We start from the raw sequence: 72,089 nt of genomic DNA on the forward strand, positions 1-72,089 counted from the left end.
ACTGTCTTAATCAATGTTCTGTATTCTCTTTGAATGTTTTACACTCATCCCAGTTTGAAATGATAAGTTTGAATGAAAAAGGATGTGCTGTGGAATGACTTTTGGAAGCTTCCATCTGTGTGTGTGTGTTTAAACAAAGTGGTTGCGTGGATGTTTTGTTGTTTGCTTTAATGTTTTAATGTTAAGAAAGGATTTAAACCTTGGAAGGAAGCATGTGCTCTTTCCTTTGTCTTGAAGTAGAAATTATAAGAGTTAGTTGAGGAGTTAAGAGAAGAAAATAAGTTATTTTGTGGAAAGGTAGAAAAGCAGGAACAAAAGACTGAGGTCTATGAATTAGTTTAAAGTATATCAAGTCAGTGAAATACAGTATTAATCGCAGAATATCTCGATTTACGAACGTCAGATAGTTTAGTATTCCGAACTAGTTAAAATTATGTACTGCCGTCGGAATTTCATGAGCCATCAAGGTTCAAGGTTTGCCAAATATAAAAACACTGCAAAGCTTAAAATCTAGCCAGTTAAGAAACCAAAATGTTCCTAATCAAATAACTGGTATGTATTGTACCTGCTTTGATTTTGATTCGGTGCCTGTTATTTTTCCTAGAGTGCAGGGGTTTTGATCTGGAGCTCAGTTTAAAAATGGAAACGGCTTGAATTAAAAGAGTTTGGATATCACGGTTACGATGTGTAAAGTGGTATGATACAACTGCCGCTTGATTATTTTTATTATACAGTATAGCACTGCCATATAGACACAAGAATAACATCAAATCCTGAAAAGCCTTAACCAACTTTGTATGATATATTCATATACTATATTGTGTATTGATAAAGACATAATTATTTTGTGAAGTACTGTGGTGCAGCGCTTGCACGCAAACAAATGATCAAATTAGAGATAATGTAAGAGTACATCATATAAAGATCGGAACTGTATGGCATGTGATTTTAATGGGGAATGCGATGTCTTTTGATAAGATTACATACAAATGAATGGATGTCCAACTGCAGCCAAAAAAGGCCAGTACAAAGTGTTATTTAATTCACACTAAGCTTTCTATGGAAGGGGGATATATAGTTAAAATGTATAATGCACTAGCTAAAGCCATACGAACATCAGGGAGAAGGTGGACAGAGGTATTGCCCACTAGTTTAAAGAAATTAAGAGCTCCCACAAACCGGACAACCGGATTAACCCCTTATGAGCTAATGACAGGACGGGCGATGCAATTACCAGAAGGCATCATAACAGGTGGGACCGATGTCGGTCCACTAAAAGATAAAATCAAGAGATACGTTCTGGACCTGAGCACCCAGCTAAAAGGGATGCGCAAATTGGTAAAAGACAATCAGGAAATAAAAGACGCAGAGAGAGAGCTTGAAATGCTCCCTGACGTCCCAACAGTGGGAAGTCGCGTCCTAGTGAAAACACTACCCGACAAACCAGGGTTTGCACCAAAGTGGAATGGGCCATATGAAATTATAATTAGTGGGGACACCTGTACCTGTATAGACATAAGAGGGAAAGGTGTCTGGAAGCACTGGACGCAACTGAAATTATACAAAGGAGATAAGTAGCTAAATTGATGAACTAACAGAACTGCTTTCCTCAACACAGGCAAAGACTGCAAGCAAGAGCCGGCGTGCACGGGTTAATAAATGAAATAACTGTAAAAAATTGAATTGTAGTGTTAAGTTTTATAACTGTTGCGAATATGTATGTAATCGCGTATGTAATTGTATTATTTTGCGTTGTGGCAACTGTAAATCTGACTGGGCTAGAAGATAACTTGTTTTACAAAGCTCACATACATTTACACGGGAATCGGACTGTATGTTACCCGTTAACCCAATCTGTAGAAGCCCTATTTGTAGCCACCCCTGGGTGGACCCCTCATGACTTATATACTGTAGATACATCAGAGACATCAGGGACAAATTGGCAAATATAAAAGAGGTTTACAGGGAAGATGTGTGGGACTTGTAAACCCCACAAATCCTACATGCGAGGGGTCCCAAAAGGAGGGAGGAAAAGCTTGCCCAGATACTGCAAGCTATCCGCTTTGTTTCACGGGGCAGGGATGGGGATGTGCCTATGCCTTAGTCCCCAAGAATGATTCTTGTGTACAGACACAGTGTGTCCGTCAACATTGTCGGATTAACAAGGGACAGATTACTTGTATTTGTGATGAACGGAAATGTTTAAATATAACCGCGTGAAGACAGCTTATTTGCGGGCAATGTAATGGAACTCACGTAAGCTCAGCCAAATGGACATACCCCTTTGATACTTACCAGGTGGTGGGATCAAACGGGAAGCCAAATAAACTGAACAATTGGCAGTATGAGCAAACTCATAATCAGGACACTAAATGTTACCGGGCTAAGAAGGGGTATGTATTCCTCTTCAATGGTACCTACATGACAGAAACATCAAACCTCCCAAACCGTTTTGCGGTAGGAACAATTGGGCCACTGACTGTTCCATGCCCTCAGGAGGGGTACATTCGGAGGAGAATAGTAACCCGGGCTATTAGCAGGGAATTCTGCGCTGACTGGGAAGCCCCGGGTACACTGGGATCCTCACTGGGGTATGGGTTCCTCGGAGCTTTATCTCTAGGGGGGTCAGCCGGGGTAATTGGAGCAAAGAATAGAAACCATATTGTTTGTGGACTAACAATCCTGGGAAACAGCACTTCAAAAGCATTGGAGGCTGTTAACCAAGAAATGGCTGAACTAAGATTGTATGCTCAGCAGACACGATACGCAGTGGACTACCAGTTAGCACAACAAGGGGGAGTATGTGCAATCATAGGCAACAAATGCATAACCCATGTCACAGATGAGTCTTACAATATTACACAGGTCATCAATGACATCAGGATGCAACTTGATAACTTTAGACAGGGACCCAAGAGAGGAAGTAGTTGGCTGGCATGGCTGGTGGGAGAATCCTGGGAATCGTACCTGTTACATGGATTGGTCATACTCATTGTCATTATAATTGTCTGTTGTCTGACTGTGGGATGCCTTAAAGTATGTTTTAAAATAATGTTGACAGGAAATGTGCCAGGAGCCAGTGTGTACATCGAAGAAGAGCCCCTAATGAAGATCCCTGAAGATGTCAGAAGAAATGAAGATACTGGAAGAAATAAAGACATCAAAAGAAGCAAAGAAGGAGAGAAGAACGAAGACCTGTATATGTGAATGTATGATTGTTGGTCTGGGGATTGTTCACGCTATAATCCGACCAAAAAGAGGGACTGTAAGGGGAAAAATACAAGGGAGCACACTTTAAAATGGCAATACAAGAAAGCACACTTTAAAATGGCTGCCGGGCACATAAAGGGTTAACTGGGAAAGAAGCCAAAAGAGCAGACACAGGCTCCTGCTGTTCAGAAATCACTTTAAATTAAAACCTAACAGACAAGCCATTTCCAAATTACAGACAGTGACTCATAGCAAACAAACACCTCAGGAAGCCAAGCCAAGGGTCAAAACATCTTTTAAGATAAGGAAACCCCGAAACAAAGAGCTTAGATTAACGTTTGGGAAACGCGGGAAAATATGAATGCGAGGAAACTGACCATTGACAGATACAGACATGAGGAAATGTACCCATTCATATTATGTTAAATGTCTATATCTGTTTGTACTCACTTAAACATGAAGGAAATGTACCCATTCATAAAATGTTAAATGTCTATACCTGTTTGTACTTGCTTAAACGATGTGATAATGTTCGAATCACCGGTTTACCTATTGTGTAAAGGGTATAAAAATGAACCGCTCCTGACATTCGAGTGAGAGAAGGTTTGCTACAGACATGTGCTTTGTCTCCATGGAGCTCCGTTTAATAAATCGTATTTTCTGAATCTCGAAGTCTGACTACCAGTGGATTTTTCCCACAACAGAGGGGATGTGAGAAAGCTCTGGCTGGTAAAAGTAGGGAAAATCCCCAGGATATTCTGTCAGTGTATCAACAGGAAGAGGATAATCAGGGAAAGAATAAGGCCCATTCGGGACCAAGGGGGAAATCTATAGATGGAGCCAGAGAACAAATACTTCACATCCATCTTCACCCAAGAGAATGAGGGTGAAGGTATGAAACTAGGAGAGAGACTGCGAGGTTCATGATCAAATTGACATAGTAAGTGACAAGATATTGGAAGTGCTGGCTGCCTTAAAAGTGGACCAATCACCAAGTTCAGATGATTTGTATCCCAGGCTGCTGTGGGAGGCAAGGAATGAGATTGCAGGGGTTCTCTGGTCATGAAGGAAGTGTCAAAGGACTGGAGAACAGCTCATGTGATTCTGTTATTTAAGAAGGGTTGTAGAGATAAGCCAGAACTGCAGATCAGTGAGTCTCACGTCAATGATAAGGAAACTGTTGGAGAAAATACTGAAGGAAAGAATCTATCTCCACTTGGAGAGCCAAAGCTTGATCAGGAATATTCAGTGTGGTTTCGTCAGAGGGAGGTCATGCCTAACAAATTTAATTGAATTTTTGAGGAGGTGACCAGGTGTGAATATGATGGATTTCAGCTAAGCCTTTGACAGATGGGAGACTTATAAAGGAGGCAAATGCACGTGGGATACAGGACAATTTGATGAGGTGGATTCAAAATTGGCTCAGTTGTCAGAGAGAGAGGGTAATGTCAGAAGGCTGTTTTAGTGACTGGAAGCCAGTGTCCAGTGGGGTACCACAGGGATCTATGCTGTGTTCCCTATTATTCATCATTTATAAAAACAACATAGATTACTATGTTGGGGAGGGGATAGGATTAGTAAGTTTGTGGATGACGCAAAGATTGGCCAAGTGGTTAACAGTAAGGCTGAGTGTCTGGGGCTCTAGGAAGATATAAGCGGGATGGTCAAATGGGTAGATGGAATTTAACCCTGAAAAGTGTGAGGTGAAAAACATTGGAAGTAATAATTTAGCAAGGAAGTATTCAATGAACAACATGACACGAGGAAGTTCTGAGGAACAAAGTGACCTTGGCGTGACTTTGTCTGTAGATGGAAGGTGGGGTGGTAAAAAAGGCATTATGGTACACTTGCCTGAAGAATTTTGGTGAGGCCACAGCTGGAGTACTGTGTGCAGTTCTGGTCACCACGTTATAGGAAGGATGTGATTGCGCTGGAGGGAGTGCAGAGGAGAATCACCAGGATGCTGCCTGGGATGGAACAATTAAGTTGTGAAGAGAGGTTGGGTTGTTTTCATTGGAGCAGAGAAGACTGAGGGGTGACCTGATCGAGGCGTACAAGGTTATGAGGGGCATGGACAGGGTGGATACCTTTCATTGAAGGGTCAGACATGAGGGGACATGGGTTCAAGATGAGGAGCAGGAGGTTTGGGGGGGATGTGAAGAAAAACTTTTTTATTCAGAGGGTGGTGAAGGTCTGGAATGTGCTGCCTGGAGGTTGGTAGAAGTGAATTGCCTCGCATCCTTTAAAAAGTATCTGTATGAGCACTTGGCATGTCACAACATTCAAAGCTATGGACCAAGTGCTGGTAAATGAGATTCGGTAGGTAAGTCAGGTGTTTCTCTTGTGTTAGTGCAGACTTGATGGGCTGAAGGGCCTCTTCTGCACTGTGCGATTCTGTTTTTTACTTAATGGGTAAAAACTCTTACTAAACTGCAGATTGACAAAATCTTCAGTTTGTTTATGACTATCATAAACTATGACTATCATGAGGTGGCACAGTGGTTAGCACTGCTGGCTCACAGCGCCAGGGACCCGGGTTCAATTCCCGGCTTGGGTCACTGTGTGGAATTTGCACATTCTCCCCGTGTCTGCGTAGCTTTCCTCTGGGTGCTCTAGTTTCCTCCTACAGTCCAGATATGTTCAGGTTAGGTGGATTGGCCGTGCTAAATTGCCCCTTAGTATCGGGGAGATTAGCAAGGTAGTCTGGGGTTACGGGGATAGGGCCGGGTGGGGTTGTTGTTGGTGTAGGCTTGATGGGGTGAGTGGCCTCTCCTGCACTGTAGTGAATCTATGATCATACTTTAAAAAATCAATATTAAAATCCCCACATACAAATCCCATCCTCTTTTCGTGAACCTTAGTTAACATTCTTTCCAGACTATCTTTAAATGTCCCAATGTTAGTTCCTGGTCTCCTGGATACACAACTAACAGCCACATTTTTACCTTTCTCAATAATAATTTCCACAGTTATGTTTTCCATCACGACATCAGTATCAATGTCCAAGTGACTTCTAATTAAAAATTCTACCCACACACAAAGCCAGAACCCCTTTTTTATTTGTCCGATTAATGTAGCTCATCTCATAGCCTTCAAATTCAAATTCATCACCCCTCCCTAAATCAAGCCAAGTCACTGATACAGTGACCACATTCAACTGGGTTTTAAAATAATTCAAATACTCTGATCTTCTGAACGTTTGGGTTTAAACTTCTATTCTTAAGTGATACAACACCTTTCGAACTCTGAGTCATTATTAAATTGTTTATCAGTTTAATAGTTATAAAGTTGAATTATTAGTGTTACAAGTAGGCTTACACCAACACTGCAATGAAGTTACTGTGAAAATCCCCTAGTCATCACACTCCAGCTTCTACTTGGGTAGACTGAGGGAGAATTTAGCATTACCAATGCACTTAATCAGCAAGTCTTTTGGACTATGGGAGGGAACCAGAGCACCCGGAGGAAACCCGCACAGACACAGGGAAAATGTGCAGACTCTGCACAGACAGTGACCCAAGCTAGTAATCGAACTCAGGTCCCTGGAACTGTGAAGCAGCAGTGCTAACCACTGTGCCAAAGTAAGCACATTAGGCACATTGCAGAACTAAGGTTCATAGTTTGAGGATAAGGGGTGAATTAGGACTGAGGTGAGGAGAAATGTCTTCACCCAGACAGTAGTGGAATTTACTACCATAGAAGTAGTTGAGGCCAAAGCGTTGTGTGATTTTGAGAATAAATGATCTGATTAGATTTATTATTGTCACATGTATTAGTATGCAGTGAAAAGTATTGTTTACTAATGAGATATAGCTCTTGATATCCCTTAAAGGGATCAAGGAATATGGGGGGAAGGGGGATCAGGATACTGAAATTGATGATCAGCCATGATCAAAATGAATTGCAGAGCAGGCTCGAAGGGCCAAATGGTCTCCTGCTTCTGTTTTCTATGTTTACAGCCTTGGGACCCAACAGAGTTCAACAACTTCAGACTATGACTTTTCTCCTCCATCTTAAACCTTTTTAAAGAAATATTCCACACATGAATTGCCTCAATGCAAATCCCCCGCCCCCTCCCACACCGGGCCATCTGTCTTTTGTTCTCAAAGTTGCTACATTTCGTTTCAGTCTCTCCCAGCTCCAGTTGAATATCTGACATAATCTCCCTCTCTCCAGTTCTGATGAAGAGCCAAAGTCACTTGAAACGTTGACGCTGTTTATCTCTCCCTGCAGATGCTGCCAGACCTGCTGAGTATTTCAGCTTTCTCTGTTCTTGTTTCAGATTCCAGCATTTACAGTATTTTGATCACAATCATTACAATTAGCAATTATACTGTGAAAAAAGTTGCTTCTGGGATCAATATTACATTTAAAGTCACACCAATTACACTCTGTATAATTAAAGGTCTTAAAACTTAACCCTTCACACCTTTCACAAATATATAATCTCATTTAATATCCCCATCCAGAGATGAATTCATATTTCTTAATCCATTATCAATGCTCTTAACTGGGAAGATTCCTGACTGTGACGCCATTGTGCCTTTAAGAATTTTTTAAAAAATCATGTTCTCTGCAGTTTGTTTGTAAGCAAGGCTGTTTTTTCATTTTGGCACTGGCTGCCTGATTAGGTGTCCTTTGACTGCTGCTTAAATGGTTTAAATGGGGTTTTGTTTATTTTCACTCTGGGCCTAATGCACTTTCTGGGAGTTTACAACCTTTTGAAGTGTTGTGGGAAGATGGACAAGTCAAAGTCAGGTGGTTCCTTTACAGAGGAATCCAAGGATTCACTTTCAGTTTTAGTTAGGAGCTGTGTGGAATCCAGACTGAAAGGCAGTATTTCTGTGCCTCTCTCCCTGTTAGTAGAAATTCTACTATGTTAGAAGCAGTTTTTTTTCACCTTCCTGGAGTGAAAATTCTGATGTTGGTGGTTTGCTAGCTAGAGGCCAGAATGACGTTATCCTGACCTCAAGGTGCTGGGAGTTCCAGAATGGAGAAGCCAGAGTTTCAATTCTCTATCCAAAGAACTCATTCACAGCAGGTATTGCTGAGCTGCAAAACAACAGGAGCATTCTTATTTTCTGTACTAAACCTGAGACAGCTGTATGTTTATAAGGAGGTTTGTTGCACTGGAACAATGCATTAAGTTATTAAGGTTTATACAATATCATAGTTCTTTTTTTCTTGTTTGTAAATGGTAAAAGCTATTGCTAATTTTCTTTCCATGTGTCAACTGCATTCTTCATTAAACTTTGTTTGATAAAAGCTCCCTGGTGGGTCATTTAAATCATACCTGAATTGAAACATCTCAGGCTTAACCTCGCCAAATTGAAAGTGCAAAACGTATGGTCTAGGCTGACTTCATAAAATACCTTAGAATTTCTGACCTGGATTATAACACAGGCAATGATTACAGTCCCGATTACTGCTTTCCCTACCTGTGTTTCTGAGTTATATCGGAACACAATCTGTTCACTCATGTTTTATGTATCGAACGCTCAATATTCACATTAATCATAGTTTCTCTATGAATCCCATCTCGTAAAATGTGTGATTTGATGTTAATAAAATGCAGCCACAAACTCATCACAGTAAATGTAACTTTATTTCAATCTAATTGCATTCACTTTCGCTTCTTCGAGATTCCCGTTCAATTTAACAAATAGCTTCTAGTTCCGAGTCCGAGCTGCTTGAATCATCTTTTGTTTCCTTATCGACTGTGCATGTCTGCCGATATCAGTGTTCCTCCTCGTGAGATGCTCATTGATACACATCAAATTCCTCCACACTGGTGAGCACTGCTGCCTCACAGCGTCTGGGACCTGGGTTCGATTCCGGCCTCGGGTCACTATCTGTGTGGAGTTTGCACGTTCTCCCTCAACTCAATTTTCCCAACTTATCCTCAAAGCCTTGATTTCCTCACTGATTAAAAATCTGTCTATCTCAGCCTTGAACATACTTAACGACCCAGCCTCTACATACCTCTCAGCAGTAAAGAATTCCACAAATTCGCTACCTTCTGAGAGAAGACATCTTTTCTCATCTCTGTCCTGAAGGGGTGACCTATTACTCAGATTATTCTCTCTGGCCCTAGACTTTCCTACAAGGCGAAACAACCTCTCAGCATCTACCCCTGTCAAGCCCCCTGAGAATCTAATATACCTCAATAAAGTAATTCTTCTGAACTCCAATGAGTTACAGGCCTAACCTACTCAACCTCTCCTCATAAGAAAATCCCTCCATACTCAGGATCAACACCTGGACTGTCCCCAATGCCACCGTATCTGTGCCACTAGGAGAGCATAGCACTGCTGCCTCACAACGCCAGGGAGCCAGGTTCGATTCCTGGCTTGGGTCACTGACTGTGCAGAGTTTGCACGTCCTCCCGTGTATCTGTGTTTCCTCCGGGTGCTCCGGTTTCCTCTCACAGTCTGAAAGATGTGCGGATTAGGTGCAATGGCCATGCTAAATTCCCCCTCAGTGTACCCGAACAGGTGGCGGAGTGTGATGACTTGGGGATTTTCACAGTAACTTCATTGCAGTGTTAATGTCAGCCTACTTGTGACACTAATAATAAATAAAATAAAATCTTTTCTTAGATAATGGGACCAAAACTGTTCACGATATTCCAGCTGTGGTCTAACTAGTATAGTGTTTAGTTTTCCCTATTTTTATATTCCATTCGCTTTGAAATAAAGGCCAACATTCCATTTGCCTTCACTATTACCTGCTGAATTTGCATGCTAGCTTTTTGTGATTTATGAACAAGGACCCCCAAATCCCTCTGTGCTGCAGCTTTCTGCAGTCTTTCTCCAATTAAATATTATTCAGCTCCTTTATTCTTCCTACCAAAGTGCACAACTTCACATTTTCTGAAATTATATTCCATCTGCCAAGTTTTTATCCACTCACTTACCCTCTCTCTATCCAAAAGGGTGAACCAATTAAACAAAGCAATGAGCACAAAGGACAAATAAACAGAATGGATAAATTAATGAATCGAAAGGTTCCTCCAAACAGCACTGACCAAGAACATAAATGCCAAAGGAAACTTGCAAACTTTAACCACAATGTCCTTCCTTGGGGTGGAGGGGGGAAGAGGGGGGTGATGATGCAGTCCAGCTGGCAGACAGGCCGGAGAACCCCCCTCGATCACCCGCTGCCTGGAACTGTTGATAAGTTTGGCCAGGCCCAGTAGCAGATTCACCTCTTCCCTCCCAGCAACCCCCCTCCCCATCGAGTGCCTAAAGATCAGGAACGTAGGACTAAAGTGAAAACAAAACGGGAGTAAAAGCTTTTCAAATAGCTGACAAGGGAGTGCAGTCTGTTACAACTTACACACATATGGCTCATGGACTCCACAAGGCTGAAAAAAACACAGCATCTTGGGAATATATGAACCAATACAACCTATGGTTGAATGGGACTGCTGCGTGCAGTGCCCACCACCCCAGGACTCCGATGGAAAAAGCATTATATGGGCTCAAGTAACCATCCAATCAATGCACTCCATCTGTATAGACTGATCTCAGTTGATACAATGAACATCCATAGTCTGAATATAAAAGGTTTCTATTCAGTTAGACTGGCCTGGTGTCTGCACAGGCTGCATGACTGAGTGAATCTCTTTCCACACTCAGAGCAGGTGAACAGCCTCTCTCCTCTGTATGTACTTGCAGGTTGGATGAATCAGTGAATCCATTCCCACTGAGCAGGTGAACGGCCTCTCACTGGCATGTATTCGCTAGTGTCTACGCAGGTTGGGTAAATGAGCTAATCCCTTCCCACATACAGAGCAGGTGTATGGCTTCTCCCCAGAGTGAACACGTAAGCAGATTGGTTGAGTGAGTCTATCCCTTCCCGCACACGGAGCAGGGGAATGGCCTCTCTCCAGTGTGGATAGCCTGGTGTCGCAGCAGGGTTGATAACTGAGTGAATCCCTTCCCACACAAGGAGCAGGTGAATGGTCTCTGCCCACTGTGAACTCGCTGGTGTGTTTGCAGGTGGGATGGCCATGTGAATCCCTTCCCACACTGAGAGCATGTGAATGGTCTCTTCCCAGTGTGAACTCGCTAATACTTCTCCAGGGCTGATGAATCACGGAATCCCTTCCCACACTTGGAGCAGCTGAACAGCTTCTCCCTGGAGAACATTCGCTGGTGACTCCACAGGTTGGATGAAAGAGTGAATACCTTTCCACACACAGAGCAATAGAATGACTTTTCCCTGGTGTGAAGTCGCTGGTGTCTCGCAAAGCTGGATGCATCCCCAAAACACTTTCCACACTTAGTACAGATAAACAGCCTCTCCCTAGTGTGAATTCGATGGTGAATCAGAACACAGGAAGACCTTCTAAATCCATTCCCACACTCAGTACCAATGAATGGCCTTGTCACAGCATGAACTCGCTGGTGGGTCAGCAGACTGGGAACCTGATAAATCCCTGCCCACACACAGAGCAGAGGAATGGCCTCTCTACAGTGTGAACTGCCAGGTGCCGCAGTAGGGTTGGGAACTGAGTGGATCTCTTCCCACAAATGGAGCAGGTGAACGGCCCCTCCCCAGCATGGACTCGCTCGTGTGCCAGCAGGTTCGATGACAGAGTGAATCCCTTCCCACACTCGGAGCAGATGCTCGGCCTCTCCCCGGTGTGACTGCATCGATGATTTTCCAGCTCTGATGGAGCTTTGAATCCCTTTCCACAGTCCCCACATTTCCACAGTTTTTCCATGGTGCGGGTGTCCTTGAGACTATCTAGATTTGACAATCAGTTAAAGCCTCATCCACACACAGGACACAGGTACAGTCTCTCCCCGCTATGAATGCTGCGATGTATTTTTCAGGCTGTGTAACTGGTTAAAACTCTTTCCACACAGTGCACTGGAACACTCTCACTCAGATGTCACAAGGCTTTAAGAGATAGACCTGGGCCAACCTGTCCAGAGTCTGCACCCTCCCTGGATTCACTTCGTTTCCCTTCAGTTGCTGCAAGTCCCCAATTTCCCCCAGAATGAGGGGAAACATTGATTTCCTCACAGATGCGCAGAGGAAGAAGTTTTAGTCTGAAGCTCATTGGCTAACTTCTGCATTGACATCACAATGGAGCCTAAATCAGCCAATAGGAATCCGCCTGCTCCTCGGTGACGTCTCCGGGTTCCAGTGCGCAGGACCGGCGCGTGGACACGGGAGCCCCGCCCCCACCCATTGTTCACCTCCCCCTGCACCTCCTTGAGTAAAAATTTCCAGGCAACCGGCTGACGGCTCCGGCCAGAGCGAGAAGTCGCTCAGTGATCGCCCCCTTCCCCCAGGCCCGGGACTGCGCATGTCCAAGGGAGAGGGGCGGCTGCGCATGTGCGAGGGCGAGCCCAACCCCGACGACCATGCTGAGGAATTAACCAATGGGAAGAGTTGGAGGACCGGAAAGACTCTGGTCCTCCAGCCAATCAGAGGACTAGCTTTGTGCGGAAACACACACCCGAGTGAGAGTGTTCCAGTGCACTGAGTGTGGAAAGAGCTTTAACCAGTTACACAGCCTGAAAATACATCGCAGCATTCACAGCGGGGAGAGACTGTACCCGTGTTGTGTGTGAGATTTAACTGATTGTTTAACCTGGAGAGTCACAAGGACACCCACAACATGGAGAAACCGTGGAAGTGTGGGGACTGTGGGAAGGGATTCAAAGCCCCATCTGATCTGGAAATTCATCGACGCAGTCACACGGGGGAGAGACCATTTAATTGCTTTGTGTGTCAAAAGGGATTCACTCGATTATCCAACCTGCAGACACACCAGCGAGTTCACACTGGGGAGAAACCATTCAGCTGCTCTGTGTGTGGGAAGGGATTCACTCGATTATCCTACCTGCTGAGACACAATCTCACTCACACCCAAGAGCGGCCCTTCAAATGCTCTGCCTGTGGGAATGGCTTCAAAAGCTCTCAGGCACTGTTGATCCACCAGCGAGTTCACACTGGAGAGAGGCCTTTCACCTGCACCGTGTGTGGGAAGGGATTCACTCGGTTATCCCACCAGCTGAGGCACAAAGTCACTCACACCCAGGCAAGACCCTTTAAATGCTCTGCCTGTGGGAGCAGACACAAAAGCTCTCAGGAACTGGTGTCCCACCAGAGCATTCACACTGAGGAGAGACCGTTCAGCTGCTCTCATTGCACAAAGAGATTTAGAAGGTCATCTAACCTGCGGGTACACCAGCGCATTCACACTGGGGAGAGGCCATTTACCTGTTCGATGTGTGGGAAGAGATTCACTCACTCATCCAACCTGCGCACACACAATCTCACGCACACTCAGGAGAGACCTTTTAAATGCTCTGACTGTGGAAGTGGTTTCAAAAGCTCTCAGGATCTGTTGATCCACCAGAGAATTCACACTGAGGAGAGACCGTTCAGCTGCTCTCACTGCACCAAGCGGTTTAGAACATCGTCAGCCCTGCAGACACACCAGCAAGTTCACACCAGGGAGAGACCGTTCAGCTGCTCTCACTGCACAAAGAAATTTAAATGGCCGCACAACCTGCGGATACATCAGCGAGTTCACACCGGAGAGAAACTATTCGCTTGCTCTGTGTGTGGGAAGGGATTCACTACTTCATCCAGCCTGCTGAAACACAAAGCCACTCACACCAATGACAGCCCCTTTAAATGCTGTGACTGAGAGGCTGACTTTAAAAGCTCTCAGGAACTGATGATCCACCAGTGCATTCACACAGGGGAAAGACTGTTCACCTGCTCTGTGTGTGGGAGAGGCTTCAAAACCTCTGGAGAACTGGTGTCCCACCAGCACATTCACACTGAGCAGAGACTGTTCAGCTGCTCTCACTGCACAAAGAGGTTTAGAATATCTTCAGCACTGCTAAAACACCAGTGAGTTCACACCGGGGAGAGACCATTCACCTGCTCGGTGTGTGCGAAAGGATTTACTCGGTTATCCAGCCAGCACAGATACCAAGTCACTCACACCCAGGAGAGACCCTTTAAATGCTCTGACTATGGGAGTGGCTTCAAAAGCTCTCAAGAACAGATGTCCCACCAGTGAGTTCACACTGGGCAGAGGCTGGTCACCTACTCTGATTGTGGGAAGGGATTCACTCGGTCAGCAAACTTGGTGAAACACCAGCGAGTTCACAAGTGATTACAGTTCTGGGATTATTCTTGTGAATCTTTCTTGCCTCTTCTCCAGTGTCTCTATTTCCTTTTTCTCAATGGAGATCGCAAATAGAACATGTAACAGCATAGCACAGGAACAGACCCTTCAGCCCACGATATTGTATTTAACATGACACCAAATTAAACTCATCCTTTCTGTCTGCCCTTGGTTCATAATCCTCTATTCCTTGTATATTTATGTGCTTATCTAAAAGCCCCTTAAATGCCCCTATCTATCTGCCTCCACCATCACCCCACACAGCGCGTTCCAGACACCTACCATGCTCTGTGTCAAAAACCTTGCCCCTCACATCATCTTTGAACTTTCCCCCTTTCACCTGAAGTGCATTTAAGTAATATTAAACATTTCGACTCTGGGGAAAATATTCTGACTATCAACCACATCAATGTCTCTCATAATTTTATAAACTTCTATTAGGTCTCCTCTCAGCCTCTGCCACGCCAGAGAAAACAACCCTAGTTTGTCCAGGCTCTCCTTATAGCTCATACCGTCTAATCCAGGCAGCATCCTGGTAAACCACTTCTGCACCCTCTCCAAAGCCTCCACATCCTTCCTGTAATGTGGTGGGCAGAATTGAATGCAATGCTCTAAGCGCGGGCTACTAAAGTTTTATAAAGCTGCAACATGACATCCTGACTCTTGTACTCAATGCCCTGACCAATTAAGGCAAGCATGCCAGATGCGTTCTTTACCACCCTATCTACTTGTGTGGCTACTCTCAAGGACCTATGGACTTGAACCCTAACATCTCCCTGTACATCAATGTTGTTCAGGGGCCTGCCATTAACTATGTACTTACCCTCAACATTTGATCTCCCAGAGTGCAGCACTTCACACTTTCCTGGATTAAAATCCATCTGCCATTTGTCCACCCATATCTGCAGTGGCTCTATGTCCAGCTGTATCCTTTCACAACCTTCTACACTATCGAAAGCCTTACTACAATCCATGTACACAACACTGTTCTACCCTCATCGATCACCTTCGTCACCTCCTCGATAAAATCAATCAAATTAGTAAGATGTTGACAGTGCTCCCAATGCAGCCTTGTGATGAAAATGTAGACTGGTTCGGTGAAATGTAGATAACAGGTAGAATTGATTTTGTGATGACGCTGAGGTGATGTTTCCCTCTGCGCAATTTTGGAACCCCCCCCAAAGGCATATACCTCACCTTGTAATCTTAAGTAATTGTGCGTGAGATAGTAGGAAGCTACTGGTTTTGGTAAATTAAAGCAGGATCTGCCACCCTCTATCATGAACAATTCACAGGTCTTTATTTTAGAACAGGTGACAACTTTATTAAAACAAGTAACAAATTGAATAAACTCCCCAAGAGAATGCTGTTCCAATTACAAGACTCATTCAGGAACAATGAAATAAATCATTACAGAATATAATCACTCTCAAATAATATACCAGGCGTTTGTTAGCAGTATGAACTTTCTTCTGATGCTTCGGTCTGGAATACTTTCTGAGTTGGTTTCTGCTTTTATTAGATGGTGATTTGATGAAGACATATATTAAAACTGCAGTATTTCATATCAGAGCCTCGCCTACCCTCTTTCCCCCTAAGAGGTAGCAAGCATACTCTACCCGTTATTTCCCCTTGTTTGGGTTTAAATACCTCACAGTATTCCTGCAATTTGAGTGGCTTGAGGCTGTCAACAACACTCAAATTTGAATTCAATTGGTTCTGTATCTTCGAGTGCTTGCTTTAAAATCATTGGTCCAAATTCTAAAACTTGTTTTGATCTGCTAGAACAGTGGTTCCCAAACCTTTTTCACTGGGCCACACTTTCGGAATAAAGATTTGCTCGTGCCACACCAAATTTTTTATTGACAAGAAATACATTCAAAAACAAAAAAAAAACAACTCCTAGCAGTGCTTGATTCATAACATAGAACACAACTACTTTATAATATGATCACAGGACATCGTCCTCAGCATCACTTGATGCTCTTGCTCTCACTTTGGAAAAATATCTATCCATGTTTAAATGTTTCTTTGATTGTCCTTGAATCTTCCCGCCACACTTGCCATCCTCTCTCGCCGCACCAGCGTGGCACGCGGGAACCACTGTGCTAGAACACTGGCTGCTGCTCTGGATACAAATGTTGCAAAGTTGGCTTCTGCAGCTTGCTTTCTGCAGTTTAAATGCCCAAGCACAAAGACACTTGCTTTTTAAAGAGACAATGCTACATGATTTCTTCTGGATTTCTTAGCATTACTTTTCAATATTTACATTTGTGAAACATCACATTTTAAATCTTATATGTACAACTTCATAACAATATCTAATGAGGGCTTTATACTTCAGAATTTAATAAAGGGTTCATTGTTACTAACAGGTAAAGGGCTAAAACCTTATCCAGAATCCTTTTCACACACACATGGACATCTCTGAATCTGACGTACACCAAATGGAATGTTACACAAGGGGCTGGAATTCACTGGGATTTCTGAACAAGCGTTCAATATAAATGTCCTGGTACAGACTGTGACAAAGGACACAACAGATAGCAAGAACCAGGAGGAACCTTTAACCCAGAGAATGTTAATAACCTTGTTCAGGCACAGGAGGGTCCCAGGAAAAACAGAACATTTAATTTCTGTCTGTTTCACGATTCTAAATGACTGATTCTTTAACAAAGGAATGTTTAAAAACGGCATTGTGATATTCCAAGGTCAGCTGTGTCTGGGAAAGGGGCACACTGATGTGTTTTTATTTTAAATGGGGATCCATTGAAAAGCCGCTCTGGACGATACGAGCACCTCCTGACCTGCTTTCAATTCATTTCAAATCACCCATCGCTTTCCGTGGAATATTCTTTATTCTTTCCTGGGATGTGGACACTGATGGCAGAGCCCCAGCATGCATTGCTCATCTCCGAACTGCCCTTGAACGGAGTGACTTGCTCAGACATTTCAGAGGGGCAGTTAAGAGTCACCCACATCGCTGTGTGGGTCTGGATTCACATGTAGGCCAGACCGGGTCAGGATGGCAGATTTCCTTTCCTAATTGGAAGCATTAATCAGGTGAACCAGACAGGTTTTTACAACAATCGATGATAGTTTCATGGTCACCGTTACTGAGACTAACTTTATATAATTCCAGATTAATTCACTGAATTCAAATCCCACCAGCTGGGTTTCTGCATTCCTCGGCCATTGACATTCCCACTGCCCCACCACCTCCCCCTGAATGGAATATTCCACACAACCCTTAGTTAAACGGGAAGGAGAAAAGAGAAAGGCTTTGACCTTTCACAGAAAGCAGGCAGACTGCAGTTAGCCTGGAAGCCGCCAGCTGTGGGACCAGGAGCTGTGAACCAGCCGTGGAACCAGGATCTGTGAGCCAGCCGTGGGGCCAGGATCTGTGAGCCAGCTGTGGGACCAGGAGCTGTGAACCTGTGCTGTACTGTTCTAAGTCTAAGATAGTCATGATCTGGAGATGCCGGCGTTGGACTGGGGTAAACACAGTAAGAAGTTTAACAACACCAGGTTAAAGTCCAACAGGTTTATTTGGTAGCAAAAGCCACACTGCTTTTGCTACCAAATAAACCTGTTGGACTTTAACCTGGTGTTGCTAAACTTCTTACTAAGTCTAAGAACCAACTGTGCGACTAGAAACCTAGAAGTCCATGAGGAACCAAGGTGATCCTAATGTTTAAATCCCCCAGCAAGAAGGCAGTGAAGCCCAGGCTTGGATTGAGGAGTCCACAGTTTTGAGGTCTTAAAGGAAAGTTGGAGGGCTGTTCAGCCAACAGCTAATGGAAGGACCTCCATAAGATCTTAGAGCTTGAAGAATTAAAGTGAATTCTGGGGAGCTTTGACATACTTTTGGGATGGTCCCAGGAACAGAAGTGAATGAACCCTTACGGTATCATTCCGTCTAAGGGAAGTCTTGGGGGTAGAAGTCAAAAAGTAGAACTGGGTTTTTACATGTGTCTTTCTAAACTACACTGTTAAGTTTGTAGTGTTGGTTTTTAATTTTATTTTGTTTGAAATATCCAATAAAGTTTTTTTTTAAGTGCATAGAGTCTTGTGGCATAATTCTTAAAGTTAATCACTGGGTGTTTGAATTTATCTTTAAACATTAACAGTCCCATCCAGGATCATAGTGATACACACAGAAAATATTTCAAACCAAATCAAAGATGAAAAAATATAATTTCCCTTATTTTATATGGCTTCACCAGCTCTGCCTTCAGACCCTTTATTTAGGTTTAAAACACTGGTCTGAGACCCACATTTCTCCCTTTCAAATGAAACATGAAATTCTATCCGATTGTAAAATCTGGGTTTGGCTCCAATCTCATTTGTAATACTCAAGTCAATTACCCGTTGGAATAAGTTATGAAAGGAATCTGTAGCTCCTGACTAGTTACAGACCATTCCTGGTACACGAATGTTGTCACAGAATTTATTAATTGTAATAAGCACAAAATCAGAATACTTAAACACAGTGGATCAGTCCCTTCACTCTGGAACACCAACTCTCGACTTCTGGTTGACTGTGGCTGTCTGTTGTTCTGTTGACCAAAGTCTATCTTCTGACTTCATGTTGTGTTGCACCCCGAGCTCTGGAAAATTTAGCTCATTAACCCACGCTCGCAACTATCTCTATGCGGTATTCACTTGTCCGGCTTTGTCGCTAGTCTCCTGTGGTCCTGGTTGGCCCAAGCAACACATGATCAGTCCCTGATTGGTTAAACGGAGTATGATCAATGTCTGATTGGTCCCTGAAGGATATTGATCATCTTGCTGATGTCACTTTCCATTAACTCATAGGAATCTTAGAATCCCTACAATGCAGGAGGCGGCCATTTGGCCCATCAATTCTGCACCAAGCACAATCCCACCTAGGCCCTATCTCTGTAACCCCGCGTATTTACCTTGCTGGTCCCCCTGGCACTAAGGGGCAATTTAGTACAGCCAATCAACCTAACCCGCACACCTTTGGACTGTGGGAGGAAACCAGAGCACCCAGAGGAAACCCACACAGACACAGGGAGAATGTGCAAACTCCACACAGAAAGTCACCCAAGGCCAGAATTGAACTGGGGCCCTGATACTGTGAGGCAGCAGAGTTAATTCAGGATCTCAGGCATTTGAGGCAACGTCCTTTTCTTTATTGCTTTTCTCTGCTGTCTTATTAACTTTAGAGCTCTTCCCACTGAGATAACAAGGCAGCACAAGCTAATATGTGGGTCTGGTTCCTTGTAATAAGAGGACGTGTGGTGTCACTTTCTAATGATTGATGTTCGTCATCAACTGAATTGATACATGTGAGGTGTTATGTGTAATTTGTTAGTGACTGCTGACACCTGAAGCAAGTTACTTCAAGACAAATAACTAAAAGTACAAGAGATACACAAACTTAAGCTAATACAGCAATTACTACAGAACATAGAAAATCTACACAGAAAGGTGATTGGTTTGTTAAAGTTCAGGAAGCAATGTACACGTTACAAAATACCATTTCCTATTAATACATTTTTTATTTATTTTGTTTATTAGTGTCACAAGTAGGCTTACATTAACACTGCAATGAAGTTACTGTGAAAATCCCCTAGTCGCCACACTCTGGCATCTGTCCGGGTACACTGAGGGAGAATTTAGCATGGCCAATGCACCTAACCAGCACGTCCTTCAGACTATGTGAGGAAACCCACACAGACACGGGGAGAATGTGCAGACTCTGCACATACAGTGACACAAGCCAGGAATTGAACCCAGGACCCTGGTGCTGTGAGGTAGTAGTGCTAACCACTGTGCCAATGTGTTGCCCCACAGTATATGTTCAAAAGAAATAAAAGTCACAGAAAATACATCATGACAACACGATTACAGAGACTGATAATCAAACTCAAACTGATCTGCTGTGTTCTTTGAAGGAATCTGACTATTTCTGTTTAAGTTAAAAAGCTAATACAGTTTAAGACATGGCATTTCTCCAGCATTGACATTCACAATTAACCTACAAGAATCTTCACATGTATCCTCTAATCCTGCCACCAAATGTAACAGAGATTCTCATTCAGCATTGGTCCTGTAGGAAAACCATCAACGTAACCCTACTTTGGCCTAAGGCGATATGGCCCACGGTACTTATCAAGTAGGAGTGCAGCTGAAGACAGAGACTCACACAGTACGATCCTGTATTGAGTGAATGGATTCATGTACTTAGATTCTGTGATAACTGAACATAACTAAACCAAAAAGTACCATTACTAAACATGGTCTTCACCACAATATTATGATCGCTGTTATCAAGATGCTCCATCACCACATGTTTATTGTTGATTAATGCTGTCTCACTGCACATTGATGTCTAGGATAAACAGATTCCTGGTTGGATTGAGAATGAACTGCTTTGAGAAACTGTCCCCAAAACACTCCATGAACTCATGTTTCAGGCTGCCTTTGACAATCTGATTCTCCCAATCTCCATTATATTAAAGTCACCCTTTCTATTGCACTGCCTTAATTACACACCTTATTTATTACTTCCTGTACACTCTACCTACTGTGTAACTACTGATGGGGGCCCATTAACTAGTCTCACAAGAGGCCTCATACCGTTACTATTTCTTATCTCGACCCAAACAAATTCCACATCCTGATCTTTCAGGCTAAGGTGGTCACTCAGTACTGAACTAATGGCATTCTTAATTAGCTTCCTGCCACTCCAATATGTCGGATACCCTTCCACATTTAGATCCCAGCCTTGGTCACCTTTCAACCAAGTTTCTGTAATTGTCTGTCAGGATGCACACATTTATCTCAATCTGCGCTGGCAATTCATCCCTTTTGTTACAAATGCTGCGTGAATTTCAATCCATTTTCAGGGGCTCAATAATCCAATAGGGATTTCAGGAGAAACCTCTTTACTCAGCGAGTGGTGAGAATGTGGAACTCACTACCACAGTGAGTGGTTGAGGTGAATAGCATGAATACATTGAAGGAGAATCTAGATATATACATGAAGAAAAAAGGAATAGGAGGATATTAGGGGCGGCGCGGTGGCACAGTGGTTAGCACTGCTGCTGCCTCACAGTGCCAGGAACCCAGGTTCAATTCCGGCCTTGGTCACTGTCTGTGTGGAGTTTGCACATTCTCCCCGTGTCTACGTGGGTTTTTTTCGGGTGCTCCGGTTTATTCCCACAGTTCAAAGATGTGCGGGTTATGTGGATTGACCATACTAAATTGACCCTAGTGTTGGGGTGGTTAGTAGGGTAAATGTGTGGGGTTACGGGAATAGGGCCTGGGTGGGATTGTGGTCAGCGCAGACTCGATGGGCTGAATGGCCTCTTTCTGTATTGTAGGGATTCTATGATATATTGATGGCAGAGATGAAGACGGGTGGGTGGAGGCTCATGTGGAGTATAAATACTGACATAGACCAATTGAGTGACTGGCCTGGTCCTGTGCTGTAGACTCAATGGAACAGAGACAAATGTATTTATTTTAGATCTACCTGTAGTGGTAGGAAAAACACTATTTACTATCCAGGATTAAATAAATTTCCTTCATCGGTGTTTGTGGATCATTTCAGTGGAAATGTGGTCTCCCAGGCTCAAAGAGCATCAGCCCACTGGAAGCAAAGTCATGAGACCGGCCAGTCCAGCAGAAAGAAATCCTCTGACCCTCCCACTTCATCAACTGTCAAAATGAACATGGTTCAGTCCTGGATGTGATTAACAGCAGCAATAACAGCAGAATCTAACTCCTGTCATCACTTGTGAACTCGCTGGTGTCTCAGCAAGTGGGATTATGTTCTAAACCTCTTTGTGCAGGGAGAGCACATTTCTCCTTCTAGATTCAAAGGCTGATGATATTCAGGTCCCAAGGAATCTGACTCAGTCAGATCTAGACGTGGCATTTGAGATTTCGGCCTGTGATTCCTCTTTTAATATCCTGTAAAACGAGTTTACAAAAGTCATCAGTATCAGAACAGGATAGAAATTCAGAACAGACAATTCTAGTTTCTATGGAACATTATTTTCTCTCTCATTCCCCAAAAGCTGTAAATCTCCATCCCACACACTCTCCCTTCATTCCCACTCTGCTGTATCTAATATTCACCCTCCCAATTCTCCTGAAGATGCTGATTCAGGCTGATTGACAGATCCATGCTCACTGCTTCCTGTCCAACACATAGAAATCGTAAGAAATAGGAGCTGCAGTTGGCCAGTCAGCCCATTGAATTGCCTCAACCATTCATTCAGAATTGGTCGACCTACCTCAGCACCATTTCCCACACTATTCCCCAGATCACTCGATGTCTTCAATATGTGATTAACAGCAGCAATAACAGTACTGTGTGCAGTTCTGGTCCCCACATTACAGGAAGGATGTGGAGGCTTTGGAGAGGGTGCAGAGGAGGTTTACCAGGATGTTGCCTGGTATGGAGGGGAGATCCTATGAGGAGAGGCTGAGGGATTTGGGATTGTTTTCGCTGGAAAGGCGGCGGCTAAGAGGGGATCTTATTGAAACATATAAGATGATTAGAGGTTTAGATAGGGTGGATAGTGATAGCCTTTTTCCTCTGATGGAGAAATCCAGCACGAGGGGGCATGGCTTTAAATTGAGGGGGGGTAGTTATAGAACCGATGTCAGGGGTAGGTTCTTTACCCAGAGGGTGGTGAGGGATTGGAATGCCCTGCCAGCATCAGTAGTAAATGCGCCTAGTTTGGGGGCGTTTAAGAGATCCGTAGATAGGTTCATGGACGAAAAGAAATTGGTTTAGGTTGGAGGGTCACAGTTTTTTTTTTAACTGGTCGGTGCAACATCGTGGGCCGAAGGGCCTGTTCTGCGCTGTAATGTTCTATGTTCTATGTTCTATATCTCAAAAGTTTATCAATCTCCGTCTTGAAAATCCTTCTTGACTGAGGCTCCACGGTCCTGGGGTGCAGAATTCCAAAACTTCACCAGATCCTTGAGTGAGGAAATCCCTCCTCATCTTAACCTTTTCTTCATTTTCCTACCTGTTCCCCAGAGCACTTCACACCTTTATCAATCAATAATCAGTCCAAACTCATCCTGGAATATATTCAATGACCCTCAGCCTCCACTGATCCCTGTGGAAGAGAAATCCAAAGACTAATGATTCTAATAGGCAAGAGATGAATGACTGGAAATATATAATGTAGCTACTTCACAATATTTGTCTGTCTGAAGCTTGATCTTCATTCAGAGAGAAAGGAGAAATGGCTTGACTGGTATAACAATGGAGGAAGCTGCACGCGGCCATGACCACAAGGCCCGGACTCTGATTGACTGGAGGACCTGCAGCCTTCCGGTCCTCCACGTGTTGCCATTGGTCATTACTTCAGGAAGCGTAATGGAGGATATGCCCCTGTCTACATCAATGGAGACAAAGTAGAAATGGTTGAGAGCTTCAGGTTTTTAGATGTCCAGATCATCAACAATCTGTCCTGGTTTCTCCACGCCGATGCTATAGTTAAGAAAGCCCACCAATGCCTCTACTTTCTCAGGAGACTAAAGAAATTTGGCATGTCCACTACAATTCTCACCAACTTCTATTGATGCACCATAGAAAGCATTCTTTCTGGTTGTATCACAGCTTGTCAAGGCTCCTGCTCCATCCAAGACCGCAATAAACTACAAAGGGTCGTGAACGAAGCCGACTCCATCATGCAAACCAGCCTCCCATCCATTGCCACTGTCTACATTTCCCGCTGCCTCGGAAAAGCAGCCAGCATAATCAAGGAACCCACGGACCCCGGACATATTCTCTTCCACCTTCTCGCAAAAAAAGGAAAAAGATACAAAAGTCTGAGGATATGTACCAACCGACTCAAAAACAGCTTCTTTCCTGCTGCCATCAGACTTTTGAATAGACCTACCTCGCATTAAGTTGATCTTTCTCTACACCCTTGATATGACAGTAACATTCAGCACTCCTTTCTTTCCCTATGTACGGTATGCTTCGTCTGTATAGCGCACAAGAAACATTACTTTTCAGTGTATACCAATACATATGACAATAATAAATCAAATCTTAATGTCTTCAGGAAGCATGATCCCATGATGCTTTAATTAACGATTAGTAACACTCCATTTTGTTCACATAGTACATAAGAATATTTAAATATATATAACATATAAAATATATATAACATATAATATATCCCAGGGTACTGAAAGAAATGTCAGAGGTAATAGCGGATGCGTTAGTGGTTATTTATCAAAATTCGTTGGATAGTGCCGGCGAATTGGAAAACGGCTAATGTTACGCCGCTGTTTAAAAAAGGAAATAGACAAAAGGCGGGTAACTACAGGCCGGTTAGCTTCACGTCTGTAGTTGGGAAAATGCTGGAATCCATCATTAAAGAAGAAATAGCAGGCCATGTGGATAAGAATGGTTCGATTAAGCAGACGCAGCATGGATTCATGAGGGGAAAGTCGTGCTTGACGAACTTGTTGGATTTTTATGAAGATGTGACTAGTGCGGTTGACAGAGGGGAACCGGTGGATGAGGTGTTTTTGGATTTCCAAAAGACGTTTGATAAGGTGCCTCACAAAAGGTTGCTGAAGAAGATTAGGTCACACGGAGTTGGGGGTAGGGTGTTAGCGTGGATTGGGGACTGGCTATCCAACAGGAAGCAGGGAGTCGGAATAAATGGGTGCTTTTCTGGTTGGCAGATGGTAACTAGTGGCGTGCCGCAGGGATCGGTACTGGGGCCTCAACTATTTACCATTTATATAGACGATCTGGAGGAGGGGACTGAGTGTAGGGTAACAAAGTTTGCAGACGACACAAAGATAAGTGGAAAAGTGAATCGTGTGGAGGGCGTAGAAGGTCTGCAGAGAGATTTGGACAGGCTGAGTGAGTGGGCGAGGATCTGGCAGATGGAGCGTAACGTTGACAAATGCGAGGTTATTCACTTTGGAGGAAATAATAGCAAATTGGATTATCTAAATGGAAAAAAATTACAACATGCTACTGTGCAAAGGGACCTGGGGGTCCTTGTGCATGAGACACAAAAACCCAGTCTGCAGGTGCAACAGGTGATCAAGAAGGCAAATGGGATGCTGGCCTATATCGCAAGGGGGATAGAATATAAAAGCAGAGATGTCTTGCTGCTCACATAGTACATAAGAATATTTAAATATATATAACATATAAAATATATATAACATATAATATATCCCAGGGTATTGGTGATACCCATTTAGATACAGGGCATTGGTGAGGCCGCAGTTGGAATACTGTGTGCAGTATTGCTCCCCTTATTTGCGGAAGGATATATTGGCCTTGGAGGGAGTGCAGAGAAGGTTCACCAGGTTGATACCAGAGATGAGGGGTGTTGATTATAAGGAGAGACTGAGCAGATTGGGTTTGTACTCGTTGGAATTTAGAAGGCTGAGGGGGGATCTTATAGAGACCTATAAGATAATGAAGGGGCTAGACAGGGTAGAGGTGGAGAGATTCTTTCCATTAGAAAGGAAGCTAGAACTAGAGGGCACAACCTCAAAATAAAGGGGGGTCAGTTTAGGACAGAGTTGAGGAGGAACTTGTGCTCTCAGAGGGTGGTGAATCTCTGGAATTCTCTGCCCACTACCTCGTTAAATCACGGATAGATGGATTCCTGATCGGTAAGGGAATTAGGGGTTATGGGGATCAGACGGGTAAGTGGAACTGATCCACTTCAGATCAGCCATGATCTTATTGAATGGCGGGGCAGGCTCGAGGGGCTAGATGGCCTACTCCTGCTCCTATTTCTTATGTTCTTATGTTCTAACATGCCTCAGCCTTGGCCCACTCTAACACATACAATTGTGTAACAATGGCTGGTAGGTCAGACAACTGGTCAGAATTTAAGAATTGGCTAAGAATGACCAAAAGAATGACAAGGAAGTTAAAATTAGAGTAGGAGAGAAAACTGGCTCGAAGTATAATGACTGATAGTAAGAATCAGTATTTGAAAAGCAGTTAACAAATGAAGCACTGGTCTTACAGAAAGTGACTCCAGGAATTAATAACGAAAAATAAGGAGATTGCAGATCGATTCAAGGCACTCTTGTTTTCTCTGTCCTCTGGAGCTGTTTATCTCCCTGTTCCCACATAGTGAGTTGTCTGTTCTCAGTTCTGCTAAATTTCTGCTGAAGTTTGGGCCCTTTTACACCTTTTGGATCAATAAAACATTTGGTCAATGAAGACTCAAACCACAATTTTCCATCCTGTCATAGAATCATAGAAACCCTACAGTACAGAAAGAGGCCATTCGGCCCATCAAGTCTGCACCGACCACAATCCCACCCAGGCCCTACACCCATATCCCTACATATTTACCCACTAATCCCTCTAACCTACGCATCTCAGGACACTAAGGGCAATTTTTAACATGGCCAAATCAACCTAACCCGCACATCTTTGGACTGTGTGAGGAAACCGGAGCACCCAGAGGAAATCCACGCAGACATGAGGAGAATGTGCAAACTCCACACAGACAGTGACCCAAGCCGGGAATCGAACCCAGGTCCCTGGAGCTGTGAAGCAGCAGTGCTAACCACTGTGCCGCCCTGTCACCTATCAACCATCCTTACCCAGAGCGTAATCAAAACAGGAATAAAAACAGGAGAAGTGAAACAATCAAATTCAAAATCAATGCACAGCCAGTGATAGAATTTAATTTAATGTTCACTAATTAGCAAAAACACCCGAAGTCTGGGGTCCCCCAGGATTCTTACAGTCCGCACCTTGAGGGGGAGGAGAACTCTCTCTCTGACTCCTCACTCAATTTCACTCCGTTATTTTCCAGTTCTGTTCCGGCCCCGCCTGGGGTAACATCTACTCGATCTTTTCTTCTCCTGAAGGAGCACCGTGAGTTCTGGGTTACTCGTACATAAGGACAGATTCTTCAAGCAACAGATCAAGCATGGATGTAAAAGATTCTCCAGCTCTCTCTTTACCCCTATCCAACTTGTGGACAGTTCTTACTCAGTATTATTTCCCCCAAGCCCTTAATTGGGAGTGTTATTTACTGTATTATTATACATTTTACTATGATATTACTGCCTTTGTGAGCATGTGCAGTGTGTTTAATTGGATCCTGATTGTTTTGAACTCAGTTTCTCTCTGGAGTGTGTGTCAATGCCTTGATGGTGTCACAATGTTGTCTCAATCCCCTGGCCACATTAACCATTTCATCTCCTGCTGTGTCTCCAGTAGCTGTGTGTGTTTGGGACCCGCTCTTCACTCCATCTCACCATGAATTTAGACTTGTTATTTTTCACATGTAACAAATCACATCTGCACAATCACTCCGGTATCCCAAAATCATGTCACACATTCTTAACTCTCAGATGTGTTAATGAAAAGATCAAAGTGAGTGTGCCTGTCTTTCTTACCTCCCCCTATTATGGTGCTGATACTTTACGTGGAGGCCGGGCTTTCAAGTGTGGATTTCTTTGAAACAAAGTTCATGGACAAGGATGTAAATATCTCCTAGAGAAAGTGATCAACTTATTCATCTCATTTAAACATTGCAGACTTTCACTTAAATGTAGTTGAATAGCAGATTGATATATTCCATTCAATCACCCCCGAGGTGAGTTATTCCAATTCCTTTCTTGTCCAGGACAATATATTCAGAAGATAGTTAAAATGGAAATTAAACATTCCCATTTGATTTCAGGTATTAACATCGCAAAGACTCGCGGAGACGGTATTCTGGTAAAAAACACATCTTTATTTTCCAAGCTTGGCCAACGTACAAGGGACAGAAATTTGGGGCAATTCCAAATCTCCTCTGAGATGACATCACTCAGTACTACAATTATACAATTTTCGAAAGCCATTTGCTCACTCCTTGCTCACCTGATGGGGGTAGTGTAGAATTCTTAGTATCAGGCCGTTCATTTTAGTTTTACTGTAATAAATAGACTAGATTAAAGTAATTATAATGTGCTTATATATAGTGAGAATTCACAATGTGCCTGGAACAAATATGCAAAGGTATTATAAATTGCAAAGGTTTTATAAACTATACAACCACAAATTAACCAAGTATTATCAGCTTAAACTGTATTTTCAATATATATGTATTGTGTGCCTTGGCCAACTTTGTTCTGAATGCAGCATGATGGGAAACACAGTGGTGACAGGCCAAATTCTGTTAATACAATGGAGTAAGAAGTCTCACAACACCAGGTTAAAGTCCAACAGGTTTATTTTCAATGGAATGGAGCACAGAAAAGCAGCTTCTCTTATCTGTTTTTGGATACACGAAAGTAAGTTTAATCATAGGCCTGCTATTTAAGGGAGTAAGTTTGTTTGTGGGTAGCGAGACTGGAGCAGTCTCTCAAGCTGATAAAGGAGGACAAGTTCCAGCGAAAGATGATTCCTTTCACCAATTAAAAATCACAGATGTTGGCTCTGGCCTTGGTTACCGGTAGTGACGTGGGTTAAGTTTCCGAGATAAAGGGGAAGGAACCTACATGGGCAATAAGCTAATAATCTCCTATTCCTTCGACAGGTGGAATATTATTGGCTAAGGTAATAATGTTGAATTTGGGATTGGGCCCTCCAGTCTGATTGACGAGACTAGACAGGATATTGAAATATGCAGAATAATATAATACCTTAATATAATATTTTACCTTGCAATATTAGGTCAGAGAGGACAGTCAACCCTCATTGACTGTGTCCCCTGATGCATGCATTAGCAAATAAATTATTTTTCATTCTTTAATATATACTGTCTTTCGCAGTCTATGTATTGGTTGAATGAAGTTCAACAAGTACAGAGCACCCCAGGGGAACACCTTCAGAAAATTTCTCTTACAATTTGGCACTGTGACAGCAGAATACTCACCGGTGACCGGCGGCGAGATGTGTTCCCAAAAGGTAGGTGAGTACATTCTTTCAATACCACCCAGTAGCTAGGAGGCTATGTGTCTGGCAGCCAGAAGCCGTAAGTTGAGTATTTCGGACTGGGGAAAAGGTGCGAAAGCAGTATATATATATATATATATATATTAGAGCCCACACTTAACGTAGAAGGGCTGGAGGCGGACTCTTGGATCTTCTACAGAATAGAGTGAAAAGCCGTGTGGATAGAAGGGGCATTTGCAGAGAAGATACGCTTAAACATAGCGGGGCTAGGGATGGACTCCCTAACACTCCTATGCAGCGGAGTGAAAAAGCCACGTAGCTAGAGAAGCGTCAAGGGGCTAGACCGTACGTTCAGATGGCGGCTGGCTCGGGCGCAAGGAACTCACAAGGAGGGGTTCCAGAGGTAGCGAAGGTACAAGGCCATGTGAGAGAACCAGCAGGGAGAGGTCCCAGGGGTAAAGGTCTCCTGTGAGTGACAGAGAGAGAGAGCCAGGTTAAATTGGTTCGTCTAAAGCGTCATAGACCAAAGAGGGGAGTAAAGGATTAAAAACAGGCACAGACTCTGTGTATGGCAAAGAGAGAGAGAGGATGTAATTGTGCGATTCATGGTCATTTTCAAAAATAGGAATCCGACAGAGATTTGAGGTCTGCCATGTTGGCAAAGGAAAATCAATTTTAAGAAGACGTTACATTACGTCTGAAAAATTGTAAGGAGAGTTAACCATTTAGGCACACAGTTGATTTGATTTTGTATTTGTCTGTGTTGGTTACGGAGGCAGAGTTGTAGAAATAATTAATTATGCAACTTTGAGCAAAATGAGAGAGATTGTAAGTGTAAAAGTTTTAATTTAGTAGGGATCTTTGAAAGTGATAAAAATAAATTTAATTTTGGATTAATCAGGATGAAGCTTGTTGTTACTTTCGAAAATGTATTCTTGATAGAACTGACAATGAAAACATAAATGGAAAGAATTATTCCGGAGTGTTTGAAGTGACGTCAGTCTGAGCGAACTTATTCCACCCCTGCTAAAACAAGCAGAGAATTAACCCATTCTGTCCCAGACAGCATGGATCTTTGTGTTATAAGACTTGAAGTAGTTTTAAGACATAAAATCAAAATTCTAACAGAAAGGGGAGTTGCAAAAGGTAGAATGGGAGTGCGAGTTTAATAATGGGAATTATTATATTGCCATAATGAATAAGAATACATTTTCGAAAGTAACAACAATGATTCTAATTAAAATGTGTGACATGGATATACAAAGTAGTGAACCACAAAACTGGAGGAGTAATTTTGAATATAAAGCATACCCTGTTGTAAATTTTAAATATGGGAAGGTTGAAAACTGTATTAGATGCCAGACGGGCTAAAAGGGGGAGCCCAACTGTAACACCAAATTGACAGATTAATATAATTAGAGATGAGGGAAATAATTCAGTGGAATAAATGAGAAAGGAAAATGAACAGGGCAAAAGATACGTTATAGAGGATCTGATGGTAAACAGAGGACAGAATCAAAAATGGGATTCATTGGATACAAGAGAGACATTTAAAGGGATACTAGGAAGTAGAATGCAGTTTAGATGATAACTATAGATGAAGGAATGAAATTTTCTTAAAGGAAAGAAGAGATAAGGTAGACACTAATGGGAAGTTGAAAGCCCAAAACACTGTTTTCTAAGTTTGGGATGATTCTGACATAAGAAAATGTGCTGTAAGCAAGATACCTTAATAAAATGATGTTATTTAAGATAAGAACAAACAATTAAAATTAGTTATGGCCTGGGATCAAATTGAAAGATTTGATCTCTGTTTCAAAGATGTTATTAGGTTATAGTATTCAGGAAAAAAAGATAGTTTCCAGAGGACTGTACAAAGGCCTTTCACCGGAAAAGGGGTAAGACAAGTATTGAAGACATTTTAACTATTGTAGGAATTTTGTGGAAGATTATGCCCAAATGGTAAAGCCCTTACAGGACTTGATAAAGGGACGAAGGGCTAGTTAGGAAAAGATAGAGTGGGGAGATGCAGAAGTAGAGGCTTTTTCAGATTTGAAGCAGGCTTTGGTGACAGCCCCAGCTTTGGTCACCAAACCATTCCACATTTTCAATGAGAAAAATGGTGGAATAAAGGCAGCTGTAGTTGCTCAGCAGTATGGGAACGGATTGAGACTGATAGGGTATTACTCCACTCAGTTGCCAGAGGGATGCATCGGTGTGTGAGGGCATTAGCTTGTGCCTCGTGGGCGTTCAGTGTGTCGGAGCCCCTCACCTTGATGGAAAAAATAATCCTCCATAGCCCGCTTACTCAGGAATTTATGCCAGGCAGCCAGTGCTCCTTTAGAAACAGCAGTAATAAAAGTTCAAGCTCACAGGAAAATTGAGGATAAAGTACAGCAAGGGAATCATTTTGCTGACGAGGCAGCAAAGGCCTTATTAAAACAGGATTGGGAGTGGACACAGCCTGCAGGGTTAGCAGCTGTAGCAGTTGAGGACAGCCCAGATATTGATGTAAAACAAGTGCAAGAACAAGCAGATAAAGAGGAAAAGGAGCATTGGAAGAAAGATGGAGGGTGGAAAGGTCATGATGTAATATGGAGAAGAGAAGGGAAAATAATAGTTCCTAAAGTAATACAGCACTCGCTGCTGAAGATTTATCACGGAACAGCACGAGCAGGGACAGACTGCTTGACTTATTGTAGAAACGTTAGTATTGTCAGAGGGATCTACAGTGCACCCTCGTGGTGCCAGGACATCCCTGTAAGATTAAAATGGGAGGTACCCTGCAAATTTACAAATGGATGTTACAGGGCTGTTACAATGGGTAGAGGGAAAGCGTACTGTTTAGTAATTGTAGACCAGTTTACTCGATGGATTGAAGCATTCCCATGTAAAGATGCCACAGCTACAACATTAGCTGTGATATTAGCAAATGAGATAATTCCCAGGTGGGGATTGCCTCTTCAGCTGGATTCTGATCAGGGAACTCATTTCACAGGGAGAGTTTTGAAAGAGATCTGTTGTATGTTGGGAATAAAGCAGAGGTTTCACATGCTATATCACCCTCAGAGTTGAGGGACGGTGGAGAGGATGAACTGAATATAGAGGGATCTAATAGACAATCTACATTTTCTCAAAAAACAGGTGATCACAAAAGTTGCCTTCACCAAGAGATGTGGTGAAACTAATGACAGACAAAAAGGGGCTAGGAACTTGCTTGGAAGGGCTTTTGATGTGGTGGTTATAGGGCAGACATACACCCTAATTGATGAGAATTGCAGCCTGCGCTGGAGACACTGGACAGCGAACCTGACCCAGCAGCTGAATGATTTAATATAATAGTAGAAGGAGAGAGAATCTGATTAGATTGAATTTATTCTGATTGCTAAATTTAAGGTCGTGAGGCCATCTGGATTCTATTGCTGTGCTGTACTGTTCTATGTTCTATTACAGATTCTGTGCACAGAAGATCTTCGGCCTGCCACAGCTACAATAAACATTGACTGGACATTCCCCAACGCAGAAGCAAGTCAAGTCGCGAGCGTGTGTAAAGTGTGTTGCGGCGATTGTGCAAGTTTTGTAAACAAGCTGTATTATTACCTGACATTGATCAACAATTATGTTTGATTGTAAGACAGAAGTTGTAGAGACTGCTATAATGAATGCACGTGATTATTTCTTTTTAGTATTGAATGTACAGATTTATACTCAGGTGGGATCAACAACTGAGGTCCTTCAGCGTTCCCCTCGGTAGGTATGTGTTAATACTTACTTTGTATATGGCACACATATATGCTAGATTGACTAATCAGGCAAAGTGTTGGGTATGCTCACACATCCCCATACAGGCAGGAGGGGGGGAATACCATTACAACCAATGCCCTTAACATAGTCAGAGTTAGTAATGGTGGATCAAACAGCCCAGAATTCCAAGTATCCTGAACATCCAATACCAGGATTCATCAGTAAAGAGACAAGGACAGAATTTCATAACAGTGGGTCTTGTGCAGGGAAGTTAGGTTATATAAACACATATACACCTATCTATAACCTAGGGAAACCAGCTCCTAGTTTAGTTTTAAAACAACCAACACCAAAACCAAAAGGGTTATATTGTGCTCGAAACATGGAAGGCCAAGGGGAAAACATGGGCATGAGTGAATGTGACCACGTGGTAGGTCAAACCACCCAGCTATGCCTCAGTCCATCCAGTAATGACCAATCTTACAATATTTCTTATTGCTTTAGAGGAGGCAACACTTATCCAACTTTCAATGGAACATATTGGATTTGTCGGGACAGGGCATACCCTTGGCTTCCTGTCGGTTGGAAGGGGTCGTGTTACCTTGAATATGTAATCCCATATATGTAACACACTCCTAAACTCCGTCCTCTGCCAAGACATCGATGAGCTATTACAGAAACAGAACAGTTCTTTGGCATATTGTTTCCCCAATATGGAGTAGCGAAAGCGATGCGTGAAATTTTGGTTCTACGCTCCATTTTGGAACAAGTCGCCAATGATATGTATATGGTAGCCATGCACGCTGTGGTACTTCAACACAGATTGGCATTGGTTTATGTCTTGGCGGTAAGCGGTGAAACTTGTGCAGTGATTGGATCAGAGTGTTGCACGGACATACCAGATAGTTCAGAAAACATAACTGATCTGGTTAATCATATTTGATTTGATTTATTATTGTCACATGTATTAACATAGTGAAAAGTATTGTTTCTTGCACGCTACACAGACAAAACATACCGTTCATAGAGAAGAAAACGAGAGAGTGCAGAATGTAGTGTTACAGTCATAGCTAGGGTGTAGAGAAAGATCAACTTAATGCAAGACCAGACAATTCAAAAGTCTGACAGCAGTAGGGAGGAAGCTGTTCTTGAGTCAGTTGGTACATGACCTCAGACTTTTGTATATTTTTCCCGACGGAAGAAGGTGGAAGAGAGAATGTCCGGGGTGTGTGTGGTCCTTAATTATGCTGGCTGCATTACCAAGGCAGCGGGAAGTGTAGACAGAGTCAATGGATGGGAGGCTGGTTTGCATGATGGATTGGGCTACATTCATGATTTTTTGTAGTTCCTTGCAATCTTGGGTAGAACAGGAGCCATACCAAGCTGTTATACAACCAGAAAGAATGCTTTCTTTGGTGCATCTGTAAAAGCTAATGAGAGTCGAAGCTGACATGCTAAATTTCCTTAGTCTTCTGAGAAAGTAGAGACATTGGTGGGCTTTCTTAACTATAGTGTCGGCATGGGAGGACCAGGACAGGTTGTTGGTGATTTGGATACTTAAAAACTTGAAGCTCTCAACCCTTTCTACTTCGTCCCCATTGATGTAGACAGGGGCATGTTCTCCTTTACGCTTCCTGAAGTCGATGACAATCTCCTTCATTTTGTTGACTTTGAGGGAGAGATTATTATTGCCGCACCAGTTCACCAGATTCTCTATCTCATTCCTGTACTCTGTCTCATCATTGTTTGAGATCCGACCCACTATGGTGGTGTCGTCAGCAAACTTGAAAATCGAATTGGAGGAGAATTTGGCTGCAGTCATAGGTGTATAAGGAGTATAGTAGGGGGCTGATAACACAGCCTTGTGGGGCACCAGTGTTGAGGATGATCATGGAGGAGGTGTTGTTGCCTATCCTTACTGATTGTGGTCTGTTAGGAAGTTCAGGATCCAGTTGCTGATGGAAGTGCCGAGGCCCAGGCCATGGGGTTTGGAGATGGGTTTCATGGGAATAATAGTGTTGAAGGCTGAATTGTAGTCAATAAATAGGAGTCTGACACAGGTATCCTTGTTATCTAGGTTAATAATTATTGGTATTGGTTATTTACCTTGGCCAATTACATTTACCCTCTGACAGCATGGGACTGCACAACCAGTTTGTGGCTCTCAGTCTTGTGACACTTTCCAGACCGACTTGGCTGGTGCAATGTGTATTCTATTCATTGTCTGGGACCCCTGTTGTGTCCTTGGTTATTTTATTCATCAGGACTGTCTGGCCCTTGACAAGAGTTGCTCATTCCTTTGCTCAATAGCTCCATTGTTCTAAGAAATGTGGTACGTTTTACAGCACCACATATGTGCTTAAGACATATGGACGAAAAGAAATTGGTTTAGGTTGGAGGGTCACAGTTTTTTTTTTAACTGGTCGGTGCAACATCGTGGGCCGAAGGGCCTGTTCTGCGCTGTAATGTTCTATGTTCTATGTTCTATGTTCTATATGTCCCATCATGTCTTAAGGCCATTGTTGTTAGCCAAGCTTTATGCTTTTAATACAGAATGTTTTCAAAAATGCATGTCTAAAATCTCTAAAGTGGTTAAGGATGTGGGGATATGGGGGTGGGGCCTGGGTGGGATTGTGGTCGGTGCAGACTCGATGGGCCGAATGGCCTCTTTCTGTACTGTAGGGTTTCGATGATTTCTATGATGCCCCTATGCAAACAGTATTTTTTGGGCAGTTTGTAACTTCTCTATACTCTGTTCATTCTGATCTAATCTACCCTGATCTGTTAGTTTTTAATCCCAATTTATTTTAAATTCCCACTTACAAACATACTCTGTCAATTTGTTCTTTGTCAATATCAGGCTATGGTTCTTCTCCTTGGAGCAAAGGAGGTTGAGGGGAGATTTGATAGAGGTGGACAAGATTCTGACAGGTTTAGATAAGGTGGACAAAGAAAAGCTGTTCCCATTAGCTGATGGGACAAGGGCGAGGGGGGGACGCAGATTTAATGTTTTGGGTCAGGGGGGAGGGGGGGAATGTGAGCAAGAATATTTTGATGCAGTGAATGGTAAAGACTTGGAACTGGCTGCCTACGAGGGTGGAGGAAGTAGAGACAATAAACAATTTCAAAAGGAGACAGGAGGGGCATTTGGGGGGGGGGTTTGAAATAGAAATGCTGACTGAAAAAGTAACTCTTAACTTCGAAACACCCTGTCACTCTGTGATCCTTGTGAAATTTGAAACCAGGTGTTCACAATAAGACTCACAAAGCATCAGCCCACTGGAGGCAAAGTTATGAGACCGGCCAGTCCAACAGAAAGAAACCCCCTAATCCTCCCCATTGACCAACTGAGAGAATCAACAAAATGCAGTCCTGGATATAATTGAGAGCAGAAACAATAACAGCAGAATCCAACCCCTGTAATCATTCGTGAACTTGCTGGTGTCTCAGCAGCTGGGATGAAACTCTGAATCCCTTCCCACACTGAGAGCAGGTGAACGGCTTCTCCCCAGTGTGAACCCGCTGGTGTGCCCGCAGGTGGGATGACTGAGTGAATCTCTTCTCACACTGAGAACAGGTGAACGGCCTCTCCCCAGTGTGAACTCGCTGGTGTCTCTTCAGACTGAAGAACTGATTGAATGCCTTCTCACATTGAGAGCAGGTGTACGGTCTCTCCCCAGTGTGAACTTGCTGGTGTGTCCGCAGACTGGATAAGTGAGTAAATCCCTTCCTACACTGAGAGCAGGTGTACGGTCTCTCCCCAGTGTGAACTCGCTGGTGTCTCTGCAGACTGAAGAACTGATTGAATCCCTTCCCACACTGAGAGCAGGCAAATGGTCTCTCCCCAGTGTGAAGTCGCTGATGTGTCCGCAAGTGGGATATCTGAGTGAATCCCTTCTCACACTGAGAGCAGGTGAATGGTTTCTCCCCAGTGTGAACTCGCTGGTGAGTCCGCAAGCTGGATAAGTCAGTGAATCCCTTCTCACACTGAGAGCAGGTGAAGGGTCTTTCCCCGGTGTGAACCCGATGGTGTGTCTGCAAATGGGATAACTGAGTGAATCCCTCGCCACACTGAGAGCAGATGAACGGCCTCTCCCCTGTGTGAACTCGCTGGTGTGTCCGCAGGTTGGATGACTGAGTGAATCCCTCCCCACACTGAGAGCAGGTGAATGGCCTCTCCCCAGTGTGAACTCGCTGGTGTCTCTGCAGGTCGGATGACTGAGTGAATCCCTCCCCACACTGGGAGCAGATGAACGGCCTCTCCCCAGTGTGAACTAGCTGGTGTCTCTGCAGATGGGATAACCGAGTGAATCCCACCCCACACTGAGAGCAGATGAACGGCCTCTCCCCAGTGTGGCTGCGCCGATGAGCTTCCAGCAGAGATGGAACTCTGTATCCCTTCCCACAGTCTGCACACTTCCATGGTTTCTCCATGGTGCAGATGCCTCTGTCTTGGATAGATAATCAGTCGAAGTCTCGTCCACACATAGAACGAGTACAGTCTCTCCCTGCTCTGAATGGCGTGATATTTATTAGGCTGTGTAACTGGTTAAAGCTCTTTAGTCACTCGAGCATGGCAGTGTGTTGGTGCTTTCGCAGTTACACTGACATTTGAAATATTTTCAAATCAACAGAACGGACAATCATTTCTCCTTCTAAATCCAAAGGCTGATGATATTCAGGTTGCAAGCAATATGACTGTAAGATCTAGATGTGACGTTTGAGATTTCTGCTTGTGATTTCTCTTTCAATATCCTGTGAATTGAGTTTACAGAAGTCATCAGTGTCAGTACAGAATAGGAATTCAGAATAGACAATTCTAGTTTCTATGGAACATTCCTCTCTCATTCCCCAAATGCTGTAAATCTCCATCCCCCACACTCTCCCGCTATTCTCACTCTGCTGTATCTAATATTCACCCTCCAATTCTCCTGAAGGTGCTGATTCAGGCTGATTAACAGATCCATGCCACCACTCCCTATCCTGGACACAAAGATCATAACAAATAGGAGCTGCAGTCACCCATTTGCCCCATTGAGCCTTTTAAACCATTCAATGAGATCATTGGCTCATCTATCTCAGCATCATTCTCCACACACTAAACCGATATCCCTTGATATCGTCAACATCTAGAAAGCTATCAATCTCTCTTCTGAAAATACTTGATGACTAAGATGACAGTCATCAGGAGTTGAGAATTCCAAAGCTTGACCACGTCCTTGAGTGAAGAAATCCCTCCTCATCTTAGCTTTCTCTCCATCTTCCTGCCTGTTCCCCATAACCCTTGACACTCTTGTCAGTCAAAAATCAGTCTAATTCACCCTGGAATATATTCAATGATCCTCAGCCTCCACTGGTCCCTGTGGAAGAAAAATCCAAAAGGCTAACAACCCTCTAAGGGAAGAGATGCCTAGAAATACTTAATATAGTACTGCAGCTACATTATAAGTCAATGGATTCCTTTTAAGAACTTAAACTGGATGGGGGCTTGAAGGAAATAAACTTTCAGGGGAACGGGCTACAGAAGGGGAATGGGATTGGATTGTTCAACAGGGAGTTGGCCTGGACTAAAATTACCAAATGGATTCCTTCTGTGCTGTAATGACTGAGTGGAAATATATAACGTAGCTACAACTTTATTGTATTACAAGACTAGAAATAATAATTGTACTTTATTACAGAGCCATAAATAATATATCAAAAATGCAGCATATAACACGAGAAGGTTTACCAGGATGTTGCCTGGTATGGAGGGTCTAAGCTATGAGGAGAGATTGGGTAAACTGGGGTTGTTCTCCCTGGAAAGACGGAGAATGAGGGGAGATCTAATAGAGGTGTACAAGATTATGAAGGGTATAGATAGGGTGAACAGTAGGAAGCTTTTTCCCAGGTCGGAGGCGACAATCACGAGGGGTCACGGGCTCAAGGTGAGAGGGGCGAAGTATAACTCAGATATCAGAGGGACGTTTTTTACACAGAGGGTGGTGGGGGCCTGGAATGCGCTGCCAAGTAGGGTGGTGGAGGCAGGCACGCTGACATCGTTTAAGACTTACCTGGATAGTCACATGAGCAGCCTGGGGATGGAGGGATACAAACGATTGGTCTAGTTGGACCAAGGAGCGGCACAGGCTTGGAGGGCCGAAGGGCCTGTTTCCTGTGCTGTTCTTTGTTCTTTGTTGTTGAGACATGTCTCTGTCCGATATTAGTTTATTGTCCCTTTAAATATCAACTATCTCCTGGGGAAACCAGCCCTTTAATTGTGAACATTCGAAAAGAGACCTTTTAGCCTGACAAATAAATGTATTAAGCTGAGGGAGCAAAGAATGTCAATATCTTTAAGAAAGAGAGATCTGGGTTAACCTTTCCAGAGGCTGCACCCTCCCTGAATTCACTTCCTTTCCCTTCAGTTGCTGCAAGTCCCCAGTTTCCCCCAGAATGAGAAAAGAAATGGAAAGGGGGAGTAAAGGAAGTGTTTTACTCACAGATGTCGGAGACAGGAGGAAGTTTGAGTGTGTCTGAAGCTCAATCTTGGTTCAGGGAGAGAGGAGCAGCAGCTTTGCTGGGCAGTGATGAGCAGGTAAAAAAACTCATTGTCCAGCTTCCGCATTCAGAGAATGGGGAGTTCTGATTGGCTGGAGATGCTGAGTCCTTCCGGTCCTGCAATTCTTCCCACTCTGAACGAAGGTCAGAAGGCGGGTTCTCCCGCACATGCGCAGCTCCCCCTCTCCCTGGGACATGCGCAGCCTCGGATCGGATGGGATGGGGAGATCACCGAGCGGCTTCTCACTCTGGCCGGAGCCGTCAGCCGGTTGCCTGGAAACCTTGGCTCGAGAAGGTGCAGGGGGTTGTGGACGAAGGGTGGGGGTCGTGGTCCCGTGTCCGCGCGCCGGGCCTGCGCACTGGAATCGGAGACGTCACCACGGAGCAGAGCGATCCTCATTAGTTGATTCAGACAGGGGTGCTTGTGACGTCACAATGCGGAAGTTGGTCAATGAGTTTCAAACTAAAACTTCCTCCTCTGAGTAACATCTGGACTATTAGTCTAGAGACCTAGGGTAATGCTCTGGGGACCCGGGTTCAAATCCCACCACGGCAGATAGGGAAATCTGTAATTCAGTTTAAAAATCTGGAATTAAAAGCCTGATGATGACCATGAAACCATCGTCGTGAAAACCTGTCTGGTTCGGTAATGCCCTTTAGGGAAGGAAATGCTGGCACAATCCACCTAATCCGCACATCTTTACTTAATCTGAGTTTGTTTATTTGGTTTGACCTAAAAAGAGGGCAACATCTGTGAGGAAATCAGTGTTTCCTCCTTTCCATTTCTTTTCTCATTCTGGGGGAGACTGGGGACTTGCAGCAACTGAAGGGAAAGGATGTGAATCCAGTCTGTATATTCCACACACTTTTAGTTCAGTCATAGAGACAGATGGCAGTCTGCATGGAGATTTTCAGCTCTCTGTGTCCAGGATAAGATGTGGAGATGCCGACGTTGGACTGGGGTAAACACAGTAAGAAGTCTCACAACACCTGGTTAAAGTCCAACAGGTTTATTTCGTAGCAAAAGCCACTAGCTTTCGGAGCACTGCTCCTTCATCAGGTGAGTGGAAGTTCTGTTCACAAAGAGGGCATATAAAGACACAAACTCAATGCACAAAATAATGGTTGGAACGCGAGTCTTGACAGGTAATCAAGTCTTAAAGGTACAGACAATGTGAGTGGAGAGAGGGTTAAGCACAGGTTAAAGAGGTGTGAATTGTCTCCAGCCAGGACAGTTAGTGAGATTTTGCAAACCCAGGCAAGTCGTGGGGGTTACAAATAGTGTGACATGAACACAAGATCCCGCTGAGGCCGTCCTCGTGTGTGCGGAACTTGGCTATCAGTCTCTGCTCAGCGACTCTGCGTTGTCGTGTGTCATGAAGGCCGCCTTGGAGAACTCTTACCCGAAGATCACAGGCTGAATGCCTGTGACCGCTGAAGCGTTCCCCAACAGGAAGAGAACACTCTTGCCTGATGATGGTCGAGCGGTGTTCATTCATCCATTATCGTAGCATCTGCATGGTCTCCCTGATGTACCATGCCTCGGGACATCCTTTCCTGCAGTGTATCAGGTAGACAACGTTGGCCGAGTTGCAAGAGTATGTACCGTGTACCTGATGGATGGTGTTCTCATGTGAGATGATGGCATCCGTGTCGATCGATTGACAGTTTCGACATACCACAGCGGAAAACCGCAGCGACCTCCTCAGAAGACAAACACGGGACATGGTGGACAGAGTACCCTTCATCATCCAGTACTTCCCCGGAGCGGAGAAGCTACGACATCTTCTCCGGAGCCTTCAACATGTCATCAATGAAAATGAACATCTCGCCAAGGCCATCCCCACACCCCCACTTCTTGCCTTCAAACAACCACGCAACCTCACACAGGCCATTGTCCGCAGCAAACTACCCAGCCTTCAGGAGAACAGTGACCACGACACCATACAACCCTGCCACAGCAACCTCTGCAAGACGTGCCGGATCATCGACACGGATGCCATCATCTCACGTGAGAACACCATCCATCAGGTACACGGTACATACTCTTGCAACTCGGCCAACATTGTCTACCTGATACGCTGCAGGAAAGGATGTCCCGAGGCATGGTACATTGGGGAAACCATGCAGACGCTACAACAACGGATGAATGAATACTGCTCGACAATCACCAGGCAAGAGTGTTCTCTTCCTGTTGGGGAACACTTCAGCGGTCACGGGCATTCGGCTTTTGATCTTTGGGTAAGCGTTCTCCAAGGCAGCCTTCATGACACATGACAACGCAGAGTCGCTGAGCAGAGACTGATAGCCAAGTTCTGCACACATGAGGACGGCCTCAACCAGGATCTTGGGTTCATGTCACACTATCTGTAACCCCCACGACTTGCCTGGGCTTGCAAAATCTCACTAACTGTCCTGGCTGGAGACAATTCACACCTCTTTAACCTGTGCTTAACCCTCTCTCCACTCACATTGTCTGTACCTTTAAGACTTGATTACCTGTTAAGATTCGCATTCCAACCATTATTTTGTGCATTGAGTTTGTGTCTTTATATGCTCTGTTTGTGAACAGAACTCCCACTTACCTGATGAAGGAGCAGCGCTCCGAAAGCTATTGCATTATGCTACCAAATAAACCTCCAGGATAGGAAGCAGTGAGCATGGATCTGTCAATCAGCCTCAATCAGCACCTTTAGGGGAATTGGGAGGGTGAATATTCAATACGAAAGAATGAGAATGGAGGGAGAGTGTGTGGGATAGAGATTTACAGCTTTTGGGGATGAGAAAGGAAAGAATGTTCCATAGAAACTAGAATTGCCTGTTCTGAATTTCTATCCTTTACTGACACTGATGACTTGTGTAAACTTGTTTTACAGGATATTGAAAGAAGAATCATAGGCTGAAATCTCAAACATCACGTCCAGATCTGACAAAGTCATATTCCTTGGGACCTGAATATCATCAGCCTTTGAATCTAGAAGGAGAAATGGTTGTTTGGTCTGTTGATTTGAAAAGATTTCAAACATGAGTGGGACTGGAAAAACACCAACAAATTGCCACACTCGAGTGAGAGTGTTCCAGTGCACTGATGAAGAGCTTTAACCAGTTACACAGCCTGAATAAATATCACACCATTCACAGCGGGGAGAGACTGTACACTTGTGTGTTTGGATAAGGCTTCAACTGATTGTCCACCCAAAAGAGGCAAGGACACCCGCACCATGGAGAAACCATGGAAATGTGCTGACTGTGGGAAGAGATATAGAGCCCCATCTCTCCTGGAAGCTCATCGACGCAGCCACACTGGGGAGAGGCCGTTCATCTGCTCTCAGTGTGGGGAGGGATTCACTCGGTTATCCCACCTGAAGTCACACGAACAAGTTCACACTGGTGAGAGGCCGTTCACCTGCTCTCAGTGTGGGAAGGGATTCACTCTGTCATCCACCCTGCAGAGACACCAGCGAATTCACACTGGGGAGAGGCCATTCACCTGCCCCCAATGTGGGGAGGGATTCACTCAGTTATCCAATCTGCGGACCCACGAGCGAGGTCACACTGGGGAGAGACCATTCACCTGCTCTCTGTGTGGGAAGGGATTCACTCGATCATCCAACCTGCGGACACATCAGCACGTCCACACAGGGGAGAGGCCATTCACCTGTCCTCAGTGTGGGAAGGGATTCACTCAGTTATCCAGCCTGCATACACACCAGCGGGTTCACACTGGGGAGAGGCCATTCACCTGCTCTCTATGTGGGGAGGGATTCACTCGGTTATACGACCTGCAGAGACACCAGAGAGTTCACACTGGGGAGAGACCGTTCACCTGCTCACAGTGTGGTAAGGGATTCAGTCAATTATCCGACATGCAGAGACACCAGCGAGTTCATACTGGGGAGAGGCCATTCACCTGCTCTCAGTGTGGGAAACGATTCACTCAGTTATCCCACCTGCTGAGACATCAGCGAGGTCACACTGGGGAGAAACCATTCACCTGCTCTGTATGCGGGAAAGGATTCAATGATTCATCCAGCCTGCGGAGACACCTGTGAGTTCACACTGGGGAGAGACCGTTCATGTGCTCTCAGTTTGAGAAGGGATTCAGAGCTTCATTCGCCCTGCTGAGACACCAACACGTTCACAAGTGATTAGAGGGATTGGATTCTGCTGTTATTGTTTCTGCTCTCAATTACATCCAGGACTGCATTTTGTTCATTCTCACAGTTGGTCAATGGGGAGGGTCGGAGGGTTTCTTTCTGCTGGGCTGGCCGGTCTCACGACTTTGCCTCCAGTGGGCTGATGCTCTGTGAGCCTTGTTGCGAATACCTGGTTTCAAATTTCACAAGGATCACAGAGTGACAGGGTGTTAGTAAGTTCAGAGATATTTAGTGAGCATTTCTGTTTGAAACCCCACAAATGTCCATCCAATTTCCTTTGAAATTGTTTATTGTCTCCACTTCTTCACCCTCGTAGGCAGCGAGTTCCAGGTCATTGCCTTCACTGTATCAAAATATCCTTCCTCACATCCCCCCTGTATCACTGACCCAAAACCTTAAATCTGTGTCCCTCCTCGTCCTTCTCCAATCAGCTAATGGGAACAGCTTTTCTTTGTCTACAATATCTAAACCTGTCAGAATCTTGTCCACCTCGATCAAATTTCCCCTCAGCCTTCTTTGCTCCAAGAGAACAACCCCAGTCTGACATCGACAATAATGAACAAACTAATAGAATATGTTCATACATGAAATCAAATGGGAATGTTTAATTTCTGTTTTAAAAATATTGTGAATATATTGTCCTGGACAATAAAGGAATTGGATTAACTGAGCTTCGGTGTGTTTGAATGGAATATATCAGTGTGGAATCCACCTTCATTCTAGTGAAAGTCTGGAATGTGTCAATAGGTTGAATAAGATGATTACTTTCTCTTGGAGATATTTACATCCTTGTCTATTGTTAGAGGGGGTTCAGGATCAGAATAGGTTAATTTAGAGTGAACATAGTGTCGAAGAATCACAAAGTACCTGGAGTTACAAAGGTACTGTTTGCATAGAAATACAGATAATCACTGTTAGATAATTTAAACGTGTATTTTTGAAAACATTATGTTCTATATTAAAAGCATACATCTTGGCTAATGACACTCGCAGGCATGATTGGATATGGCTATGTAAGAAGAATCACATTCTTTGAAAACAATGTAGCTCCTTAGCAAAAAAAAACTTACCAGTGTGGGCTCCAGACAGTACAAACCTCCAAGCCAATTGAATGAATAAGAACATATAGTTTCCCAATAAAGAGTTGCTAGGACGGTTTTCCAATCAGGAGTTGCTAGGAGATAGTGGAAAAGAACTTTTGAGCTCCACAGCCTACATATTCTCATGCTGCCACAGAGTAAACTGCTATTGGCCAAGGTAAATGATCTATACTAATAATGATTGGCTCATGTCCGGCTGGGAGAGCAGAGTGGGCGGGCAAATCATTTTTAAAAGTTGTTTAATTGTAATATTGGAAGCAATGCAATTTAGAATAGTTTGGGCTTTCCCAAATTATTCTTCTATGTGTGTGGACCAGGCCTGGGCAATAAAGTACATCTTCAACCAGAATTACTACTCCATGAGTTCTTTGTATCAGTTGAGTTTTAAATCAGTGAAAGCCAGCATAATACTTTCTTAAACGCTGCTAGATCCATGAACTTTGTTTTAAAGAAATCCACATTTGAAAGTTCGCCCACTGCATGAAATATAAGCACTGTAACATAAGAAACACAGACAGTCACTTTTATATTTTTTCATCAACACATCTGAGAGTTTGTGACATGATTTTGGGATACCGGAGTGATTGTGCAGATGTGATTTGTTACATGTGAAAAGTAGCAAGTCTAATTTCATGGTGAGATGGAATGAAGAGCGGGTCCCAAACACACACAGCTACTGGAGACACAGCAGGAGATGAAATGGTTAATGTGTCCAGGGGATTGAGACAACATTTTGACATCATCAAGGCATTGACACACACTCCAGAGAGAAACTGAGTTATTAATAACCAGGATCCAATTAAACACACTGCACATGCTCACAAAGTGAGGAAAATTAAAGTAAAATGGATAACATTATAGATTGGGACAATTAAGGGCTTAGGAGAAATAATATTGAGTAAGAACTGTCCACATGTTGGATAGGGGTAAAGAGAGAGCTGGAGGATCTTTTACATCCATCTTGATCTCTTGCTTTGAAGCATCTGTCCTTTTGTACAAGTAACCTAGAACTCACGGTGCTCCTTCAGGAGAAGAAAAGATCGAGTAGATGTTACCCCAGGTGGGACCAGAACAGAACTGGAACATAACGGGGTGAAATAGAGTGAGAAGTCAGAGAGAGAGTTCTCCTTCCCTCAAGGTGTGGACTGTAAGAATCCTGGGAGATCCACTACTTCAGGTATTTTTGATAATTAGTGAACATTAAATTCTATGACTGGCTGTGCATTTATTTTGAATTTGATTGTTTCACTTCTCCTGTTTTTATTCCTGTTGTGATTACGCTCTGGGTAAGGATGGTTGACAGGTGACAGGATGGGAAATTGTGGTTTGGGAGTTCATTGACCAAATGTTTTATTGATCTGAAAGGTGTAAAAGGGGCCAAACTTCAGCAGAAATCTAACAGAGCTGAGAACAGACGACTTGCTGTGTGGGAACAGGGAAATAAACAGCTCCCAGAGGACAGAGAAAACAAGAGTGCCTTGAATCCTGGATGACACCTGGGTGTCAAGGCCACCATGTTTTCACTGCTTGGCATGGGAATGCTGACTCCCTGTACCAGGGACGGAGCGTAGGAAGATAATTGTTTGAGAGTTTGACGTGGCTTGGGCCGGTACAGATGGTTCAATGACAGGTTTTTGTAATTGGTCCATTCAAATATTAGCTCGGCAATGATTCGGTTAATTCAGTCTCCATAAACTTTGTGATATAAAAAGTATAAGAAGGGATTTCCCGAACACAGAGATTTGTCGAGGTTTTACATGTTGCATTGACTGGTGCCATGGCATCTGGGGCAGAGCAGGGAGTATTTCCATAAGAACATAAGAAATAGGAGCAGGAGTAGGCCATCTAGCCCCTCGAGCCTGCCCCACCATTCAATAAGATCATGGCTGATCTGAAGTGAATCAGTTCCACTTACCCGCCTGATCCCCATAACCCTTAATTCCCCTACCGATCAGAAATCCATCTATCCATGACTTAAACATATTCAGCGAGGTAGCCTCCACCACTTCAGTGGGCAGAGAATTCCAGAGATTCACCACCCTCTGAGAGAAGAAGTTCCTCCTCAACTCTGTCCTAAACTGACCCCCCTTTATTTTGAGGCTGTGCCTTCTAGTTCTGGTTTCCTTTCTAAGTGGAAAGAAACTCTCCACTTCTACCCTATCCAGCCCCTTCATTATTTTATACGCCTCTATAAGATCACCCCTCAGCCTTCTAAACTCCAACGAGTACAAACCTAATCTGCTCAATCTCTCCTCATAATCTACACCTCTCATCTCTGGTATCAACCTGGTGAACCTTCTCTGCACTCCCTCCAAGGCCAATATATCCTTTCGCAAGTAAGGGGACCAAAACTGCACACAGCATTCCAGCTCCGGCCTCACCAGTGCCTCGGACAGGTGCAGCAAGACTTCTCTGCTTTTATATTCTATCCCCCTCGCGATAAATGCCAACATCCCATTTGCCTTCTTGATCACCTGTTGTACTTGCAGACTGAGTTTTTGCGACTCATGCACAAGGACCCCCAGGTCCCTTTGCACAGTAGCATGTTGTAATTTTTTTTCCATTTAAATAATAATCCAATTTGCTATTATTTCTTCCAAAGTGAATAACCTCGCATTTGCCAACGTTATACTCCATCTGCCAGATCCTCGCCCACTCACTCAGCCTATTCAAATCTCTCTGCAGACCTTCTGCTTCCTCCACGCAATTCACTTTCCCACTTATCTTCGTGTCGTCAGCAAACTTTGTTACCCTGTACTCAGTGCCCTCCTCCAGATCATCTATGTAAATCGTAAACAGTTGAGGCCCCAGTACCGATCCCTGTGGCACACCACTAGTCACGCCATGGGGATGATGCTTCTATCCAGAGTGTAATGGTAATGCTGCTGCACTTTGATACCACTGCTCAGACATTAGCCTGTGTCAGTTTTTATTGATACTGATTAACATCTAACCACTGTCACCAATAAGGGTTATCACTGTGAATCATTTCAGAGTTTGGGAAAAGGGGAGAAAGGGTTAATTGACTCCCTGAACCCCATTTTCTAACATCGCTGTGTCAAAACAAAATCTCATCTCCCCTTCTGGCTCCTTTGCCAATAACCTTAGAGGGACTCACTTTCTGTTAAAGAGCCTGCCAACCCCTCTCACCCACATTCCCTAAAGTGCATCAATCCCATCAGGAAAAGTCCAGAACAATCAAATATTTTTATTGATAAAAGTTTATTAGTGAAACAGAACATGGTTAAACAAACAGAAAATGTCTTGAGGATCAAAGACAACCAGAGTGAAAGGATGTTCACAATGTCCTGCACATTAATGCTTTCTCTCCAGCTCCTTTATAGCCTGTTCCCGTGACTCCCCACTTTGGCCACAGAGACACTGAACCCCAAGGGTCACGTCACAATCAGCCCCAGTCACCCCTTCCCATGCCCTGATTGGTTGCAGGCCCATTTCCCAGTCAGTCCTCCAGCACCTTCCTGTCTCTCTATTAGTGCGACGCCCATGGCAGTTTCCCACCTGGGCAGCAGGCCCCGTTATTCTCAGTTAAATTCAGTCCTCAGCTCCATCGCCTGGCTGGCTTTGACACAAGCAATAGAGAGACAGAAAGGTGCCCCAGGCTCAAATGAGAAGTCGGAACCTGTGGCTCTAAACCAACATTTTAACATGTGTTAGTATTATTTACACTGGGGTTTTTAATGGTGAGATTAATTGAAGTGTTCGCTAGTCAGCAAGCTCGGAAGCACTGATTCCAGATTGTTCAACACTTTTGCCTTGAATCGCAAAAGCTTCTCACTTTTCCCCTTGTTGAACTGAATTCCATCATCCTTAGCAGCTGTGGGTGTCACCTCTCTGTGTAAACTCCTGCCCCTTTTTATAAGGTTCTCTCATTCCTTATTGTGGGTCAATTCTTTAATAGTTGAGGATCGCTCTGTGATGTCGTGGGTGTTTATCCGGTCAATCAATGTTTCTGATGTCAGTTGTAACGTCCATCGTTACTTTCCACCTGTTTCTTACTCTCTGTTTTATAAAACTAAATCTTTTAAACTTTAACAGAATGATCAGCTTTAAGGTTGCTTTAGTTTGTGATGAGGTTATCCAAAGGTCCAAGCCTTTCTCATTTCTCCATCCCGTGTAACTAAGGGTTGTGTGGAATATTCTAGTAAGAAGTCTCACAACACCAGGTTAAAGTGAGACTTCTTACTGTGTTCACCCCAGTCCAATGCCGGCATCTCCACATCATGGAATATTCCATTCAGGGGGAGGTGGTGGGGTAGTGGGAATGTCGCTGGCCGAGGAATGCAGAAACCCAGCAAAGGATCTGGGGACAGGCAGTTGGTGGGATTTGAATTCAGTGAATCAATCTGGAATTATATAAAGTTAGTCTCAGTAACGGTGACCATGAAACTATCATCAATTGTTGTAAAAACCCATCCAGTTCACCCTATTAATGCTCCCTATGAGGGAAGGAAATCTGTCATCCTGACCCGGTCTGGCCTACATGTGAATCCAGACCCACACAGTGATGTGGGTGACTCTTAACTGCCCCTCTGAAATGTCTGAGCAAGTCACTCCATTCAAGGGCAGTTCGGAGATGAGCAATGCATGCTGGGATTTTGCCAGCAGTGTCCACATCCCTGGAAAGAATAAAGAATATTCCATGGAAAGCGATGGGTGATTTGAAATGAATTGAAAGTAGGTCAGGAGGTGCTCGTATGTCCAGAGCTGCTTTTCAATGGATCCTCCTGTTTAAAATAAAAACACATCAGTGTGTCCCTTTCCCAGACACAGCTGACCTTGGAATATCACAATGCCGTTTTTAAACATTCCTTTGTTAAAGAATCAGTCATTTAGAATTGTGAAACAGACAGAAATTAAATGTTCTGTTTTTCCTGGGATCCTCCTGTGCCTGGCACCGGTGTCCTGAACAAGGTTATTAACATTCTCTGGGTTAAAGGTTCCTCCTGGTTCTTGCTATCTGTTGTGTCCTTTGTCACAGTCTGTACCAGGACATTTATATTGAAAGATTGTTAAGAAATTCCAGTGAATTCCAGCCCCTTGTGTAACGTTCCATTTGGTGTACGTCAGATTCAGAGATGTCCACGCGTGTGTGAAAAGGATTCTGGATTCTTTATCTGTTAGTAACAATGAACCCTTTATTCAATTCTAAAGTATAAAGTCCTCATTAGATACCAATTCTACCTGTTATCTACATCTCATCGAGCCAGTCTATATTTTTATCACAAGACCGCATTGGGAGTACTGTCAACATCTTACTAAGTTGATCGATTTTATCGAGCAGACGACGAAGATGATCGATGAGGAGAGAGTAGTGGATGTTGTATACGTGGATTTTAGTAAGGCTTTCGACAAGGTCCCTCATGGTAGGCTCATCCAGAAGATTAAGATGCATGGGATTCACGGTGACTGGGCCACTTGGATTCGGAATTGACTTGCCCATAGAAGTCAGAGAGTAATTGTGGAAGGGTGTTTTTCTGGCTGGAGGTCCATAACTAGTGGTGTTCTGCAGGGATCCGTACTGGGACCTCTGCTGTTTGTGATGTATAAAGTTAAAGTTAATTTATTAGTCACAAATAAGACTTACATTAACACTGCAATGAACTTACTGTGAAATTCCCCTAGAATATATATAAATGACTTGGATGAAAATGTGGATGGGTGGGTTAGTAAGTTTGAAGATGACACAAAGTTAGATGCAAGTGTAGATAGTATAGAAGATTGTCAAAGGATACAGCGGGGTATAGATCAGCTACAGATATGGGCGGAGAAATGGCAGATGGAGTTTAATCCGGGTAAGTGTGAGGTGCTGCACTTTGGGAAATCAAATGTTCAGGGTAAGAATACAGTTAATGGCAGGCCACTGAACAGCATTGGTGTACAAAGGGAGCTTGGGGTTCAAGTCCATAGCTCCCTGAAATTGGCCACACAAGTCAATATGTGGTAAAGAAGGCATATGGCATGCTTGCCTTTATTGAGTACAAGAGTCAGGATGTCATGTTGCAGCTTTATAAAACTTTTGTTAGCCCACACTTAAGAGCATTGCATCCAATTCTGGTCGCCACATTACATAGAACATAGAACATAGAACATTACAGCGCAGAACAGGCCCTTCGGCCCACGATGTTGCACCGACCAGTTAAAAAAAAAAACTGTGACCCTCCAACCTAAACCAATTTCTTTTCGTCCATGAACCTATCTACGGATCTCTTAAACGCCCCCAAACTAGGCGCATTTACTACTGATGCTGGCAGGGCATTCCAATCCCTCACCACCCTCTGGGTAAAGAACCTACCCCTGACATCGGTTCTATAACTACCCCCCCTCAATTTAAAGCCATGCCCCCTCGTGCTGGATTTCTCCATCAGAGGAAAAAGGCTATCACTATCCACCCTATCTAAACCTCTAATCATCTTATATGTTTCAATAAGATCCCCTCTTAGCCGCCGCCTTTCCAGCGAAAACAATCCCAAATCCCTCAGCCTCTCCTCATAGGATCTCCCCTCCATACCAGGCAACATCCTGGTAAACCTCCTCTGCACCCTCTCCAAAGCCTCCACATCCTTCCTGTAATGTGGGGACCAGAACTGCACACAGTACTCCAAGTGCGGCCGCACCAGAGTTGTGTACAGTTGCAACATAACGCTACGACTCCTAAATTCAATCCCCCTACCAATAAACGCCAAGACACCATATGCCTTCTTAACAACCTTATCTACTTGATTCCCAACTTTCAGGGATCTATGCACACATACACCTAGATCCCTCTGCTCCTCCACACTATTCAAAGTCCTCCCGTTAGCCCTATACTCAACACATCTGTTATTCCTACCAAAGTGAATTACCTCACACTTCTCCGCATTAAACTCCATCCGCCACCTCTCGGCCCAACTTTGCAACCTGTCTAAGTCTTCCTGCAAACTACGACACCCTTCCTCACTGTCTACCACACCACCGACTTTGGTGTCATCAGCAAATTTGCTAATCCACCCAACTATACCCTCATCCAGATCATTAATAAATATTACAAACAGCAGTGGCCCCAAAACAGATCCCTGAGGTACACCACTTGTAACCGCACTCCATGATGAATATTTACTATCAACCACCACCCTCTGTTTCCTATCCGCTAGCCAATTCCTGATCCAATTTCCTAGATCACCCCCAATCCCATACATCTGCATTTTCTGCAGAAGCCTACCATGGTGAACCTTATCAAACGCCTTACTAAAATCCATATATACCACGTCCACTGCCTTGCCCCCATCCACCTCCTTACAGGAAGGATGAAGAGACTTTGGAGAGGGTGCAGAAGAGTTTACCAGGATGCTGCCTAGATTTGAGCGCATGAGGAGAAGCTGGACAAACTAGGGTTGTTCTCTCTGGAACGGCAGAGGCTGAGGGGAGATCTGATAGAAGTCTCAGTCAGTCTTCCCAAAGTTGAAATGTCTAATACTAGGGAGCATACACTTAATGTGAGAGGGGGGAAGTTCAAAGGAGAGGTGAGGGGCCGGTTATTTATACAGAGAGTGGTAGGTGTCTGGAATGCACTGCCATGGGTGGTGGTGGAGGCAGATACAATAGGGGCATTTAAGGGGCTTTTGGATAAGCACATGAATATGCAAGGAATAGAGGAATATGGACCAAGGGCAGGCAGAAGGGTTTAGTTTAATTTGGCGTCATGTTTGACACAACATCGTGGGCCGAAGGGTCTGTTCCTGTGCTGTACTGTTCTATGTTCAATTTATGAACTCCATTTCGAAAAAGGAAATCGAGGCACTGGAGAAGGGGTAAGAAAGATTCACAAGAATAATCCCAGAACTGTAATCACTTGTGAACTCGCTGGTGTTTCACCAAGTTTGCTGATCAAGTGAATCCCTTCCCACAGAGCAGATGACGGTCTCTCCCCGGTGTGTACTAGCTGATGGGACATCAGTTCCTGAGAGCTTTTGAAGCCACTCCCACAATCAGAGCATTTAAAGGGTCTCTCCTGGGTGCGAGTGACTTTGGCATACACAGAGCAGGTGAATGGTCTCTCCCCTGTGGGAACTTGCAGGTTTTTCAGCAGTGCTGAAGATATTCCAAATCTCTTTGTGCAATGCGAGTAGTTGAACAGTCTCTCCTCAGTTCTATGCACTGGTGGGACACCAGTTCTCCAGAGCTTCTGAAGCCACTCCCACAGTCAGTGTTTAAAGGGTCTCTTGTTGGTATGAGTGACAATGTGTCTCACCAGGTGGGATAACTGAATGAATCCCTTCCCACATACAGAGAAGGTGAACGGTCTCTCTCCAGTGTGAATGCGCTGGTGGGACATCAGTTCCCGAGAGCTTTTGAAGCCGGCCTCTCAGTCAGAGCATTTAAAGGGGGTATCCTTGGTATGAGTGGCTTTGTGTGTCAGCAGGTGGGATGACTGACTGAACCCCTTCCCACACACACAGCAGCTGAATGGTCTCTCCCCAGTGTGAACTCGCTGGTGGACCATCAGATACCGAGAGCTTTTGAAGCCACTCCCACAGACAGAGCATTTAAAGGGTCTCTCATTGCTGTGAGTGACTTTGTGTCTCTGCAGATTGGATGAAGCAGTGAATCCCTTCCCACACACAGAGCAGATAAATGGCCTCTCCCCGGTGTGAAGTCGCCGGTGTTTCCACAGACTGGACAACTGAGTGAATCCCTTTCCACACACAGAGCAGATAAATGGTCTCTCTCCAGTGTGAACTCGCCGGTGTCTCCGCAGTGTGGATGACGTTTTAAATCTCTTTGAGCAGTGACAGCAGCTGAATGGTTTCTCCTCAGTGTGAATACGCTGGTGGTACCTCAGATCTGCAGCACTTTTGAAGCTGCTCCCACAGTCAGAGCATTTAAAGGGTCTCTCCTGGGTGTGAGTGACTTTGTGCCTCAGCAGGTGGGATGACTGGGTGAATCCCTTCCCACACACAGAGCAGGTGAATGGTCTCTCCCCAGTGTGAACTCGCTGGTGGTTCTGCAAGCTGGTTGACCATTTAAATCTCATTGTGCAGTGAGGACAGCTGAACAGTCTCTCCTCAGTGTGAATGCGCTGGTGGGACACCAGTTCTGCAGAGCTTTTGAATCCACTCCCACAGTCAGAGCATTTAAAGGATCTCTCATTGGTGTGAGTGACATTGTGTCTCACCAGGTGGGATAACTGAGTGAATCCCTTCCCACACACAGAGCAGGTGAACGGTCTCTCTCCAGTGTGCCTGCGTCGATGAATTTCCAGCTGAGATGGGGCTACGAATCCCTTCCCACAGTCCCCACATTTCCACGGTTTCTCCATGCTGCAGGTGTTCTTGTGATCCTTCAGGTTAAACAGTTAAATCTCACACAGAACACGGGTACAGTCTCTCCCTGCTGTGAATGCTGCGATGTATTTTCAGACTGTGTAATTGTGTTCCAGTGCACTGGAACACTCTCACTCAGGTGTGGGTGATAGCGTCTCGGTGCTTTTCCAGTCACAGTGATGTTTAAAACCTTCTGAAGCTGAAAAAAGATAAACATTCCTCCTTCTAGATTCAAAGGCAGATGATATTCAGGTCCTGATAAGTCAAGTGACCGTCAGATTCAGGCTGATTGACAGATCCATGCTCATTGCTTCCTGTCCTGGACACAGAGAGCTGAAAATTTCTATGCAGGCGGCCAGACAGATATATGTCTATATGACTGGACTAAAAATGTAAAAATGCAATATACAGACTGGATTCACTTCCTTTCCCTTCAGTTGCTGCAAGTCCCCAATTTCCCCCAGAACGAGAAAAGAAATGGAAAGGGGGAAACACTGATTTCCCGCTCAGTGGAGGAAGTTTTACTCTGAAACTCATTGGCCAACTTCCGCATTAACGTCACAATAGAACCCTGTCTGATTGAGCCAATAGCAATCACGCTGCTCCGCGGTGACGTCTCCGGGCTGCAGTGCGCAAGCCCGCCGCGCGGCGGGAGCCCCGCCCACACCCATTGTTTTATCCGCACCTCCTCGAGCCAAGGTTTCCAGGCAACCGGCTGACAGCTCCGGCCAGAGCGAGAAGCCGCTCGGTTGTCTGCCCACACCCCCCCCGGCGGGACTGCGCATGTCCAAGGGAGAGGGGAAGCTGCATCTGTGTGGGGGAAAGCCCACCCACTGACCTTCATGCTGAGGAATTGACCAATAGGAAGAGTTGGAGGACTGGATGGACTATTGTCCTCCAGCCAATCAGAGATCCTCCATTGTCTGAATGCGGAGTTGGCCAATGAGCTTCAGACTAAATTGCCTTCTCAGTGTAAAATCTGCGAGGAAATCCAAAGGTGGCGTCTGTAAGTAAATTAAGGGCAGGAGATGACCAGTTAGGTCCATTAGGGAGCAATGTGGCAATTTGTGAGGTTTTAAATGAATACTTTGCATCTGTATTCACTGTGGGGAACGATGATGTGGAAACCAGGGAGGGGCATTGTGATTCACTTCAACAACTTAACATTGAGAGCAAGGAGGTATTAACGGGTCTAAAATTGTATAAATCCCCAGCTCCAGATGGGATGTATCCCAGGCTGCTGTGGGAGGCAAGGGAGGAGATTGCAGCGACTCTGACAATAATTTTCAAATCTCTGACCGCAGGAGAGGTACAGTAAGAAGTTTAACAACACCAGGTTAAAGTCCAACAGGTTTATTTGGTAGCAAAAGCCACACAAGCTTTCGGAGCTCCAAGCCCCTTCTTCAGGTGAGTGGGAATTCTGTTCACAAACAGGGCATATTAAGACACAGACTCAATTTACATGAATAATGGTTGGGATGCGAATAGAACATAGAACATAGAACATAGAAAGCCACAGCACAAACAGGCCCTTCGGCCCACAAGTTGCGCCGATCACATCCCCACCTCTAGGCCTATCTATAGCCCTCAATCCCATTAAATCCCATGTACTCATCCAGAAGTCTCTTAAAAGACCCCAACGAGTTTGCCTCCACCACCACCGACGTCAGCCGACGTCAGCAGCAGAATACTTACTGCTAATCAAGTCTTTAAGATACAAACAACATGAGTGGAGAGAGCATCAAGACAGGCTAAAAAGATGTGTATTGTCTCCAGACAAGACAGCCAGTCAAACTCTGCAGGTCCAGGCAACTGTGGGGGTTACAAATAGTGTGACATGAACGCAATATCCCGGTTGAGGCCGTCCTCGTGTGTGTGGAACTTGGCTATCAGTTTCTGCTCAGCGACTCTGCGCCGTCGTGTGTCGTGAAGGCCGCCTTGGAGAACGCTTACCCGAATATCAGAGGCCGAATGCCCGTGACCGCTGAACAGGAAGAGAACAGTCTTGCCTGGTGATTGATTAGCAGTAAGTATTCGCATTCCAACCATTATTCATGTAAATTGAGTCTGTGTCTTTATATGCCCTGTTTGTGAACAGAATTCCCACTCGCCTGAAGAAGGAGCTTGGATCTCCGAAAGCTTGTGTGGCTTTTGCTACGAAATAAACCTGTTGGACTTTAACCTGGTGTTGTTAAACACTAGGTTATACACTTTGGAGGAAATAATAACAAATGGGATTACTATCTCAATGGAAACAAATTAAAACATGCTACTGTGCAAAGGGACCTGGGGGTCCTTGTGCATGAGACGCAAAAGCCCAGTCTGCAGGTACAACAGGTGATCAAGAAGGCAAATGGGATGTTGGCCTATATCGCGAGGGGGATAGAATATAAAAGCAGGGATGTCTTGATGCACCTGTACAGGGCATTGGTGAGGCCGCAGCTGGAATACTGTGTGCAGTATTGGTCCCCTTATATGAGGAAGGATATATTGGCATTGGAGGGAGTGCAGAGAAGGTTCACCAGGTTGATACCGGAGATGAGGGGTTTGGATTATGAGGAGAGGCTGAGGAGATTGGGTTTGTACTCGTTGGAGTTTAGAAGGATGAGGGGGGATCTTATGGAGACTTATAAGATAATGCGGGGGCTGGATAGGGTGGAGGCGGAGAGATTCTTTCCACTTAGTAAGGAAGTTAAAACTAGAGGACACAGCCTCAAAATAAAGGGGGGTCGATTTAAGACAGAGTTGAGGAGGAACTTCTTCTCCCAGAGGGTGGTGAATCTCTGGAATTCTCTGCCCACTGAGGTGGTGGAGGCTACCTCGCTGAATATGTTTAAAGCGCGGATGGATGGATTCCTGATCGGTAAGGGAATTAAGGGTTATGGGGATCAGGCGGGTAAGTGGTACTGATCCACGTCAGATCAGCCATGATCTTATTGAATGGCGGGGCAGGCTCGAGGGGCTAGATGGCCTACTCCTGCTCCTATTTCTTATGTTCTTATGTTCTTACTGTGTTTACCCCAGTCCAACGCCGGCATCTCCACACAGGAGAGGTGCCAGAGGACTGGAGGGCCGCTGATGTGGTGCCATTAGTCGAGATGGGACATAGGGGAAAACAGCAAATTACAGGTCACTGAGTCTAACTTCAGCAGTGGGGAAACTATTGGAAAAAAATCTGAGGGACAGAATTAATCTCCACTTGGGGAGGTAAGAACTAATCAGGGATAGGGGGCATGGTTTTGGCAAAGGGAAATCATGTCTTACAAATTTGATTGAATTTTCGAGGCGGTGTATAGGTGAGGGTAGTACAGATGTAGGCAGCATGGACTTCAGTAGGGCTTTTGACAAGGTCCTGCATGGGAAGTCCATGGGATCCAGGGCAATTTGCCAAATTGTCTTGATGGCAAGAGGCAGAGGGTGATGGTCGAAGGTTGTTTTTGTGACTGGATGCCTGTGTCCAGTGGTGTTCCGCAGGGATCGATGCTGAGTCCCTTGTTGTTTGTAGCATACGTTAATGGTCTCGATGTGAATGTAGGAGGTATGATCAGGGAGTTTGTAGATGACACAAAAATCGTTCATGTGGTAAATACTAGAACATAGAACATAGAACAGTACAGCACAGAACAGGCCCTTCGGCCCACGATGTTGTGCCAAGCTTTGTCTGAAACCAAGATCAAACTATCCCACTCCCTATCATCCTGGTGCGCTCCATGTGCCTATCCAATAACCGCTTAAATGTTCCTAAAGTGTCTGACTCCACTATCACTGCAGGCAGTCCATTCCACACCCCAACCACTCTCTGCGTAAAGAACCTACCTCTGATATCCTTCCTATATCTCCCACCACGAACCCTATAGTTATGCCCCCTTGTAATAGCTCCATCCACCCGAGGAAATAGTCTTTGAACGTTCACTCTATCTATCCCCTTCATCATTTTATAAACCTCTATTAAGTCTCCCCTCAGCCTCCTCCGCTCCAGAGAGAACAGCCCTAGCTCCCTCAACCTTTCCTCATAAGACCTCCCCTCCAAACCAGGCAGCATCCTGGTAAATCTCCTCTGCACTCTTTCCAGCGCTTCCACATCCTTCTTATAGTGAGGTGACCAGAACTGCACACAATATTCCAAATGTGGTCTCACCAAGGTCCTGTACAGTTGTAGCATAACCCCACGGCTCTTAAACTCCAACCCCCTGTAAATAAAAGCTAACACACTATAGGCCTTCTTCACAGCTCTATCCACTTGAGTGGCAACCTTTAGAGATCTGTGGATATGGACCCCAAGATCTCTCTGTTCCTCCACAGTCTTCAGAACCCTACCTTTGACCCTGTAATCCACATTTAAATTAGTCCTACCAAAATGAATCACCTCACATTTATCAGGGTTAAACTCCATTTGCCATTTTTCAGCCCAGCTTTGCATCCTATCTATGTCTCTTTGCAGCCTACAACAGCCCTCCACCTCATCCACTACTCCACCAATCTTGGTGTCATCAGCAAATTTACTGATCCACCCTTCAGCCCCCTCCTCTAAGTCATTAATAAAAATCACAAAGAGCAGAGGACCAAACACTGACCCCTGCGGCACTCCGCTAGCAACCTGCCTCCAACCTGAAAATTTTCCATCGACCACCACCCTCTGTCTTCGATCAGACAGCCAGTTACCTATCCAATCGGCCAACTTTCCCTCTATCCCACACCTCCTCACTTTCATCATAAGCCGACCATGGGGGACCTTATCAAACGCCTTACTAAAATCCATGTATAATGACATCAACTGCCCTACCTTCATCAACACACTTAGTTACCTCCTCAAAAAATTATATCAAATTTGTGAGGCACGACTTGCCCTTCACGAATCCGTGCTGACTATCCCGGATTAATCCGCATCTTTCTAAATGGTCGTAAATCCCATCTCTAAGGACCTTTTCCACCAATTTACCAACCACCGAAGTAAGACTAACCGGTCTATAATTACCAGGGTCATTTCTATTCCCTTTCTTAAACAGAGGAACAACATTCGCCATTCTCCAGTCCTCTGGCACCATCCCCGTGGACAGCGAGGACCCAAAGATCAAAGCCAAAGGCTCTGTAATCTCATCCCTTGCCTCCCAAAGAATCCTAGGATACATTTAATCAGGCCCAGGGGACTTATCGACCTTCAGTTTATTCAAAACTGCCAGGACATCCTCCCTCCGAACATCTATTTCCTCCAGCCTATTAGCCTGTAACACCTTCTCTTCCTCAAAAACATGGCCCCTCTCCTTGGTGAACACTGAAGAAAAGTATTCATTCATCACCTCGCCTATCTCTACTGACTCCATACACAAGTTCCCACTACTGTCCTTGACCGGCCCTAACCTCACCCTGGTCATTCTTTTATTCCTCACATAAGAGTAAAAAGCCTAGGGGTTTTCCTTGATCCGACCCGCCAAGGACTTCTCGTGTCCCCTCCTAGCTCTCCTAAGCCCCTTTTTCAGCTCATTCCTTGCTAACTTGTAACCCTCAATCGAGCCATCTGAACCTGGTTTCCTCATCCCCACATAAGCTTCCCTCTTCCTTTTCACAAGACATTCCACCTCTTTCGTGAACCATGCTTCCTTCACTCGGCCATTTCCTCCCTGCCTGACAGGGACATACCTATCAAGGACATCCAGTATTTGTTCCTTGAAAAAGTTCCACTTTTCATTAGTTCCTTTCTCTGACAGTTTCTGTTCCCAACTTATGCCCCCTAATTCTTGCCTAATCGCATCATAATTACCTCTCCCCCAATTGTAAACCTTGCCCTGCCGTACGGCCCTATCCCTCTCTATTGCAATAACAAAAGACACCGAATTGTGGTCACTATCTCCAAAGTGCTCTCCCACAACCAAATCTAACACTTGGCCCGGTTCATTTCCCAGTACCAAATCCAATGTGGCCTCACCTCTTGTCGGCCTAACCACATATTGTGTCAGGAAACCCTCCTGCACACACTTCACAAAAACTGCCCCATCCGAACTATTTGACCTACAAAGGTTCCAATCAATATTTGGAAAGTTAAAGTCCCCCATGACAACTACCCTGTGACCCCCACACATATCCATAATCTGCTTAGCAATTTCTTCCTCCACATCTCTATTACTATTTGGGGGCCTATAGTAAACTCCTAACAACGTGACCGCTCCTTTCCTATTTCTAACCTCAGCCCATATTACCTCAGTGTGCAGATCCCCCTCGAAGTGCCTTTCCGCAGCCGTTAAACTATCCTTGATTAACAATGCCACTCCTCCACCTCTTTTACCAGCTTCCCTACACTTAGTGAAACATCTATACCCCGGAACGTCCAACAACCATTCCTGTCCTTGTCATGGCCACAACATCGTAGTCCCAAGTACCAATCCACGCCCCAAGTTCATCTACCTTGTTCCGGATGCTCCTTGCATTGAAGTAGACACACTTCAACCCACCTTCCTGTCTACCGGTACCCACCCTTGACCCTGATACCTTCCCCAATACCTCACCACCCTCACTGACTTCTGGACTACAACTCCTTTTCCCACTCCCCTGACAAATTAGTTTAAACCCCCCTGAAGAGCCGTAACAAATTTCCCTCCTAGGATCTTGGTGCCCCTCTGGTTCAGGTGCACCCCGTCCTGTTTGTACAGGTCCCACCTTCCCCAGAATGTGTTCCAATTATCCACGTATCTGAAGCCCTCCCTCCTACACCATCCCTGCAACGACATGTTTAAATGCACTCTCTCCCTGTTCCTCAACTCGCTATCACGTGGCACCGGCAACGTACCAGAGATGACCACATGTTTTGTCTTGGCTCTCAGCTTCCAGCCCAGCTCCAGAAATTCCTGCTTTAAATCCCCGTCCCTTCTCTTACCTATGTCATTGGTACCAATGTGTACCACTGAAGAGCAAAGCCTTAGATTACAGGATGATGTCGATAGGGCAGCATGGTGGCATTGCTGCCTCACAGCGCCAGGGACCCAGGTTTGATTCCTGGCTTGGGTCACTGTCTGCATGTTCTCCTTGTGTCTGCATGGGATTCCTCTGGGTGCTTTGGTTTCCTCCCACAGTCTGAAAGGTTATTTCCCACCTGCTGAGACACAAAGTCACTCTCAGCAATGAGAGACCGTTCACCTGCTCTGAGTGGCTTCAAAAGCTCTAAAGAACTGATGTTCCACCAGCGCATTCACACTGGGGAGAGACCATTCAGCTAATCTCACTGCACAAACAGAATTAAATGGTCATCCACACTGTGGCCACACCAGTGAGCTCACACCAGGGAGAAGCCATTTACCTGCTCTGTGTGTGGAAAGCGATTCACTGCTTCATCCCACCCGCTGAGCCACAAAGTCAGTCACATCAATGAGAGACCCTTTAAATTCTCTGACTGTGGAAGCGGCTTCAAAAGCTCTGAAGAACTGGTGTCCCACCAGCGCGTTCACACTGAGGAGACCGTTCAGCTCCTGTGTGTGTGACAAGGGACTCACTCATTCATCCCATTTGTGGAGACACCAGTGAGTTCACAAGTGATGACGGGGGTTGCATTCTGCTGTTGTTGTTGCTGCTGTTCACATCCAGGACCGAACCATATTCATACCGACAGTTGTTGAAGAGGGAGGGTCGGAGGGTTTCTGCTGGACTGGCCAGTCTCACACCCTTGCTTCCAGTGGCTGTTCATACAGCTTGTGTTGAGCTTCTCTGGAACATTGCAGCAGGCCTAGGACAGTAATGTGAGCATGAGAGCAAGGTGATGAATTCTAATGGCAAGCAAGCGGAAGGTCAGGGTCATGCTTGTGGACTGAGTTATGATGTTCCACACATATCATGACTGGGGCTTTAATTCAAAATGAACACTGTATTCACCTAAATGCTCGTGGAATCTGCGTAGCTGGCAGGAATTGTTTAAATTAAGAATTTCTTCTTTCATTTTGATCAGCTAGAGGACATCACGTTCTGTCAAATCTGGTTTAAGAATAAAGGTGATTGTTCAGTCTGAGTGTGAAAGAAAGATACAAGGAACGATCTTACCGCTCGATCAGCGCAGTGAGCTGGGAAGATAGCGTGCGAGGCTAAAGGATTGCTATCTTCCTGGTCCTGTTTTGCCGGTGTGAGTCGCTTTGTGTCCAGAAAGGGAGTGAAGGCTATTTGCATAGATTTGCCTACATAACAATATGATTGGTGGGTTCGGCACAGCTACTCTTCCCCCCCCCCCCTACACGGGTGAGATGTCACACTGGCGAGAATCACGACTGGTCTTCAGCAGGGACCAGGCACTGGGCCACGCTGGGGGAATGGTAGGCCACTGAAGTCACCAGGTGGTCGGGGGCATGTCTGGGCAGTGCTCATTGGGCAGTCTCACTGTGCCCACTGGGCACTCTGGCAGAGCCCAATTGGGCACAAGTCTACCATGGGCAGTGCCAAGGGGATAAGGGTGTGTATGGGGCCTGATGGAGGGGTACTTACAATGATGGGCGAGGTGTGCAGGGGGTTGGTCATCAAGGGGGGGGAGCTCTCCATGGCGGGGAAGGGAGGTTTCTGTCCTCCCTGAGTTCGCCTTAGGACACCTGTGTTACGGTGTGACAGGTGTACCGCCCCAGTCAAACTCCCCACCTGCCACTGTCCGCGGAGCGGGTCGAGCCCGACCGCCCAGGCGCTTCCAACCAGAAGTGAGAGCCCCTCAGGGGTCACCTCCCCGCCTCACCGTGTAAGTGAAAAAACGATGCCAGGGGGGGGAGTCATGCAGGATTTGGCTGTGTGGGATGGCATGTTGGGTGGTATGACAGAGGATGCATCAGGAGTGTCCTGATGCCCCAATGCCAGCGACCCATGTTGGTGTGGGGAGTAGCAATGTCATTGATGATTGGTGACGGGGGGATGCCAATGTCTGGGGCGGTGGGGGGGTGCGGTGGGAGGTTTCCTGGTTCACCGGCAGATCAGGGCGCCCTGAGCACTCCGAAGCCAGCCTCGGTGTACTTAGGCTCACCCCTCCCCTCCACCACCGCTGGCACACAGCTCCCCACTGTCAAAACATTGTCAGAGTGCTGGAAGATTGCAGTGTCAAACTCGCCCAAAAATCCAGTGTGTCACATTCCCGTTTTCAGACTTTAAAAATACTTCGAATTTGTTTGGGAAAATTCCACCCATTGCCTTCAACAAAGTGTCTTTTTGAACCAGTGAGTCTTGTATTAACCAAATACATGGAATTAAAGAATCCTCTATTAATTCACGACCAGTCAGTAACAGGTGATTGAATAAGTAGTGAGCCTTAATTGAGTTACAATTAATGAATCAATTGTGAATCAGTAGTTATAGTAAACAACTGAGTTTTATTTGCCGTAAAAATCTTAATTGTTGTGCCAGCGACCCATGATGGAATATAACGTTAGCAAATGTGAGGTTATCCACTTTAGAAGAAATAATAGTAAATTGGAATATTATTTAAATGGAGAAAAATTACATCGTGCAACTGTGCAGAGGGACCTGGGGGTCCTTGTGCACGAATCGCAAAAACTCAGTCTGTAGGTGCAACAGGTGATCAAGAAGGCGAATGGAATGTTGGCCTTTATCGCGAGGGGGATAGAATATAAAAGCAGGGAGGTCTTGCTGCAACTGTACAAGGCACTGGTGAGGCCGCAACTGGAGTACTGTGTGCAGTTTTGGTCCCCTTATTTGCAAAAGGATATATTGGCCTTGGAGGGAGTGCAGAGAAGGTTCCCCAGGTTGATACCGGAGATGAGGGGTGTAGCTTATGAGGAGAGATTAAACAGATTGGGTCTGTACTCGTTGGAGTTTAGAAGGATGAGGGGTGATCTTATAGAGACATATAAGATAATGAAGGGGCTGGATAGGGTAGAGGTGGAGAGATTCTTTCCACTTAGAAGGGAAACCAGAACTAGAGGGCACAGCCTCAAAATAAGGGGGGGCCGGTTCAGAACAGAGTTGAGGGGGAACTTCTTCTCTCAGAGGGTAGTGAATCTCTGGAATTCTCTGCCCATTGAAGTGGTGGAGGCTTCCTCGTTGAATATGTTTAAATCACGGGTAGATAGTTTTCTGATCGATAAGGGAATTAGGGGATATGGGGAGCAGGCGGGTAAGTGGAACTGATTCGCTTCAGATCAGCCATGATCTTGTTGAATGGCGGGGCAGGCTCGAAGGGCCAGATGGCCTACTCCTGCTCCTATTTCTTATGTTCTTATGTTGTGTAAGTAAAGAATGTGCAATGAAGATAAATTTACTGGCAAGAGAGATCTTCAAGCTCTGATTAGGCTCAACATTTGAAACTGTATGAATAAGGGATTATATAGAATCAGATAAAGGGATATTATGAAACAGTTCGACTGTATTCCTGTCTAAGAAAATGAGAGGTGATGGTGTAAATAATTAGGGATCCAATTAATCTAGTGACCAAATTGACCAATCGTCATGTTACAACACTGCTGCCTCACAGCACCAGCAACTGTGTGTGTGTGGAGTTTGCATGTTCTCCCCATGTCTGCGTACATTTCCTCCCACAGTCTGAAAGACGTGCTGGTTAGGTGCATTGGCCATGCTAAATTCTCCCTCAGTGTAGTTGAACAGGCGTTGGAGTGTGGTGACCAGGGGATTTTCACAGTAACTTATTTGCAGTGTTAATGCATGCCTACTTGTAACATGAATAAATAAACTTAAAAACTTAAACAACAGGCCCAACTCTGACGTGAGGTAATGGTCACTTTGGGGATAAAGTAGAGGTTCCAAAGGTCTTCTTTGCTAGCCGAGTACTGAAGACTCCTGAAGCTGAGTTCCAAGGAAATGCCTGTCAAAGAAGGAGCCAGAGAGGGTTACGCTTCTACGGACTGATCACCCACATGAAGTTGTAAAAGTCAATGGCTTAAAGTTGTTCAGTAAACCTTTTTCATTGAATAAACTTCTTTTTAAATTTACTATCCAGAGAATTCTGCCTTTACCACAAAGAGGACAGGGAACAGGCTACAGATGAATGAAAGAGAAACTATGTGTCCAGAACATTGTGAACATCCTTTCACTCTGGTTGTCTTTGATCTTCAAGTCATTTTCTGTTTGTTTTAACCATGTTCTGTTTCATTGATAAACTTTTATCACTAAAATATTTTGATTTTTCCAGACATTTTCTGTTGAGATTGATGAACTTTAGGGAAAGTGGGTGAGAGGGGTTGGCAGGCTCTTTCTAACAAAGAGCTAGTCCCTCTAAGGTAATTGGGAAAGGAGCCAGAGGGGAAATTGAGATTTTATTTTATTTTTTGACACAGCAAGTTGTTCTGATCTGCCTGAAAGCAGATTCAATCGTATCTTTCCAAAGGGTAAAGACTTGAAAGTTACTTAGAACGTTCACCTGCTCGGAGTGTTCAAAGGTCCAGCATAGGCACGATGGCTGGAATGGCCTGTGTTCACTGAGCCTCATTTGTGTTTATGTTACAGCAATGACATCCAGCTGCCATGTGGCTACCTGTACCCTTAACACAACGACCTTGTTTGTAATATTCCTTGCATTGAAGTATAAACAGTTTCACCCTGTCAATTTCCCTTGCTGGACACTTTTTAAACTTTGCTTCTGTAATTCCAAGTCCATCACCACATCTTCAACATCACTGGCTAATGTTCTACCACCATTTTCCTGATCTGAATCTGACTTATTTGATCCTATTCCTTGGAACCCATCTCCCTGCCCCACTTGTTTAAATACTCCCCAACACAACACCATCTCTCCAGCCATGTGTTCATTTGGTCTATCTTCTTATTCCCACTCTCATCAGTGCATGGAACTGGGAGTAATCCTGAGATTAGTATATTTGAGGTCCTGCATTTTATTTCCTAACTTCCTGTGCTCAGCTAGCAGGTCCTCATCCCTCAGTTTTCTTATATCGTTGGTACGAGTGTTTACCATGACCACTGGTTGTTCACCTCCCCTCCTCAGAATGCCCTGTATGACATGCCTAGGCTCTAGCATCAGGGAGGCAATATACCATCCTTGATTATGGCATGTTGGCCTTCATTGCGAATGGTTTCGAGTACAGGAGGAGGGATGTGTTGTTGCAATTATACAGGGCCTTGGTGAGGCCACACCTTGAATATTGTGTGCAGTTTTGGTCTCCTTTTCTGAGGAAGGATGTTCTTGCTCTCGAGGGAGTGTCGCGAAGATTTACCAGGCTGATTCCGGGAATAGCAGGAATGATGTATGAAGAGAGATTGACTAGATTAGGATTGTTTTTGCTGGAGTTCAGGCGAATGAGGGGGGATCTCATAGAGATTTATAACATTCCAACAGGACTAAACAGGGTAGATGCAGGGAGGATGTTCCCGGTGGTGGGAGAGTCCAGAACCAGCGGTCACAGTCTGAGGATTTAGGGTAGACCATTTAGGATGGAAATGAGATGACATTTCTTCACCCAAAGAGTGGGGAGCATGTGAAATTCATTACCACAGGAAGTAGTTGATGCCAAGACATTTAATGTATTCAAGAGGCGGCTAGATATATAGCACTTGGGGCGAATGGGATCAAATTATGGGGAGAGAGCAGGATTAGGCTATTGAGTTGGACAGTCAACCATGAACATGATGAATGGTGGAGCAGGTTCAACAGACCAAATGGCCTCCTCCTGCTCCTATCTTCTATGTGGCTATTCATGTTTACTGCCTCAGAAGCGTCTACCTATGCCCCTAAATATTGAATCCGCTATCACTATAGCCCTGCCATTCGTTTTCCTCCCACCCCTCTGAGCAGTAGAGCCACAACTGTGAACTTGGCTGCTGCTTTCCCCTGAGAGTAAGAAGTTTAACAACACCAGGTTAAAGTCCAACAGGTTTATTTGGTAGCACTGTGTTTACCCCAGTCCAACGCCGGCATCTCCACATCATGATTCCCCTGAGGCCATTCTTCCACCCAACAATATCCAAAGTGGTATATCTGTTTCAGATGGGGATGACCACAGGGGACTCTTGCACTACCCTCCAGAGTTCCTATTACTGTTCCTGATGGTCTCCCATTCCCTTTCTGCCTGTGCAATCCTCACCTACGGTGTGACCACCCCACTAAACGTGCTGACCACGACTTGCTCAGCATCACGGATGCTCATTAGTGATTCCACCCGCAGCTCCAGCTCCAAAATCCGGTTAGCGAGAAGCTGCAATTTCTGAATCCTCCTCGCCCACCTCCCAGGGTTTCTTCCTTCCCAGAGATCAGATGTGAGCCTAAAGTGGAACCTCTAGTTTGTCTCCCTTCCCCCATCCAGAACAATGGGGCCGGGGGGCGGACCTGGAGGACTGAGGGAGGCGGCTGGTCCTCCAGCCAATCAGACGCAATGAGGGGCGGGGCTTATCCACTGTTCCCCTCTCCCTCCCTTCTCCACTCGCTGAACCGAAATGGCGGCCGTTACTCAAGGTTTGTTCCTGGGAGGGAGATGATCATTATTCATAACGGTTTGTGGATTCACAAAGTGTTTCCGGATCCTCCCGCCCACCGCCTGACTTTCCCTGCACTTCTCCGGGATCAATCCCAATACGTATGCTTCAAATTGCCCGGCAACTGCGCTTGCTGACCCGTGTCTTGAACCGTAATGCGCAGGGAGAGGGAAGCTGCGCATGTGCAGGGGACAGCCAGCTCTGTCGAGCAATTCAGCCAGTCTGGAGTGGCTCCCATTCTGGAACTCTGCAGCAGCCATCCAATTTCATTTAGAAATTATTTATCATCTCTACTCAATGGGCGGCACGGTAGCACAGTGGTTAGCACTGCTGCTTCACAGCTCCAGGGTCCTGGGTTCGATTCCTGGCTCAGGTCACTGTCTGTGTGGAGTTTGCACATTCTCCTCATGTCTGCGTGGGTTTCCTCCGGGTGCTCCGGTTTCCTCCCACAGTCCAAAGATGTGCGGGTTAGGTTGTTTGGCCAGGTTAAAAATTGCCCCTTAGAGTCCTGAGATGCGTAGGTTCGAGGGATTAGTGGGTAAAATATGTGGGGGCCTGGGTGGGATTGTGGTCGGTGTAGACTCGATGGGCCGAATGGCCTCCTTCTGCACTGTAGGGTTTCTATGATTCTATGATTCTAACTACCCTCATAGGCAGCAAGTTCAAGATCATCATCAATCACAATCCCCTATATCTTAATCATTTGGAGCCATCCTATCATTAAACACATCTTTAGTCCAGTCATATAGACATATATCTGTCTGGCAGCCTGCATGGAGATTTTCAGCTCTCTGTGTCCAGGACAGGAAGCAGTGAGCGTGGATCTGACAATCAGTCTGAATCAGCACCTTCAGGAGAATTGGGAGGGTAAATATTAAATACAGTGGAGGGGGAGTGTGTGGGATGGAGATTTACCCCTTTTGGGGAATGAGAGAGGACATTAGAATCATAGAATTGTCTGTTCTGAATTTCTCTCCTGTACTGAGTGATGAATTTTGTAAACTCCTTTTTCAGGATATCAGAAAGTGAGGATATACAGACAAATCTCAAACCAAATGTCACATCAATATCTGACAGTCACTCAATTAATCAGGACCTGAATGTTAGCAGCCTTTGAACCTAGAAGGAGAAATGTTCCTCTTCAGAAGGCTTTGAACATCAGTGTGACTGGAAAAGCATCAAGACATGCATGCACCTGAGTGAGCGTATTCCAGTGCACTGACTGTGGAAAGAGCTTTAACCAATTACACAGCCTGAAAAAAAATCACACCAATCACAGTGACAAGAGTCTGTACCGGTGTTCTTTTTGTGGACAAGGTTTCAACTGATTGTCAAACCTGAAGAGACACGAGGACACCTGCACCATGAAGAAACCGTGGAAGTGTGGGGACTGTGGGAAGGGATTCAGGTACCCATCTGAGGTGGAAACTCATCGACGCAGTCATACTGGGGAGAGACCGTTCACCTGCTTTGTGTGTGGGAAGGGATTCAGTGATTCATCCAACATGCGGACACACCAACGAGTCCACACTGGAGAGAGGCCATTCACCTGCACGGTGTGTGGGAAAACATTCACTCTGTTTCCCCATTTGCAGACACACCAGCGAGTTCACACTGGGGAGAGACCATTTACCTGCTCTGTGTGTGGGAAGGGATTCAGTTCTTCATTCCGATTGCTGACACACCAATGGGTTCACACTGGGGAGAGGCCGTTCACCTGCTCTGTGTGTGGGAAGGGATTCACTCAGTCAACTAGCCTGCTGAGACACAAAGTCACTCACTCCCAGGAAAGACCCTTTAAATGCACTGACTGTGGGAGTGGCTTCAAAAGCTCTCGGGATCTGATGTCCCACCAGCGTGTTCACACTGAGGAGAGACCATTCAGCTGCTCTCACTGCACAAAGAGGTTTAGAACATCATCAACACTGCGGGTGCACCAGCGAGTTCACAACGGGGAGAGACCATTTACCTGCTCTTATTGTGGGAAGGGATTCACTCGGTCATCTCAAATGCAGCAACACCAGCGAGTTCATACTGGGGAGAAGCCGTTCACCTGCTCTGAATGTGGGAAGGGATTCACTCGATTAGACAACCTCCGGTTACACCAACAAGTTCACTCTGGGGAGAGGCCATTCACCTGTTCTGACTGTGGTAAGGGATTCTCTCAGTTATCTACGCTGCAGAGACACCAGCGAGTTCATACCGGGGAGAGACCGTTCACCTGCTCTGACTGTGGGAAGGGATTCACTCAGTCATCCCACCTCCAGAGACACCAGCGAGGTCACTCTGTGGAGCGATTATTCACCTGCTCTCCCTGCGGGATGAGATTCACTCAGAAATCCAACCTGCTGAGACACCAGCGAGTTCACACTGGGGAGAGGCCATTCACCTGTTCTGAGTGTGGGAAGGGATTCAGTAATTCGTACAACTTGCTGAGACACCAGCGAGTTCACGAGTGATTAGAGGGATTGGATTCTGCTGTTAATCTCGTCCAGGACTGAACCATGTTCATTCTGACAGTTGGTGAAGTGGGAGGGTCGGAGGGTTTCTTTCTGCTGGACTGGCCAGTCTTACGACTTTGCTTCCAGTGGGCTGATGCTCTTTGAGCCTGGGAGACCACATTTCCACTGAAATGATCCACAAAAGCTGATGAAGGACATTTATTTAATCCTGGGTAGTAAATATAGTGCTTTCCTACCACTCCAGGTAGATCTAAAATAAATACATTTGTTTCTGTTCCATTGAGTCTACAGCACAGGGCCAGACCAGTCAGCTCAATTGGTCTATGCCAGTATTTATGCTCCACATGAGCCTCCACCCACCACTCTACATCTCCCCCAACCTGGGGGCTGGGATCCAGGATGTCGCTGGTCGACTCCCAGAAATCCTGAGGGGGGAGGGAGAGGAGCCAGAGGTAGCGGTACATATTGGTACCGCTGATGTGGGAAGGAAGGGGTAAGGGGTCATGAAAAGAGAGTATAGGGAATTAGGGAGACAGCTGAGGAGGAGGAAAGCAAAGGTAGTAATCTCAGGATTGCTGCCTGTGCCACGGGAGGGTGAGGGCAGGAATGGACTGAGGTGGAGGATGAATGTGTGCCTGAGGGACTGGTGCAGGGGGCAGGGATTCAGGTTCCTGGACCATTGGGACCTCTTTAGGGGCAGGTGTGACCTGTACACAAAAAAAAAGGATGGCACTTGAATCCCAGGGGGACCAATATGCTGGCAGGAAGGTTGGCTAAGGCTACTGGGGAGAGTTTAAACTAGATAGGTTGGGGGGAGGGGATCAAGACGAGGTGACTGGGAGCGAGGAAGTTAGCTCGCAAACAGAGAAGGGTTATAGACGGTGCAAGAGGGAGGATGGACGGGGGATAGAGAAGGGGAGAGCTCAGACCAAAGGATTGAGATGTGTTTACTTTAATGCCAGGAGCATAGTGAATAAAGGGGATGCGCTCAGAGCATGGATCGATGCCTGGAAGTGTGATGTGGTGGCCATTACGGAGACTTGGATGTCTCAGGGACAGGACTGGATACTCCAGGTGCCAGGATTCAGATGTTTCAGGAAGGACAGGGAGGGAGGCAAGAGAGGGGGTGGAGTGGCACTGCTGATTAGGGATAGTGTCACAGCTGTAGAGAAGGTGTATGCTGTGGAGGGATTGTCCACAGAGTTTCTGTGGGTGGAAGTTCTGAGTGGGAAGGGGTCGATCACTTTGCTGGGAGTTTTCTATAGGCCGCCCAATAGTGACAGGGAGGTGGAGGAGCAGATAGGGAAACAGAGTTGCAGTAATAGCAGAGTTGTTGTGATGGGAGACTTTAATTTCCCAAACATAGATTGGAATATCCCTAGGGTAAGGGGATTGGATGGGGAGGAGTTCGTTAGGTGTGTTCAGGAGGGTTTCCTGACACAGCACGTGGACAAGCCTACAAGAGGAGAGGCTGTACTTGATCTGATACTGACCAATGAACCTGGACAGGTGTCAGATCTCTCAGTGGGAGAGCATCTTGGGGATAGCGATCATAACTCTATCTCCTTTATGCTTGTGTTGGAAAAAGAGAGGATCAGGCAAGCTAGGAAAGCGTTTATATGGAGTAAGGGGAAATATGAAGACATAAGGCAGCAAATTAGAGGAGTAAATTGGAAGGAGGTATTCTCGGGGAAATCTACTGAAGAGAGGTGGCAGTTTTTCAAGGAATGTCTGTCTGGGGTTCTACAGGACAACGTTCCGAGCAGACGGAGGAGTTGGTAGGTTAAAGGAACCGTGGTGCACGAAAGCTGTGCGGGACCTAGTCGAGAAGAAAAGGAAAGCGTACAAAAGGTTCAGAGAGCTTGGCGAAGATAGGGATCTAGATGAGTATACGGCTTGTAGGAAGGGACTAAAGAAGGAAATTAGGAGAGCCAGAAGGGGTCACGAGAAGGCCTTGGCAGGTAGGATTAAGGAAAACCCTAAGGCATTCTATAAATATGTGAAGAGTAAAAGGATGAGACGTGAAGGAATAGGGCCTATAAAAGGTGAAGGCGGGAAAATCAGTACGGAACCAGTAGAAATGGCAGAG

The 72,089-nt window shown here is 45.0% G+C and overlaps 3 protein-coding genes across 3 annotated transcripts in view; 2 read left to right on the forward strand and 1 right to left on the reverse strand.

The window, feature by feature from the left end:
• The first annotated feature begins 12,532 nt into the window (after positions 1–12,532).
• On the forward strand, positions 12,533–44,379 carry LOC144510912 (uncharacterized). Its single transcript, XM_078240969.1, is given in 5 exon segments — positions 12,533–12,561; positions 13,306–13,884; positions 31,580–31,848; positions 33,734–33,858; positions 42,671–44,379. Coding segments are annotated over 5 exon segments (2,031 nt in total). The 3' UTR covers positions 43,700–44,379.
• On the reverse strand, positions 33,943–39,837 carry LOC144510505 (uncharacterized). Its single transcript, XM_078239984.1, has 2 exons — positions 39,494–39,837; positions 33,943–37,766 (listed from the first exon to the last, which is right to left on the reverse strand). Exon 2 carries the CDS (start codon positions 37,443–37,445, stop codon positions 36,435–36,437), a length of 1,011 nt encoding a protein of 336 aa, XP_078096110.1. The 5' UTR covers positions 37,446–37,766; positions 39,494–39,837; the 3' UTR covers positions 33,943–36,434.
• A 23,094-nt stretch (positions 44,380–67,473) lies between the features above and the next one.
• Positions 67,474–72,089, forward strand: part of LOC144510517 (uncharacterized) — a 32,670-nt gene continuing 28,054 nt past the window's right edge. Inside the window, exons 1-2 of the mRNA XM_078240006.1 lie at positions 67,474–67,518; positions 68,553–69,985. Coding sequence (XP_078096132.1) covers positions 68,903–69,985 — 1,083 coding nt within the window. The 5' untranslated portion in view covers positions 67,474–67,518; positions 68,553–68,902. The remainder of the gene's footprint in view (positions 67,519–68,552; positions 69,986–72,089) is intronic.

The sequence above is a fragment of the Mustelus asterias genome, chromosome 23, assembly GCF_964213995.1.
Source record: "Mustelus asterias chromosome 23, sMusAst1.hap1.1, whole genome shotgun sequence".
In the NCBI taxonomy this organism is placed as follows: Eukaryota; Metazoa; Chordata; class Chondrichthyes; order Carcharhiniformes; family Triakidae; genus Mustelus; species Mustelus asterias.

Excerpts from the sequence above, each read along its gene's own strand:
- LOC144510505 (XM_078239984.1), bottom strand. The coding sequence starts at position 37,445 with ATGGAGAAACCATGGAAGTGTGCAGACTGTGGGAAGGGATACAGAGTT.